Source organism: Elephas maximus, chromosome 1, assembly GCF_024166365.1.
Source record: "Elephas maximus indicus isolate mEleMax1 chromosome 1, mEleMax1 primary haplotype, whole genome shotgun sequence".
Lineage (NCBI taxonomy): Eukaryota > Metazoa > Chordata > Mammalia > Proboscidea > Elephantidae > Elephas > Elephas maximus.
In genome coordinates this window covers 159,992,248-160,064,336 of record NC_064819.1, presented here as the reverse complement: position 1 = coordinate 160,064,336, position 72,089 = coordinate 159,992,248, and the positions used below count along the sequence as shown (strand labels likewise).

General features: G+C 36.8%; 1 protein-coding gene and 1 pseudogene across 2 annotated transcripts; one reads left to right on the top strand and one right to left on the bottom strand.

Moving 5' to 3' along the window:
* Nucleotides 1-25,757: 25,757 nt before the first annotated feature.
* On the top strand, nucleotides 25,758-26,680 carry LOC126083734 (RRP15-like protein; annotated as a pseudogene).
* Nucleotides 26,681-27,519: 839 nt separating this feature from the next.
* MANEA (mannosidase endo-alpha) lies at nucleotides 27,520-67,194 on the bottom strand. 2 transcript variants are annotated; one of them, XM_049897507.1, is made up of 5 exons: nucleotides 67,029-67,194; nucleotides 53,520-54,098; nucleotides 43,803-43,912; nucleotides 31,690-31,766; nucleotides 27,520-31,033 (listed from the first exon to the last, which is right to left on the bottom strand). In XM_049897507.1, exons 2-5 carry the CDS (start codon nucleotides 54,061-54,063, stop codon nucleotides 30,376-30,378), a joined length of 1,389 nt encoding a protein of 462 aa, XP_049753464.1. In that variant the 5' UTR covers nucleotides 54,064-54,098; nucleotides 67,029-67,194; the 3' UTR covers nucleotides 27,520-30,375. The 2 variants fall into 2 exon arrangements, with proteins under 2 accessions (XP_049753464.1, XP_049753465.1); XM_049897508.1 differs by lacking the exon at nucleotides 67,029-67,194 and adding an exon at nucleotides 66,846-67,014.
* Between the last annotated feature and the right edge of the window lie 4,895 nt (nucleotides 67,195-72,089).

The following is a 72,089-nucleotide window of genomic DNA, read 5'->3' as shown; positions in this document are numbered from 1 at the left end:
TCGCTTTTGGCCAAGAGTTCCCCATTTGTTTTTGTAAACCTGATTATTCTAAGGAGCACTTTCCTCACAGATGTTACTGTTTTATAAATCTGTCTAATATTTGGCTGAAAAGTGAACTTTGGGAGTGACTTCAATTCTAAGTCAGAAGGGTATCTAGTGGCCCTAGTCCTTGGGATTCCTCTAGTCTCTGTCAGACCACTAAATCTGGTCTTTTTTTGTGAATCTGAATTTTGTTCTACATTTTTCTCCCCTGTCAGGGACTCTCTGTTATGATACTGGTTAGAGCAGTTGGTCGTGGTAGCTGGGCACCATCTAGTTCTTCTGATCTCAGGCTAGTCAATGCTGTGGTACAAGTGGTCCATTAGTCCTTTGGACTAATTGCTTCCTTGTATCTTTGATTTTCTTCATTCTCCTTTGCTCCAGATGGGAAGAGACCAAAAAAAAAAAAAAAATTTTTTTTTTTTTTTTTTAGACAGCTACTCACAAGGTTTTAAGACTCCAGACACTACTCACCAAAGTAGGATGCACAACATTTTCTTTATGATCTATGTTATGCCAATTGACCTAGGTGTCCCCTGAGACCATGGTTCCCAGCCCTTAGCCCCAGCAACTTGATCCTACAAGGTGTTTGGTTGTGTCTAGGAAACTTCTATGACTGTGCCTGTGTGCTCTATCATATGTATGAATATACATGCTGCACATACAAATATGTAAAAATATCCACAACCAAATCTATATATGTACATGGTATACTCCTATACTCTCTCCTACCTCTATCTACCTATGTATCTGCTTGTAAATTATGGTTTTTGCTGTTGTGGTAGGGTTGTATATGTTATACTATTTACTGTGATTGGCTTTTTTTTTTTTTTTGCATTCCTCAGTGTCTTCCATTGCCTTGGTCAAGTTGTGCTGACCTCTATATTGTATATTGCCTTTCCCTTCACAAAAGTTAATACATGTCTATTATCTAGTTAGTGATTTTCCCTCCACGTCCCTCCCCTCCCTGGTAGCCATTAAATATTATTTCTTTCTGTGTGTAAACATTTTCTTGAGTTTTTATAATAATGGTCTCACACAGTATTTGTTCTTTTGTGATTGACTTATTTCACTCAGCATAATGCCTTCCAGATTCATCCATGTTCCTTATTATTGTGTGGTATTCCATTGTGTGCATGTACCATAGTTTGCTTATCAGTTTATCCACTGATGGGCACTTACGTTGTTTCCATCTTCTTGCTATTGTGAATAATGCTGTAATGAACATGGGTGTGCATATGTCTATTTGTGTAATGGTTCTTATTTCTCTAAGATACATACCTACAAGTGGGATTGCAGGGTCATATGGTATTTCTATTTCTAGCTTTTTAAAGGAAGCACCATATCATTTTCCATAGTGGTTGTACCATTTTACATTCTCACCAGCAGTATATGAGAGTTCCAATCTTCCCACAGCCTCCCAGCATTTATTGTTTTTTTGATGTGTGCTATTCTCAAAGGGGTGAGATGGTATCTTATCATAGTTTTGATTTCCATCTCTCTGGGACTTGGCTGCTAACCAAAAGGTCAGATGTTTGAAACCAACAGTCACTCCTTGGACACCCTATGGGGCAGTTCTACTCTGTGCTATAGGGTCACTAGGAGTCAGAATTGACTCAATGGCAACAGGTTTAATAGCTAATGATCACGAGCATCTCTTTATGTATTTGTTGGCCACCTGAATGTGGTAAAGTGGTAAAGTTCTGCTCATGTCCCTTGGACTCTTTGTCTTTTTGTTGTTGATTTAAGTTTTCTATATGTTTTAAGGAAACCCCGGCGGCATAGTGGTTAAGTACTATGGCTGCTAAACAAAAGGTCAGTAGTTCAAATCCGCCAGGCCCTCCTTGGAAACTCTATCGGGCAGTTCTACTCTGTATATGTTTTAAAGATTAAATCTTTATCAGATATATCACTGCCAAAGATTCCGTCTCAGTCTGTAGGTTTTCTTTTTACTCTCTTGGTAAAGTCTTTCGATAAGCATAAGTGTTTAATTTTTAGGCAGTTCCAGTTATCTAGTTTATCTTCTGGAGTTTGTGCATTTTTAGTTATGCTTGATATTCTATTTATGCATAGATCAGGGTTCACGGCATGGCCCCTATGTTTCCTTTCATGGTCTTTATAGTTTCAGGTTTAACATTTAGATCTTTGAACCATTTTCACTTGTTTTTTCAGTATTCCATATATCTTAATGAGTGACATTGCCTAATCATTTCATTTTGGCATATATATTATACCGGCTTTGTGAAATGAGCTGTGGAAGTTCCCTTATTTTCTCTGCTCTGGCAGATGCATTCTTAATATCAGAATAACCACTCTTTAATGAAATATGCTATTTCTTGAGTTTCTGATTTCAACACTTAATGATTCTTTCCTTGGTTAATGAACATTTTTCTTGGTATTATTTTTAAAGAATTTTGTGTTTCTCCCAAAACTAATTTGTTTTTAGGTACATAGAAGTAAATTCACCATACTGCCACTTCTTAAAATTATGCTTCGATTTGGTTTCTGATCTTAAAAAAATAATAATAATTTTACAGGGAAAATAATAGTATTTCAATAACAGTTTCTATAGACACTTTTTCATATCAGTACAAACAATATGGACAAATTTTTATTTACCAAAGGTAAGCATGATTAATGTACTTTTATTGGGTTAGAAATTATATAAGAAAAACATTTGACATTTTCTTAATTTTTCAGTTTTACAAGGTTAAGAGTTTTTATTAGTTTTATTTCTAATTCTGAAAAGAGGAAGAGTATTTTTTTCTTTTTTTTTTAATTTTTATTGAGCTTCAAGTGAACGTTTACAAATCAAGTCAGTCTGTCACATATGTTTATATACCCCTTACTCCATACTCCTACTTTCTCTCCCCCTAATGAGTCAGCCCTTCCAGTCTCTCCTTTCATGACAATTTTGCCAGCTTCCAACCCTCTCTACCCTCCCATTCCCCCTCCAGACAGGAGATGCCAACACAGTCTCAAGTGTCCGCCTGATACAAACAGCTCACTCTTCATCAGCATCTCTCTCCTACCCACTGTCCAGTCCCTTCAATGTCTGATGAGTTGTCTTCGGGAATGGTTCCTGTCCTGGGCCAACAGAAGGTTTCGGGGTCATGGTCGCCGGGATTCCTCTAGTCTCAGTCAGACCATTAAGTATGGTCTTTTTGTGAGAATTTGGGGTCTGCATCCCACTGATCTCCTGCTCCCTCAGGGGTTCTCTGTTGTGCTCCCTGTCAGGGCAGTCATCAGTTGTGGCCAGGCACCAACTAGTTCTTCTGGTCTCAGGATGATTTAAGTCTCTGGTTCATGTGGCCCTTTCTGTCTCTTGGGCTCATAGTTACCCTGCGACCTTGGTGTTCTTCATTCCCCTTTGATCCAGGTGGGTTGAGACCAACTGATGCATCTTAGATGGCCGCTTGTTAGCATTTAAGACCCCAGACGCCACATTTCAAAGTGGGATGCAGAATGTTTTCATAATAGAATTATTTTGCCAATTGACTTAGAAGTCCCCTTAAACCATGGTCCCCAAATCCCAGCCCTTGCTCCGCTGACCTTTGAAGCATTCAGTTTATCCCAGAAACTTCTTTGCTTTTGGTCCAGTCCGGTTGAGATGGCCTTCCATGTATTGAGTATTGTCCTTCCCTTCACCTAAAGTAGTTCTTATCTACTAACTAATCAGTAAAAAAACCCCTCTCCCACCTTCCCTCCCTCCCCCCCTCGTAACCACAGAAGTATGTGTTCTTCTCAGTTTATACTATTTCTCAAGATCTTATAATAGTGGTCTTATACAATATTTGTCCTTTTGCCTCTGACTAATTTCGCTCAGCATAATGCCTTCCAGGTTCCTCCATGTTATGAAATGTTTCAGAGATTCGTCACTGTTCTTTATCGATGCGTAGTATTCCATTGTGTGAATATACCACAATTTATTTAACCATTCATCCGTTGATGGACACCTTGGTTGCTTCCAGCTTTTTGCTATTGTAAACAGAGCTGCAATAAACATGGGTGTGCATATATCTGTTTGTATGAAGGCTCTTATTTCGCTAGGGTATATTCCGAGGAGTGGGGTTTCTGGGTTGTATGGTAGTTCTATTTCTGTTTAAGATAACGCCAGATAGATTTCCAAAGTGGTTGTACCATTTTACATTCCCACCAGCAGTGTATAAGAGCTCCAATCTCTCCGCAGCCTCTTTAATATTTATTATTTTGTGTTTTTTTGGATTAATGCCAGTCTTGTTGGAGTGAGATGGAATCTCATCATAGTTTTAATTTGCATTTCTCTAATGGCTAATGATCGGGAGCATTTTCTCATGTATCTGTTTGCTGCCTGAATATCTTCTTTAGTGAAGTGTGTGTTCATATCCTTTGCCCACTTCTTGATTGGGTTGTTTGTTTTTTTGTGGTTAAGTTTTGACAGAATCATATAGATTTTAGAGATCAGGCGCTGGTCGGAGATGTCATAGTTGAAAATTCTTTCCCAGTCTGTAGGTGGTCTATTTACTCTTTTGGTGAAGTCTTTAGATGAGCATAGGTGTTTGATTTTTAGGAGCTCCCAGTTATCTGGTTTCTCTTCATCAGTTTTAGTAATGTTTTGTATTCTGTTTATGCCTTGTATTAGGGCTCCTGGGGTTGATCCTATTTTTTCTTCCATGATCTTTACCATTTTAGTCTTTATGTTTAGGTCTTTGATCTACTTGGAGTTAGTTTTTGTGCATGGTGTGAGGTATGGGTCCTGTTTCATTTTTTTGCAAATGGATATCCAGTTATGCCAGCACCATTTGTTAAAAAGACTCTCTTTTCCCCAATTAACTGACACTGGGCCTTTGTCAAATATCAGCTGCTCATATGTGGATGGATTTATATCTGGGTTCTCAATTCTGTTCCATTGGCCTATGTGCCTGTTGTACCAGTACCAGGCTGTTTTGACTACTGCGGCTGTATAATAGCTTCTGAAATCAGGTAGGGTGAGGCCTCCCACTTTCTTCTTCTTTTTCAATAATGCTTACTTATCTGAGGCTTCTTTCTCTTCCATATGAAGTTGCTGGTTTGTTTCTCCGTCACATTAAAAAATGACATTGGAATTTGGATCGGAAGTGCATTGTATGTTTAGATGGCTTTTGGTAGAATAGACATTTTCACTATGTTAAGTCTTCCTATCCATGAGCAAGGTATGTTTTTCCACTTAAGTATGTCCTTTTTAGTTTCTTGTAGTAGTACTTTGTAGTTTTCTTTGTATAGGTCTTTTACATCCTTGGTAAGATTTATTCCTAAGTATTTTATCTTCTTGGGGGCTACTGTGAATGGTATTGATTTGGTGATTTCCTCTTCGATGTTCTTTTTGTTGATGTAGAGGAATCCCAGTGATTTTTGTATGTTTATCTTATAACCTGAGACTCTGCCAAACTCTTCTATTAGTTTCAGTAGTTTTCTGGAGGATTCGTTAGGGTTTTCTGTGTCATGTCATCTGCAAATAGAGATAATTTTACTTCCTCCTTGCCAATCCGGATGCCCTTTATTTCTTTGTCTAGCCTAATTGTTCCGGCTAGGACCTCTAGCACAATGTTGAATAAGAGTGGTGATAAAGGGCATCCTTGTCTGGTTCCCGTTCTTAAGGGAAATGCTTGCAGGCTCTCTCCATTTAGAGTGATGTTGGCTGTTGCCTTTGTATAGATGCCCTTTATTATGTTGAGGAATTTTCCTTCAATTCCTATTTTAGTGAGAGTTTTTATCATAAATGGGTGTTGGACTTTGTCAAATGCCTTTTCTGCATCAATTGATAAGATCATGTGGATATTGTCTTTTGTTTTATTTATATGGTGGATTATATTAATGGTTTTTCTAATATTAAACCAGCCTTGCATATACCTGGTATAAATCCCACTTGGTCATGGTGGATTATTTTTTTGATATGTTGTTGAATTCTATTGGCTAGAATTTTGTTGAGGATTTTTGCATCTATGTTCATGAGGGATATAGGTCTGTAATTTCCTTTTTTTGTGATGTCTTTACCTGGTTTTGGTATCAGGGAGATGGTGGCTTCATAGAATGAGTTAGGGTGTATTCCGTCATTTTCTATGCTTTGAAATACCTTTAGTAGTGGTGTTAACTCTTCTCTGAAAGTTTGGTAGAACTCTGCAGTGAAGCCATCCGGGCCAGGGCTTTTTTTGTTGGGAGTTTTTTGATTACCATTTCAATCTCTTTTTTTGTTATGGGTCTATTTAGTCGTTCTACTTCTGATTGTGTTAGTTTAGGTAGGTAGTGTTTTTCCAGGAATTCATCCATTTATTCTAGGTTTGCAAATTTGTTAGAGTACAATTTTTGGTAATAATCTGATATGATTCTTTTAATTTCAGTTGGGTCTGTTGTGATGTGGCCCATCTTGTTTCTTATTCAGGTTATTTGTTTCCTTACCTGTAGTCTGGCCAATGGTTTATCAATTTTGTTAATTTTTTCAAAGAACCAGCTTTTGGCTTTGTTAATTCTTTCAATTGTTTTTCTGTTCTCTAATTCATTTAGTTCAGCTCTAATTTTTATTATTTGTTTTCTTCTGGTGCCTGATGGGTTCTTTCGTTGTTCACTTTCTATTTGTTCAAGTTTTTGGGACAGTTCTCTGATTTTGGCTCTTTCTTCTTTTTGTATGTGTGCATTTATCGATATAAATTGGCCTCTGAGGACTGCTTTTGTTGTGTCCCAGAGGTTTTGATAGGAAGTATTTTCATTCTCGTTGCATTCCATGAATTTCTTTATTCCCTCCTTAATGTCTTCTATAACCCAGTCTTTTTTCGGCAGGGTATTGTTCATTTTCCAAGTATTTGATATCTTTTCCCTAATTTTTCTGTTATTGATTTCTACTTTTATGGCCTTGTGGTCTGAGAAGATGCTTTGTAATATTTCGATGTTTTGGATTCTGCAAAGGTTTGTTGTATGACCGAATATGTGGCCTATTCTAGAGAATGTTCCATGTGTGTTAGAAAAAAAAGTATACTTTGCAGCAGTTGGGTGGAGAGTTCTATATAAGTCAATGAGGTCAAGTTGCTTGATTGTAGTAATTAGGTCTTCCGTGTCTCTACGGAGCTTCTTACTGGATGTCCTGTCCTTCTCCGAAAGTGGTGTGTTGAAGTCTCCTACTATAAATGTGGAGGTGTCTATCTCACTTTTCAGTTCTGTTAAAGTTTGTTTTATGTATCTTGCAGCCCTGTCATTGGGTGCATAAATATTTAATATGATTATATCTTCCTGGTCAATTGTTCCTTTTATCATTATGTAGTGTTCTTCTTTATCCTTTGTGGTGGATTTAAGTCTAAAGTCTATTTTTTCAGAAATTAATATTGTTACTCCTGCTCTTTTTTGCTTATTGTTTGCTTGATATGTTTTTTTCCATCCTTTGAGTTTTAGTTTGTGTCTCTAAGTCTAAGGTGTATCTCTTGTAGGTAGCATATAGATGGATCATGTTTCTTTATCCAGTCTGAGACTCTCTGTCTCTTTATTAGTGCTTTTAGTCCATTTACATTCAGCGTAATTATAGATAAGGATGTGTTTAGTGTTGTCATTTTGATGCGTTTTTGTTTGTGTTGTTGACGATTTTTTTTCCACTTACTTTTTTGTGCTGAGACGTTTTTCTTTGTAAATTGTGTTGCTCATTTTCATAGTATTTGACTTTGTTTGCTGAGTCGTTACGTTTTTCTTGGTTTTTATTTTGAGTTGTGGATTTGTTATTCCTCTTTGTGGTTACCTTAATATTTACCCCTTTTTTCTAAGTAAAAACCTAACTTGTATTGTCATATATCACCTTGTATCCCTCTCCATATGGCAGTTCTATGCCACCTGTATTTAGTCCTTCTTTTTGATTATTGTGATCTTTTACATATTGACTTCAATGATTCCCTGTTTTGAGCTTTTTTTTTTTTTTTTTAATTAATCTTAATTTGTTTTTGTGATTTCCCTATTTGAGTTGATATCAGGATGTTCTGTTCTGTGACCTTGTGTTGTGCTGGTATCTGATATTATTGGTTTTCTGACCAAACAATTTCCTTTAGTATTTCTTGTAGCTTTGGTTTGGTTTTTGCAAATTCTCTAAGCTTGTGTTTATCTGTAAATATCTTAATTTTGCCTTCATATTTCAGAGAGAGTTTTGCTGGATATAGGATCCTTGGCTGGCAGTTTTTCTCCTTCAGTGCTCTGTATATGTCATCCCATTCCCTTCTTGCCTGCATGGTTTCTGCTGAGTAGTCTGAACTTATTCTTTTTTTTTTTTTTTTATAATTAATTTTTATTAAGCTTCAAGTGAACATTTACAGTTGCAATCAGTCTGTCACATGCAGGTTTACATACATCTTACTCCCTTCTCCCACTTGCTCTCCCCCTATTCAGTCAGCCCTTACAGTCTCTCTTTTCGTGCCAATTTTGCCATCTTCCCTCTCTCTCTATCTTCCCATCCCCCCTCCAGTCAAGAGTTGCCAACACACTCTCCAGTGTCCACCTGATTTAATTAGCTCACTCTTCATCAGCATCTCTCTCCCCCCCACTGACCAGTCCTTTTCATGCCTGATGATTTGTCTTCGGGGATGGTTCCTGTCCTGTGCCATCAGAAGTTCTGGGGAGCATTGTCTCTGGGATTCCTCTAGTCGCAATCATACCATTAGGTATGGTCTTTTCATGAGAATTTGGGGTCTGTATCCCATTGGTCTCCTGCTCCCTCAGGAGTTGTCTGTTGTGCTCCCTGACAGGGCAGACAATTGTGGCCGGGCACCAACTAGTTCTTCTGGTCTCAGGATAATGTAGGTCTCTGGATCATGTGGTCCTTTCTGTCTCTTGGGTTCTTAGTTGTCGTGTGACCTTGGTGTTCTTCCTTTGCCTTTGCTCCAGGTGGGTTGAGACCAATTGATGTATCTTAGATGGCCGCTTGTTGGCATTTAGGACCCCAGGCGCCACAATTCAAAGTGGGATGCAGAATGTTTTCATAATAGAATTATTTTGCCCATTGACTTAGAAGTCCCCTCAAACCATGTTCCCCAGACCCCAGACCCTGCTCCACTGACCTTTGAAGCTTTCACTTTATCCCGGAAACCTCTTTGCTTTTAGTCCAGTCCAATTAGGCTGACCTTCCTTGTATTGAGTGTTGTCTTTCCCTTCACCCAAAGCAGTTCTTATATACAGATTGATCATTAAAAAACCCTCTCCCTCCCTCCCTCCCTCCCCCCTTTGTAACCACAAAAGTATGTGTTCTTCTCCGTTTTTTCTATTTCTCAAGATCTTATAATAGTGGTCTTATACAATATTTGTCCTTTTGCAACTGACTCATTTAGCTCAGCATAATGCCTTCCAGATTCCTCCATGTTATGAAATGTTTCAGAGATTCATCACTGTTCTTTATCGATGCGTAGTATTCCATTGTGTGAATATACCACAATTTATTTACCCATTCATCCGTTGACGGACATCTTGGTTGCTTCCAGCTTTTTGCTATTGTAAACAGAGCTGCAATAAACATGGGTGTGCATATATCTGTTTGTGTGAAGGCTCTTGTATCTCTAGGGTATATTCCTAGGAGTGGGATTTCTGGGTTGTATGGTAGTTCTATTTCTAACTCTTTAAGATAACGCCAGATAGATTTCCAAAGTGGTTGTACCATTTTACATTCCCACCAGCAGTGTATGAGAGTTCCAATCTCTCCGCATCCTCTCCAACGTTTATTATTTTGTGTTTTTTGGATTAATGCCAGTCTAGTTGGTGTGAGATGGAATCTCATCATAGTTTTAATTTGCATTTCTCTAATGGCTAATGATCGGGAGCATTTTCTCATGTATCTGTTGGCTGCCTGAATATCTTCTTTAGTGAAATGTGTGTTCATATCCTTTGCCCACTTCTTGATTGGGTTGTTTGTCTTTTTGTGGTTGAGTTTTGACAGAATCATGTAGATTTTAGAGATCAGGTGCTGGTCTGAGATGTCATAGCTGAATATTCTTTCCCAGTCTGTAGGTGGTCTTTTTACTCTTTTGGTGAAGTCTTTAGATGAGCATAGGTGTTTGATTTTTAGGAGCTCCCAGTTATCTGGTTTCTCTTCATCATTTTTGGTAATGTTTTGTATTCTGTTTATGCACTGTATTAGGGCTCCTGGGGTTGATCCTATTTTTTCTTCCATGATCTTTATCGTTTTAGTCTTTATGTTTAGGTCTTTGATCCACTTGGAGTTAGTTTTTTGCATGGTGTGAGGTATGGGTCCTGTTTCATCCTTTTGCAAATGGATATCCAGGTATGCCAGCACCATTTGTTAAAAAGACTGTCATTTCCCCAATTGACTGACACTGGTCCTTTGTCAAATATCAGCTGCTCATACGTGGATGGATTTATATCTGGGTTCTCAATTCTGTTCCATTGGTCTATATGCCTGTTGTCGTACCAGTACCAGGCTGTTTTGACTACTGTAGCTGTATAATAGGTTCTGAAAGCAGGTAGAGTGAGGCCTCCCACTTTCTTCTTCTTTTTCAGTAATGTTTTGCTTATCCGGGGGCTCTTTCCCTTCCATATGAAATTAGTGATTTGTTCCTCTATCCCCTTAAAGTATGACACTGGTATTTGGATTGGAAGTGCGTTATATGTATAGATGGCCTTTGGTAGAATAGACATTTTGACTATGTTAAGTCTTCCTATCCATGAGCAAGGTATGTTTTTCCACTTAAGTATGTCCTTTTGAATTTCTTGTAGCAGAGTTTTATAGTTTTCTTTGTATAGGTCTTTTACATCCTTGGTAAGATTTATTCCTAAGTATTTTATCTTCTTGGGGGCTACTGTGAATGGTATTGATTTGGTTATTTCCTCTTCGGTATTCTTTTTGTTGATGTAGAGGAATCCAAGTGATTTTTGTATGTTTATTTTATATCCTGAGACACTTCCAAACTCTTCTATTAGTTTCAGTAGTTTTCTGGAGGATTCCTTAGGGTTTTCCATGTATACGATCATGTCATCTGCAAATAGTGATAGCTTTACTTCCTCCTTACCAATCTGGATACCCTTTATTTCTTTGTCTAGCCTAATTGCCCTGGCTAGTACTTCAAGTACGATGTTGAATAAGAGCAGTGATAAAGGGCATCCTTGTCTGGTTCCCATTCTTAAGGGAAATGCTTTCAGGTTCTCTCCATTTAGAGTGATATTGGCTGTTGGCTTTGCATAGATGCCCTTTATTATGTTGAGGAATTTTCCTTCAATTCCTATTTTGGTATGAGTTTTTATCATAAATGGGTGTTGAACTTTGTCAAATGCCTTTTCTGCATCAATTGATAAGATCATGTGGTTTTTATCTTTTGTTTTATTTATGTGATGGATTACATTAATGGTTTTTCTGATATTAAACCAGCCTTGCATACCTGGTATAAATCCCACTTGATCAGGGTGAATTATTTTTTTGATGTGTTGTTGGATACTATTGGCTAGAATTTTGTTGAGGATTTTTGCATCTATGTTCATGAGGGATATAGGTCTAAAATTTTCTTTTTTTGTAATGTCTTTACCTGGTTTTGGTATCAGGGAGATGGTAGCTTCATGGAATGAGTTGGGTAGTATTCCGTCTTTTTCTATGCTTTGAAATACCTTCAATAGTAATGGTGTTAAGTCTTCTCTGAAGGTTTGGTAGAACTCTGCAGTGTAGCCGTCTGGGCCAGGACTTTTTTTTGTTGGAAGTTTTTTGATTACCGTTTCAATCTCTTTTTTTGTTATGGGTCTATCTAGTTGTTCTACTTCTGAATGTGTTAGTTTAGGTAGGTAGTATTGTTCCAAGAATTTATCCATTTCTTCTAGGTTTTCAAATTTGTTAGAGTACAATTTTACATAGTAATTTGAAATGATTCTTTTAATTTCATTTGGTTCTGTTGTGATGTGGTCCTTCTCGTTTCTTATTCGGGTTATTTGTTTCCTTTCCTGTATTTCTTTAGTCAGTCTAGCCAATGGTTTATCAATTTTGTTAATTTTTTCAAAGAACCAGCTTTTGGCTTTGTTAATTCTTTCAATGGTTTTTCTGTTCTCTAATTCATTTAGTTCAGCTCTAATTTTTATTATTTGTTTTCTTCTGGTGCCTGATGGGTTCTTTGGTTGCTCACTTTCTATTTGTTCAAGTTGTCGGGACAGTTCTCTGATTTTGGCTCTTTCTTCTTTTTGTATGTGTGCATTTATCGATATAAACTGGCCTCTGAGCACTGCTTTTGCTGTGTCCCAGAGGTTTTGATAGGAAGTATTTTCATTCTCGTTGCTTTCTATGAATTTCCTTATTCCCTCCTTGATGTCTTCTATAACCCAGTCTTTTTTCAGGAGGGTGTTGTTCATTTTCCAAGTATTTGATTTCTTTTCCCTAGTTTTTCTGTTATTGATTTCTAGCTTCATTGCCTTGTGGTCTGAGAAGATGCTTTATAATATTTCCATGTTTTGGATTCTACCAAGATTTGTTTTGTGACTAATATGTGGTCTATTCTAGAGAATGTTCCATGTGCACTAGAAAAAAAAGTATATTTAGCAGCAGTTGGGTGGAGAGTTCTGTATAAGTCAATGAGGTCAAGTTGGTTGATTGTTGTAACTAGGTCTTCTGTGTCTCTATTGAGCTTCTTACTGGATGTCCTGTCCTTCTCCGAAAGTGGTGTGTTGAAGTCTCCTACTATAAATGTGGAGGTGTCTATCTCACTTTTCAGTTCTGTTAAAATTTGATTTATGTATCTTGCAGCCCTGTCATTGGGTGCGTAAATATTTAATATGATTATATCTTCCTGGTCAATTGTCCCTTTTATCATTATATAGTGTCCTTCTTTATCTTTTGTGGCGGATTTAAGTCTAAAGTCTATTTTGTCAGAAATTAATATTGCTACTCCTCTTCTTTTTTGCTTATTGTTTGCTTGATATATTTTTTTCCATCCTTTGAGTTTTAGTTTGTTTGTGTCTCTAAGTCTAAGGTGTGTCTCTTGTAGGCAGCATATAGATGGATCGTGTTTCTTTATCCAGTCCGTGACTCTCTGTCTCTTTATTGGTGCATTTAGTCCATTTACATTCAGCGTAATTATAGATAAATAAGTTTTTAGTGCCGTCATTTTGATGCCTTTTCATGTGTGTGGTTGGCCATTTCATTTTTCCACATGCTTTTTTGTGCTGAGAAGTTTTTCTTAGTAGCTTGTGAGATCCTCATTTTCATAATCTTTAACTTTGTGTTTGTTGAGTCGTTACGTTTTTCTTGGCTTTTTTCTTGAGTTATGGAATTGATATTCCTTTTTGTGGTTACCTTATTATTTACCCCTATTTTTCTAAGTAAAAACCTAACTTGTAACCTTCTGTATCGCCTTGTATCCCTCTCCATCTGGCAGTTCAATGCCTTTTATATTTAGTCCCTCTTTTTGATTATTGTGATCTTTTATCTATTGATTTCCATGATTTCCTGTTATGTGTATTATTTTGTTTATTTATTTCTTTTTTAGAATTAGTCTTAATTTGTTTGTTTTTGTGCTTTCCCTATTTGATTTGCGTTGATATCAGGACGTTCTGTTTTGTGACCTTGTATTGTGCTGGTACCTGATATTATTGGTCATCAGGCCAATCTCCTTTAGCATTTCTTGCAGTCTTGGTTTAGTTTTTGCAAATTCTCTAAACTTGTGTTTATCTGTAAATATCTTAATTTCTCCTTCATATTTCAGAGAGAGTTTTGCTGGATATATGATCCCTGGTTGGCAGTTTTTCTCGCTCAGTGCTCTGTATATGTCATCCCATTCCCTTCTTGCCTGCACGGTTTCTGCTGAGTAGTCAGAACTTATTCTTATTGATTCTCCCTTGAAGGAAACCTTTCTTTTCTCCCTGGCTGCTTTTAAAATTTTCTGTTTGTCTTTGGTTTTGGCAAGTTTGATGATAATATGTCTTGGTGTTTTTCTTTTTGGATCAATCTTAAATGGGGCTCGATGAGCATCTTGGATAGATATCCTTTCATCTTTCATGATGTCAGGGAAGTTTTGTGTCAGGAGTTCTTCAACTATTTTCTCTGTGTTTTCTGTCCCCCCTCCCTGTTCTGGGACTCCAATCACTCGCAAGTTATCCTTCTTGATAGAGTCCCACATGATTGTTAGGGTTTCTTCATTTTTTTAATTATTTTATCTGATTTTTTTTCAGCTATGTTGGTGTTGATTCCCTGGTCCTCCAGAAGTCCTAGTCTACATTCTAATTGCTCGAGTCTGTTCCTCTGACTTTCTATTGCGTTGTCAAATTCTGTAATTTTATTGTTAATCTTTTGGATTTCTACATGCTGTCTCTCTATGGATTCTTGCAACTTATTAATTTTTCCACTATGTTCTTGAATAATCTTTTTGAGTTCTTCAACAGTTTTATCAGTGTGTTCCTTGGCTTTTTCTGCATTTATCCTAATTTCATTTGTGATATCTTTAAGCATTCTGTAAATTAGTTTTTTATATTCTGTATCTGATAATTCCAGGATTGTATCTTCATTTGGGAAAGATTTTGATTCTTTTGTTTGGGGGGTTGGAGAAGCTGTCATGGTCTGTTTCTTTATGTGGTTTGATATGGACTGCTGTCTCCGAGCCATCACTGGGAAACTAGATTTTCCAGGTAATCAGCTAAAAAAAAATGCAGTCAGATCCCTATCTGAATTCTCCCTCTGGCTCTGGGTATTTGGATGTTAATGGAGCCGCCTGGGGAGGGTGGGGGAGGAATCAGAGAGCTAGGAGTATAGCACCACAGAATATAGAGCTGATCACCGCGTTCACGCTCCACCGCCGTCCGCCAAAATCCGGGCGGGATGGCTCCCCGGCTGGGATGCTGCTCTCCCCTCTCCAAGACCAGTCACTGCCTCCCGGGTGCTTCTCCCTCCGGCTGCGCCGCTACGCCGCCCGTGCCAACCAGCTAGACTTCCTCCCAGGATGGGTTCGGGGGGGAAGGGCTGGCCCCCCCGTCTGTGACGTCTGCCCCCCTGGGCTCTGCCCCAGATCGGGCTCCGAAGGTCACCTGCCTGGTACGCTGGCTCCTAGTTCTGAAAACGGTCGCTGTCTGCCCGTATTTGTTCATTTTCTGTCTCTAAGTCTGTGCTTGTAGTTCAGAGTTCGTAGATTGTTATGTATGTGATCGATTCCCTTGTTTTTCCGAGTCTTTGTTGCAAGAGGGATCCGTGGTAGCGTCCACCTAGTCTGCCATCTTGGCCCCGCCTCTGAACTTATTCTTATTGATTCTCCCTTGTAGAAGACCTTTTTTTTTTTTGTGTGTGTGTGTGTGTAAACCTTTTTTTTTTTTTAATAACTTTTATTAACCTTCAAGTGAATGTTTACAAATCCAATCAGTCTGTCACATATAAGTTTACATACATCTCACTCCCTACTCCCACTTGCTCTCCCCCTCTTGAGTCAGCCCTTTCAGTCTCTCCTTTCTTGACAATTTTGCCGGCTTCCCTCTCTCTCTATCCTCCCATCCCCCCTCCAGACAAGAGTTGCCAACACAATCTCAAGTGTCCACCTGATATAATTAACTCACTCTTCATCAGCGTCTCTCTCCCACCCGCTGACCAGTCCCTTTCATGTCTGATGAGTTGTCTTCGGGGATGGTTCCTGTCCTGTGTCAACTGAAGGTCTGCGGAGCATGGCCGCCGGGATTCCTCCAGTCTCAGTCAGACCATTAAGTTTGGTCTTTTTATGAGAATTTGGGGTCTGCATCCCACTGATCTCCTGCTCCCTCAGGGGTCCTCTGCTGTGCTCCCTGTCAGGGCAGTCATCGATTGTGGCCAGGCACCAACTAGTTCTTCTGGTCTCAGGATGATGTAGGTCTCTGGTTCATGTGGCCCTTTCTGTCTCTTGGGCTCTTAGTTCTCGTGTGGCCTTGGTGTTCTTCATTTTCCTTTGCTCCAGGTGGATTGAGACCAATTGATGCATCTTAGATGGCCGCTTGTTAGCATTTAAGACCCCAGACGCCACACTTCAAAGTGGGATGCAGAATGTTTTCATAATAGAATTTATTATGCTAACTGACTTAGAAGTTCCCTTAAGCCATAGTCCCCAAACCCCCGCCCTTGCTCCGCTGACCTTTGAAGCATTCAGTTTATTCCGGAAACTTCTTTGCTTTTGGTCCAGTCCAATTGAGCTGACCTTCCATGTATTGAGTGTTGTCTTTCCCTTCACCTAAAGCAGTTCTTATCTACTGATTAATCAATAAAAAACCCTCTCCCACCCTCCCTCCCTCCCCCCCTCGTAACCACAAAAGTATGTGTTCTTCTCAGGTTTACTATTTCTCAAGATCTTATAACAGTGGTCTTATACAATATTTGTCCTTTTGCCTCTGACTAATTTCGCTCAGCATAATGCCTTCCAGGTTCCTCCATGTTATGAAATGTTTCAGAGATTCGTCACTGTTCTTTATCGATGCGTAGTATTCCATTGTGTGAATATACCACAATTTATTTACCCATTCATCCGTTGATGGACACCTTGGTTGCTTCCAACTTTTTGCTATTGTAAACAGAGCTGCAATAAACATGGGTGTGCATGTATCTGTTTGTATGAAGGCTCTTGTATCTCTAGGGTATATTCCTAGGAGTGGGATTTCTGGGTTGTATGGTAGTTCTATTTCTAACTCTTTAAGATAACGCCAGATAGATTTCCAAAGTGGTTGTACCATTTTACATTCCCACCAGCAGTGTACGAGAGTTCCAATCTCTCCGCAGCCTCTCCAACATTTATTCTTTTGTGTTTTTTGGATTAATGCCAGCCTTGCTGGTGTGAGATGGAATCTCATTGTAGTTTTAATTTGCATTTCTCTAATGGCTAATGATCGAGAGCATTTTCTCATGTATCTGTTAGCTGCCTGAATATCTTCTTTAGTGAAATGTGTGTTCATATCCTTTGCCCACTTCTTGATTGGGTTGTCTTTTTGTGGTTGAGTTTTGACAGAATCATGTAGATTTTAGAGATCTGGCGCTTGTCGGAGATGTCATAGCTGAAAATTCTTTCCCAGTCTGTAGGTGGTCTTTTTACTCTTTTGGAGAAGTCTTTAGATGAGCATAGGTGTTTGATTTTTAGGAGCTCCCAGTTATCGGGTTTCTCTTGATCATTTTTGGTAATGTTTTGTATTCTGTTTATGCCTTGTATTAGGGCTCCTAGGGTTGTCCCAATGTTTTCTTCCATGATCTTTATCGTTTTAGTCTTTATGTTTAGGTCTTTGATCCACTTGGAGTTAGTTTTTGTGCATGGTGTGAGGTATGGGTCCTGTTTCATTTTTTTGCAAATGGATATCCAGTTATGCCAGCACCATTTGTTAAAAAGGCTATCTTTTCCCCAGTTAATTGACACTGGTCCTTTGTCAAATATCAGCTGCTCATACGTGGATGGATCTATGTCTGGGTTCTCAATTCTGTTCCATTGGTCTATGTGCCTGTTGTTGTACCAGTACCAGGCTGTTTTGACTACTGTGGCTGTATAATAGGTTCTGAAGTCAGGTAAGGTGAGGCCTCCCACTTTCTTCTTCTTTTTCAGTAGTGCTTTGCTTATCCGGGGCTTCTTTCCCTTCCATATGAAATTGGTGATTTGTTTCTCTATCCCCTTAAAATATGACATTGGAATTTGGATCGGAAGTGCATTAAATGTATAGATGGCTTTTGGTAGAATAGACATTTTTACTATGTTAAGTCTTCCTATCCATGAGCAGGGTATGTTTTTCCACTTAAGTATGTCCTTTTGAATTTCTTGTAGTAGAGCTTTGTAGTTTTCTTTGTATAGGTCTTTTACATCCTTGGTAAGATTTATTCCTAAGTATCTTATCTTCTTGGGGGCTACTGTGAATGGTATTGATTTGGTTATTTCCTCTTCGGTGTTCTTTTTGTTGATGTAGAGGAATCCAAGTGATTTTTGTATGTTTATTTTTAACCTGAGACACTTCCAAACTCTTCTATTAGTTTCAGTAGTTTTCTGGAGGATTCCTTAGGGTTTTCTGTGTATATAATCATGTCATCTGCAAATAGTGATAACTTTACTTCTTCCTTGCCAATCCGGATACCTTTTATTTCTTTGTCTAGCCTAACTGCCCTGGCTAGGACTTCCAACACGATGTTGAATAAGAGCAGTGATAAAGGGCATCCTTGTCTGGTTCCCGTTCTCAAGGGAAATGCTTTCAGGTTCTCTCCATTTAGAGTGATATTGGCTGTTGGCTTTGCATAGATGCCCTTTATTATGTTGAGGAATTTTCCTTCAATTCCTATTTTGGTAAGAGTTTTTATCATGAATGGGTGTTGGACTTTGTCAAATGCCTTTTCTGCATCAATTGATAAGATCATGTGGTTTTTATCTTTTGTTTTATTTATGTGATGGATTACATTAATGGTTTTTCTGATATTAAACCAGCCTTGCATACCTGGTATAAATCCCACTTGATCAGGGTGAATTATTTTTTTGATGTGTTGTTGGATTCTATTGGCTAGAATTTTGTTGAGGATTTTTGCATCAATGTTCATGAGGGATATAGGTCTAAAATTTTCTTTTTTTGTAATGTCTTTACCTGGTTTTGGTATCAGGGAGATGGTGGCTTCATAGAATGAGTTGGGTAGTATTCCGTCATTTTCTATGCTTTGGAATACCTTTAGTAGTAGTGGTGTTAACTCTACTCTGAAAGTTTGGTAGAACTCTGCAGTGAAGCCCTCCGGGCCAGGGCTTTTTTTTGTTGGGAGTTTTTTGATTACCGTTTCAATCTCTTTTTTTGTTATGGGTCTATTTAGTTGTTCTACTTCTGAATGTGTTAGTTTAGGTAGGTAGTGTTTTTCCAGGAATTCATCCATTTCTTCTAGGTTTTCAAATTTGTTAGAGTACAATTTTTCATAATAATCTGAAATGATTCTTTTAATTTCATTTGGTTCTGTTGTGATGTGGTCCTTCTCATTTCTTATTTGGGTTATTTGTTTCCTTTCCTGTATTTCTTTAGTCAGTCTAGCCAATGGTTTATCAATTTTGTTAATTTTTTCAAAGAACCAGCTTTTGGCTTTGTTCATTCTTTCAATTGTTTTTCTGTTCTTTAATTCATTTAGTTCAGCTCTAATTTTTATTATTTGTTTTCTTCTGGTGCCTGATGGATTCTTTTGTTGCTCACTTTCTATTTGTTCAAGTTGTAGGGACAGTTCTCTGCTTTTGGCTCTTTCTTCTTTTTGTATGTGTGCATTTATTGATATAAATTGGCCTCTGAGCACTGCTTTTGCTGTGTCCCAGAGGTTTTGATAGGAAGTATTTTCATTCTCGTTGCTTTCTATGAATTTCCTTATTCCCTCCTTGATGTCTTCTATAACCCAGTCTTTTTTCAGGAGGGTGTTGTTCATTTTCCAAGTATTTGATTTCTTTTCCCTAGTTTTTCTGTTATTGATCTCTAGTTTTATTGCCTTGTGGTCTGAGAAGATGCTTTGTAATATTTCGATGTTTTGGACTCTGCAAAGGTTTGTTTTATGACCTAATATGTGGTCTATTCTAGAGAATGTTCCATGTGCGCTAAAAAAAAAAAGTATATTTTGCAGCAGTTGGGTGGAGAGTTCTGTATAAGTCAATGAGGTCAAGTTGGTTGATTGTTGTAATTAGATCTTCCGTGTCTCTGTTGAGCTTCTTACTGGATGTCCCGTCCTTCTCCGAAAGTGGTGTGTTGAAGTCTCCTACTATAATTGTGGAGGTATCTATCTCGCTTTTCAATTCTGTTAAAATTTGATTTATGTATCTTGCAGCCCTGTCATTGGGTGCATAAATATTTAATATGGTTATGTCTTCCTGATCAATTGTCCATTTTATCATTATATAGTGTCCTTCTTTATCTTTTGTGGCGGATTTAAGTCTAAAGTCTATTTTGTCAGAAATTAATATTGCTACTCCTCTTCTTTTTTGCTTATTGTTTGCTTGATATACTTTTTTCCATCCTTTGAGTTTTAGTTTGTTTGTGTCTCTAAGTCTAAGGTGTGTCTCTTGTAGGCAGCATATAGATGGATCGTGTTTCTTTATCCAGTCTGTGACTCTCTGTCTCTTTATTGGTGCATTTAGTCCTTTTACATTCAGGGTAATTATAGATAAATAAGTTTTTAGTGCTGTCATTTTGATGCCTTTTCATGTGTGTTGTTGACAATTTCATTTTTCCACATACTTGTTTGTGCTGAGGCGTTTTTCTTAGTGAATTGTGAGATCCTCATTTTCATAGTGCTTGACTTTATGTTAGTTGAGTCGTTACGTTTTTCTTGGTTTTTATCTTGAGTTATAGAGTTGTTATACCTTTTTGTGGTTACCTTATTATTTACCCCTATTTTTCTAAGTAAAAACCTAACTTGTATTGTTCTATATCGCCTTGTATCACTCTCCATATGGCAGTTCAATGCCTCCTGTATTTAGTCCCTCTTTTTGATTATTGTGATCTTTTACCTATTGACTTCCATGATTCCCTGTTATGTGTATTTTTTTTTAATTAATCTTAATTTGTTTGTTTTTGTGATTTCCCTATTTGAGTTGATATCAGGACGTTCTGTTTTGTGACCTTGTGTTGTGCTGATATCTGATATTATTGGTTCTCTGACCAAACAATATCCTTTAGTATTTCTTGTAGCTTTGGTTTGGTTTTTGCAAATTCTATAAACTTGTGTTTGTCTGTAAATATCTTAATTTCGCCTTCATATTTCAGAGAGAGTTTTGCTGGATATATGATCCTTGGCTGGCAGTTTTTCTCCTTCAGTGTTCTGTATATGTCGTCTCATTCCCTTCTTGCCTGCATGGTTTCTGCTGAGTAGTCAGAACATATTCTTACTGATTCTCCCTTGAAGGAAACCTTTCTTTTCTCCCTGGCTGCTTTTAAAATTTTCTGTTTATCTTTGGTTTTGGTGAGTTTGATGATAGTATGTCTTGGTGTTTTTCTTTTTGGATCAATCTTAAATGGGGTTCGATGAGCATCTTGGATAGATATCCTTTCGTCTTTCATGATGTCAGGGAAGTTTTGTGTCAGGAGTTCTTCAACTATTTTCTCTGTGTTTTCTGTCCCCCCTCCCTGTTCTGGGACTCCAATCACCCACAGGTTATCCTTCTTGATAGAGTCCCACATAATTCTTAGGGTTTCTTCATTTTTTTTAATTCTTTTATCTGATTTTTTTTCAGCTATATTGGTGTCGATTCCCTGGTCCTCCAGATGTCCTAGTCTGCATTCTAATTGCTCGAGTCTGCTCCTCTGACTTCCTAGTGCGTTGTCTAATTCTGTAATTTTATTGTTAATCTTTTGGATTTCTACATGTTGTCTCTCTATGGATTCTTGCAACTTATTAATTTTTCCAGTATGTTCTTGAATAATCTTTTTGAGTTCTTCAACAGTTTTATCAGTGTGTTCCTTGGCTTTTTCTGCAGTTATCCTAGTTTCATTTGTGATATCATTAAGCATTCTGTAAATTAGTTTTTTATATTCTGTATCTGATAATTCCAAGATTGTATCTTCATTTGGGAAAGATTTTGATTCTTTTGTTTGGGGGGTTGGAGAAGCTGTCATGGTCTGCTTCTTTAAGTGGTTTGATATGGATTGTTGTCTCCGAGCCATCACTGGGAAACTAGTTTTTCCAGAAAATCCGCTGCGTCCAGTCCAAATCCCTGCGGGACGGTTCCCTGGCTCGGACGCTGCTCTTTCTGCTCCAAGACCAGTCACTGCCTTCCGGGGACTTCTCCTACCGGCTGCGTCCCACGCCGCCCGTGGAACCGGCTGGTCCCCCTCCCGGGGTTAGTTCAGGGGGGTGGAGCCGCTCTCTGTGCTTGTGCTGTACCTGACTGGTACGCTGGCTCCAGGCTCTGGAAACAATCGCTGCTTCCCCGTATTAGTTCATTCTCCGTCTCTAAATCTGTGTTTGTTGTTCAGGGTTCGTAGATTGTTATGTATGTGATCGATTCACTTGTTTTTCCGTGTCTTTGTTGTAAGAGGGATCCGAGGTAGCGTCTGCCTAGTCCGCCATCTTGGCTCCGCCCCGAGACCTTTCTTTTATCCCTGGCTGCTTTTAAAATTTTCTCTTTATGTTTGGTTTTGGCAAGTTTGATGATAATATGTCTTGGTGTTGTTCTTTTTGGATCAGTCTTAAATGGGGTTTGATGAGCATCTTGGATAGATATCCTTTCATCTTTCATGATGTCAGGGAAGTTTTCTGCCAGCAGATCTTCAACTATTCTCTCTGTGTTTTCTGTTATTCCTCCCTGTTCTGGGACTCCAATCACATGCAAGTTATCCTTCTTGATAGAGTCCCACATGATTCTTAGGGTTTCTTCATTTTTTTTAAATTCTTTTATCTGATTTTTCTTTTCAGCTATATTGGTGTTAATTCCCTGGTCCTCCAGATTTCCCACTCTGCATTCCAATTGCTCGAGTCTGTTCCTCTGACTTCCTATTGTGTTGTCTAATTCTGTAAATTTACTGTTAATCTTTTGGATTTCTGAATGCTGTCTATGGATTCTTGCAACTTATTAATTTTTCCACAATATTCTTGAATAATCTTTTTTAGTTCTTTGACTGCTTTATCAGTGTGTTCCTTGGCTTTTTCTGTAGATTGCCTTATTTCATTTCTGAGGTCATCACTGATGTCTTGAAGCATTCTGTAAATTAGTTTTTTATATTCTGTATCTGTTAATTCCAGGATTGCATCTTCATTTGGGAAAGATTTTGATTGTTTAGTTTGGGAGGTTATAGAAGCAGTCATGGTCTGCTTCTTTATGTGGTTTGATATCGACTGCTGTCTCCGAGCCATCACTAAGATATTATAGTGATTTATTCTATATTTGCTCACTGAGTCTTATCTTGTTTTCTTTCAATATACGTAGATGGGCTACTAGATTGCGCTGTCTTGATTGTTGTAGCCCTTGAGTCACTTATGACCTATTACCAGCTGGTTTGGGCTGTTGCCAGATATATATGCCTGAGTCCATTCACTGTTCTTGAGTTGAATCTGATTTTGGGTCGAGTGTGTGATGCACACTGTCACCTATCCACCTTGAGAAGTAGTGGTGATAGTTTTGTGTACCAGATTCTAGTAGCAGCTGGGGTTCACACTCCGGGGGGGGGCAGGATGCTGACAGGCTTACCCCAAGTGCCAGTGAGGTAGGTGTGTCTCTATTCCTAAAGCACTTTGTTGGATGGGCTCTGCAGTTGTACTTTAGGCCCCCAATGTAAGTACCTCTACATATTGGTAGGTGTCATCCTCCTTAGCCCCCTAAGGCAGGAGGCTAGGTGGTCTGGGGGGAGCTTCAGCCCTCAGTTCCCTGTTGTCGGTCAGTGAGGGCTCTGTTGAATACGCAGAGATATTAGACCTGGGAAACTTGTCTTTCCAGTAAATCTGCTAAAGCAAATGCAGTCAGATCCCTATCAGAAATGCCTTTGCATTATAATAGCCACCTTGTTCCCTGTAGGGATGAAAGCCTGAGACTGTGGATCACATATGTTTGGATGGAGCTGGTTCTGTGTTTTTAGTCCAATTAGGGAAGGATTTTTCGTCCCTGGGTTTTTTGTGGTTGCTTCTTTCAGGTTGGAAGAATGGGTTAGGAAAAACTAAAAAAAGGAAAGGAAAAACCGTGGAGCAGTTCTCCCTCTGGCTCAGGAAATTCCAATGTTAATGAAGCTGCCTGGGAAGGGGAGGGGAGGGTTCAGATAAACAGGAGAGAGTAGCACCCCAGAATATAGACAAAGTTACTTATCTTCCTTGGGATGACTGTTTTATCTGAGATTCCCAAGGGGTGCTTCACCTGTGTGCGCTGGCTGGGTAGAGACTGCCCCTGAGGGTCAGGCCTGCATCCAGTGCTTGCGCTGTCTCAGAAGCCTCGGTCAGTTCCTCCGCTACCAGTCCAAAGCCCAGCGTCAAGGTTCCCCGGCTGGGATGCTGCACTCCCGGCTCCAAAAACAGCTGCTGCCTCCTGGTTACTTCTCCTCTCGCCAGCGGTGTCGCCGCTTCGCCCACGCAGACCAGCTGGGCCCCCTCCCGAGGTCAGTTCAGGGGCGTAGGGCTGCGCCCTGTGTTTGCGCCATCACAGGATGCTGTGCTCAGCTCCCCTGCACCCAGTCCAGAGCCCGGTGCCAAGGTTTCCTGACTGGGACGCTGGCTCCAGGCTCCGAAAATAGTCACTGCTTCCCCGTAGTTGTTCGTTCTCGGTCTCTGTTACTCAGGTCAACTCTTTAAATCTGTTTGTTGGTCAGGGTTCGTAGATTGTCATGTATGTGATCGATTCACTTGTTTTTCTGAGTCTTTGTTGCAAGAGGGATCCGAGGTAGCGTCTACCTAGTCAGCCATCTTGGCCCCCTCCAGGAATAGTATTTTAATGGTCTGAAAAAACTAAACGTCCTATCTCATATCTTTCTTTTAAACAAAGTTGTAGCATGCCAATCTAGGTGAAAGCCATTGCTGTCAAGTGGATTCTGACTCATAGCAATCCTACAGAACAGAGCAGAACTGCCCCATAGGGTTTTCAAGAAGCACTGGTGCATTACAACTATCCACCTTTTAGTTAGCAAACAAACACTTAAAACACTGCACCACCAGGGCTCCAGTCTAGGTGCTAGTGTTCAAAAATATAAATTCCTCAAGCTTTCTGCATATATTACAATTAAATTTCTTCTAAATATTTTTCTTTTTTGCCTTTGATATTTTCAGGTTTGGAACAAAATTGGACACTTATCAAACTAACACGTCAATACACTGTTCAGACAATGGCTTTTGTAAGCTTTTGTGAAATTGACTCAAAATGTGTTTTTGTGCAGAGATAATTATAATTAATGTATTTACTTTAAATGTGACTGAGCAGCTGAAGACTGCCACTTTATTTTGTCTTGTGTACAATGATCTATGCTAATTTTAAAACCATTCTTTTAAAAAATTAAAGACAAAACAAAAACATGAGGAGAAAATCATATAATTTGAATTGTATCTAGTATTATCTCACCATGGTGCATCTTGGCTTTGTGTCATGAAATGTTTACCTCAATTGGTAGCTTCTAAAATACTTTGTAATTTTATAGTTATATTTATGGTTAATTCTACTTAAGAAACTTAAAATCCAACACAGAAGATGCTTTAAAATAAAATCTACAACATCCAATATAAATGCGCTACTACGTGTTGTTTTCAGTTCACATTCAATCCCTGTTTATCAAATCTTGTCTTTTTATATCCTAAAATTAAATAATTATGTAATAACAACAAAACCCCAAAACATACTGAAAAATGCTACTCCTTTCATTGATAGGTAACGTAACTATGGTACTCCTAAGTTCTTTGATTTGACTAAGGAGGAATGAGTCTCCGTAATTATACTAAAAAAACAAAAACCAAACCTGTTGCTGTTGAGTCAATTCCAACTCACAGTAACCCTATATGACAGAGTAGAACTGCCCCATGGGTTTCCAAGGAGCGGCTGGGTCAATTCAAACTGCCAAGCTTTTGGTTAGCAGCCACTCTTAACCACTATGCCACCAGGACTTCAAGTACACTAAAACAGTAGTGAATTCTTAAGGATAATACTCTTACATTAAGTACACAATAGCATTTAGCCGTTACTGTGAATATACAAGGTAAGTATAGAAATTTTATTTGTACTACATTTTTAAAAACAGGAATGTTGTGAGTTATAGAACTCTTTTGCATGCGACTGGGTCAAATATCAAGTTATAAATATTTATAAAAATAATGGAGATTTTGCTGGTCATAAATGAAGGATTAGCGATGCTTCTGGTGGTGGTGGAAAATGGCTGTGACCATTCAGGACTCATGTGTGAGCGCAGGGAAGAAGCTGAAAACTCGCTAAAGAAGAAGAAGATGAAAACGGTAGCCAGGCCCACATCATCTAAGCTGGAAGATGAAGACAAAGACGCTGCTGATGGAAGGTGTTCTGTAAGAAGCTGTGGAATAGAAGAGGATGACTTTTCTTCTGATGATGAAGCAACAGAAACTGACAAGGAGGAGGATGTTGAACCCTGTGACCAAGAAAATGAAAATACTGCCAAATCTAATGTTGGGACAAATACAGGTTGGGCAGATGCCATGGCTAAACTGCTTAACAACAAAGCTCCTGAAAATAAACCCACCATTCTGATAAAAAACAAAGAGCTGGAAAAGGAGAAAGAAAAGTTAAAGCAAGAGAGATTAAAGAAAACAGCTTGGTAAGAATGGGGAGTAGAAAATGATGTGCAGAGTGAAGCCAGATATTGTCAAAGACAAAGAAACAGAGACAAATCTACAGAGAATTGCAATGAGGGGTGTGGTGCAATTATTTAATGCTGTTCAGAAGCATCAAAAGAACTTTGAGGAAAAAGTTAAAGAAGAAAGAGGCTCTATTAGAAAGTGTGCTAGGTTGGTATCAACTGTTTTCTAACAAAAATTTCATCAGTGTTCTTAGAGGAATGGATGGAAAGACAAATGAGAAAAGTTCTACTGGGATGAGCTCTAAAGCCAAAAAGATTGAAGTGAAATCAGAAGAGTCCAGGATGGAATATCCTCTGTGATAATTTCATAATGGGAGCATCTATGAAAGACTGGGACAAGGGAAGTGATAGGTCAGATAACAGCCGGCCAGGATCCCAAAGTGAATCTGACACATGAAGTTATGTAGGAGAGAAAATCTGTAAACATTCTCCTTTTCCTAGAAAAATACTTCTCACTCTGCAAGACGAGGACTTATAAGAATAACATTTATAAGAAAACCAAAAGACTTTCACTTTTATCATCTTTGGTGTTTCCCTTTTTTCACATTAAGCTTTGTTAAAATTATGTTTTCAAACCTTGTATAATTTTTAGCATTGTTCCTCAAAATATTCTGTAAAAGTAAGTATATCTACTACTTAACCAAAATATCAAAAAAAGTTTTTGCCAGTATCATTACAAGTTTACATATTGGTCATGTGTATTGGTGTATTGTTTTAATATCAACAATATTTCTAGAATGGCAGTACCAATTCATAATTAAAGTGAACTCCTTGAAGTTAAAAATAAAGTATTGCTCTTCTACACAATGGGATGTGAGGGCATTTGACCTTAATTCAAACTTTTGGAGTAGACTTTTAAGGACTGTTTCTATATGTCTTATAGAGTTTAGAAGCAGCCATCATGTTTAAATTGAATAATTGATCAGCTTGAATCAGTACAGAGTTATGAACTTGGTAGGTTCTCTGGTAGCTTGTCACTTTTGCTGTTTTAGAGGAAGGTCAATTTCCTAAAGGATGTCAGAGCTAATAAGTCCTCATACACAAAAAATTTAAAAAGTGGAAAAATACCTCCTAATTTTTTTTAAAAAACCTTTGTGTTTATATGAGTGTATAACACTTAAATTCACAAATGTAAAAAGTATGTGCATATAAAGACATCTACTTTATAAATGTCACATATCTCAAAAGTTAGATAAAATACATGAAGAGTGCCTACTCTTCATCTATAAATAGAAGTTTTAAAAATTTCATAAACAAATGAAGAAAGATTTTCTATGTCTAAGAAGTAATACATTTCATGTATGCTTTTATTAGATCAAAATTTATTCCATATAACAAAATAGTCATACTATGTTTCAGTATACACTCTTAAAGAAAACGGGAAAACAAAAGTTAACATACAACTTAGCTAACCATCAATAACAGCAGTTTTTTGACAATATTCGTCCTTAAGGGGAGCAGTAAAGATTTGGTTTCTATACAGCTGAAGCAATTAGACTGATTAAACCATAAAGATGAATAACTTATAAATGAATCCATTACGATTCATGAATTGCATATATCACTTACCCTTTGTCTTAACATTTTTTTAGTATACTGAATTCAAACCTACAGCCTTTATAATTAAGATATAAATTCTTTGCTCTTAATTACTTATGATCAAAACTGTGTTACAAGTCAAATAGTAACTGAGGGAGACTTTGGAAGCATTCCTCCCTAAGAGTTAACAGAATTATTAGAGATAGTTTTTCCTAATTGTTTTAAAAAGAAAAAAAATGATATTCATAATCATTATAAACCACTGAGACCAGATTCCAAACATTTTTCCCCTGAAGAACCTTGTTGTTGTGTGCCATCAAGTCATTTCCAACTTATAGTGATCCTATAGGACAGAGTAGAACTGCCTTGTAGGGTTTCCTAGGCTGAAATTTTTATGGTTGCAGATCACCAGGTCTTTTCTCCTGCAGAGCCACTGGTGAGTTTGAACTGCTGACCTTTTGGTTGGCAGCACTGCACTTAATCCACACACCACCAGGCTTCTCCTTGATGAATAACTTTCTGCAATCAAGACAATGTGTTTTATCTTATTTGGAAATGCTACTGATTGCTACTGACTGATTGGAGTAATGTGTTCAGAAAACACGACAAAGTTCAGAAGTAAAGTGTGCCGTAAGAGATGATCTATTTGTTTAATGGGAGCAGGATAGAAAGAGTGGTGTATTCATGTTGAGGATTTGCTGGCCCTATCTTTATACATTTTCTCTTAATCTCAAAACTGTTTTATAAATTAATTTTCTATCATGGGGGTTCAAATGTACAACACAGACAATGACGAAAATTCCTCTGTAGTAGACAGTTCTAACTAAATTTCAATAAATATGATATTTTATAAAAGATTGTTAGGTATGATACATTTAGAGTTTATCTCTAAAATATCATATAGTGGCTAACTGCATAAAATAAAAAAAAATCCACAGGCTCTATTTGTATGATTGATCCTATAAAAATGCTTGGTTGTATCAAAATGTCATCATAGTGATTTATTCTTAAAATTTCCCCTAGAAAGTCATCAGATTATAACTATCATACAAATTTCCTGTGGCCTGATCGTTCTCTGAGAAATGGCAAATTGTTAAATTATAAAAAACTTTAACATTAATGTGTCTCTTTTAAAAAGCATACTATTTACTTCAAAATCGCTGTTTAAAAATAAATTTCATCATTTGATGGGCCATTTTAAGATAAATTCCAGTGTTAATTTGTTTCTTAACAAATGTCTTTATACTATGAAGATTTATGTTATTGATTAGCATTATTCTATTGCTTCTCCTTTAGAATTAAATATCTTAGAAATAATATTTACATAATAGCATATATATTAGATTTTTACTGTACTTAGGTACAAATATTAGCTATAATAAGAGTACATTTTGTTATTGTGTAGTTTTAACAGTAAAGTTAAGAAATTCATTTTTAGCATAAAGGTGATTAATTTGTTACCACATGACAAACAATCATTGATCACAGGTGTTTTAAAATGTGGATATCAGGATATACAAACATTTAAAGTATTGTCTTATAAATATTATTCTCATCATTATTACACGTTAAACTTAAGCAAAGGTCAAATTCTAGAGTGAATTTGACTATAACACAAAATAAAATCTAAAATGGTGAGTATATTTTTTTCATTATTTTTGGTAAAGAAACTTAAAACATTATAAGAAAGAAATCCAATCTAAAGAGTATCAACTTTTTCTTCTGTATCTAACAGTTGGTCTCTGATTAAGATTGAATTTAAAGACATAAATACTAACAGTTAAGGACTGACAAGGTAACCTATAAAAAATAACTAAGTATTTGGGGCATTATAGCTCCATAATTGTGGCAAAAATTATGTTTTCCTAATAATTGGGAAGCAATCATTAATTTTTATGAAAGTACTTTCCACAGCTTTTAAAATCTGGAATTCAGCAGACTAAAGCAGAAACACTAAACATGCAAGTCACCTAGTATTCTATTAGAGGTAACCAAAAGTCTGCAAACGATGATGCATACATATTGTGCTGCAGAAAGCAGGCCTTCCTAACACAGGATGGTTCACAGTAAGGCTTAAGGTATACAACTGTATTTTTCTTAAAAAGTTCATCACTATTGGAGAGTTATTAGAGTCTGAACATTAATACCATAAAGATGACTGATACATTGAAAAAAGATTAGAAATAGAACATGTACACTATCACAAAATCATTAGCTCTTTTAGGCCTTTTTTCTTAAACAGGTAAACCAAATGTACACAGTCCTACTTCTTTGGGCCCAGGATGCAAGTAGGATTTAAACTGTAACACAGCCATTCATCCACAGTGAAATCAATACTAAATTGCCATCAAAGCAGAATTTCAATTTCAGTCAGAAATGCAACAAATTATGCCACAGGGAATGTCGTTTGCACGACTTTTCTCTCAGATGTTTTCTCAGTGCAGCATTGTGAAGAGTGGCAATGACAATGTTATTATTTCTTTAAAAAAATACAAATTATTTTTATTAAAGATTACAGTAACAGTGCATCCTGATTCTGATAGTTTTCTTTCCATAACTCAAAACAAAAGGCATTTATTGGAATTCGGTGTTTTCAATAATGATTAAACTTTAAACAATGCATTAAGAAACAGGTGGCTGGTGATCTGATGTGTAAGCTGCTCTTTCCTTACTGTATTTTTCAGACCACTTGCGAGTTAGTTCTAGATAAAGACCTGGTTTATGAGGTCGGTAATCCAGGTAGACAGTACTACTTGTTCTTTTGGGAACAGCTTTTTCAATCTGAGTTCCTTCATGCCACTCATTAAAAGAAGTGACAGAAATTAAACTGGGATGGGTCTGAAGGGCAGCACTCAGAGCAGTTTCATAATACTTCCCGTTCACTCGGTTCCGCGTGTTGTGCGCATTCCACGGACGGATGCTAGTGTCGATGTAACCTGGGCCCACGCTTGGGATAAATATTAAGTTGTAGTTATCACAAAAAGCTTTTAGGCTAGCCCAGTTCTGATGTGATGAGCCGTAAGTAAAGCCATTTGTGGCAAAATATGTGTAAATCCCATCAAAACCACTGTGAAGAATTTCAAATTTATGTTTTTCTTCTACTAGAAGTGCAATAAACAATCCATCATAAGGAGAATTGCGAACACTCTGAGACCCTGAGGTGGTTAAGAGATTGGCCCATTTTTCAGGCTTTGTGATATAGGAATCATAGACATAAAACATAGGAAGAGCATTGCCGGTCCTAGACTTGTACCTGTAAAAGGCCGGATGATTCCCGTATCTAAAATACAAACAGATGTAAAAGCAAAATGAATATTCACAACTCACTTCCCATAGACAAAAGCTGTCAATGTTATTGAAAATGAAGGTAATCAGTGCAGTTTAAGCACATTGTTCACCTTCTTTGGGGAATCTGTTTTACATAAGCATAATCATTAAAAATGAGTTTTTAATTACCACATTGGAAAATGAGATACTGGGTACATCGAAACATTACAAACAAATTAGTTATCTCATGCTGAGGTTTATAAATGATGACTAATGCCATAAAAAAGACCATTATTTTCTCCATGAATACATAAACTACTTTTTGTATCAGTAATAAATGTCCCATTATTGCTAACAAGTTTCTTTTTAAAAGTACAGCATCTGTCACAAACTATTATCAGTAAAATCCTTTAATGAAATGAAACTGTATTAATAAATTATTTCCTTGTAATCAGACTAAAGGTAAATAATATAAATTGGGTCCCATGCTATAAAAGCTGCTCACATTTCATACTCTGAAGCTTTGTTTTAAAAGACAAAAGCCAACATTCATAAAATTTAGAGAAATATCATTTTAAAAAATGTCAATATGACAAAAATCATAAAGAGCCTATTTAATATGCAAAACAGTAAACAAACAGCAACCTTTATAACACAAAAGAAACTTACTTGTCTATAATGTATTTGACATTTTCATACATGCTTTGATCATCTCGATTGCTATATGGTTCTATGTGAAATGTGACCTGAAACAAAAACAAAACATAAAATTGCTCAGAGGAAAATTATGTATAATGTAAATTTAAAAACGAAAGTATATCTGATACTTTTTATAAAGTGACTAATTTAATAACCTTAATTTCAAATACATATTGACTAGAGAATTCTAATAGTAATAATATTTATTAAGAATTTCCTCTGCTAAATAGATAACTAAAGATTTTATACTTATTATCTCAGTTAATCTTCACGACAACTCTATAAAGTAGTTACTATTACTATCTCCATTTTCTAAAAGAGGCAATTAAAGCTAAGACAGGTTCAGTAATTTGCCAAGGTCATCCAGGGAGGTGGAGACAATACAAAACAAACAAACAAACCTGCCTTCAAGTTGATTCCAACTCATACATCATAGCAACCATACAGGACAGAGTAGAACTGCCCCATAGTGTTTCCAAGGAGCGCCTGGTGGATTCGAACAGCAGACCCTTTGGTTAGCAGTCATAGCTCTTAACCACTACACCACTAGGGTTTCCTAAGTAATCTGAATTCAGAGCTCAAATACTATACAATACTTCTTCCTATATGCTTATCTTTCGTAAAAAGAAAAAGGCAAAACAAAACATGGTGTAGGAAAATCTGGATTTTTTTTTTTTTAGCGCGTTTACATTTAAATGGAGTCACTAACAAATTTCTTTAAATGACAAGTTCTTCTATATCATTAAAATAACAATTTACAAAAAAAAATGTGCATTTGTACTACAGTAAAACCTGTGAAACCTAGAACCTGTGTAAGGCAGAAACCTGTCAGTCAAGGAATATCAAATGTTTTCCACTAATAGATAGAGAGCAATAGAAAAACAGTAAGACTGCACCCTGTCAGAGGCAGAAAACTTGTGAGATCCGGACAAACAAGGCAGTCCCATCGAGTTCCAGCTCCCACAGGTTTCACTGTATAACCAAAAAAGCCTATAACAAATACATAGAAAAAATAATTTCCAATACTATTATAAAGTACAATCATTTTCAAAATGCTTAAGTTACTGATATAATGGTTCTACTATAATAGTAGAAAACAGAATAAAAAATATTTTTAAAAAACTGTGCATAGATTTTTTAACTACAAAAAGTTTAGTTATACATACATCAAGTAAAATTATTTATGGTTACTAAAACTATTTGGTATGACTAATATAGATAGTGCGGACAAAAATTTTCTTAAGTGACAATCTCTTTAATATTTGTAAGAATATAAGGATTTTCACTCTTATTCCTACTTTTACTGACTTATCAACGGCAAACAAAAATATTTATGACAATCTAATAAACTTATTAAAACTGTTTCAATTTTAGGTTTCAGGACTCTAGGAAATACTTACGGAACTAGAGAATTTTATGTCATTGCAACATAAAATGATTTTGTTTTCAATTACCCATCTAAGTAAAATGTATTTTACATGAATCAGTTCTACTAGTTTTCAAAGAATGAGCTTTAAAGTCAGGTGCCATTTAGTGAAAATATCATTGTCTACTTTCAATAAAATGAGATTATGGTAATATTACACACAGGAAGTTTTTGTCAGTAAGAAAGTAAGGTCAAATTCATTTCTGCAGTATATTATTAGCATTGTCAGGGTGGTTAAATTTTTCAGTAGCTCTGGTATTTGCTTTTTAACTTCAAATGAAAGAAAGATTGGCAAGGGTATAGCTATTTTCATTCTCTTATATAATGGGAGGTTGGGTTATTCCTTCTGATGCAACACTGTATTTCCTGTTTCCATTTTATATGTAAAGGATACCATATTTAGAAAATATTCTATTTTAAGTGAAATTTGCTTTTAAAGCTCGAAATTATAAATGGCATGCTGCTTTTGTAAAGTGAAGGTCAATACATTTGCAGTAAATGCAAAAAGCCGTTATTGATAAGTATACAATTTTCCATTTTTCCTCAGATATTTCTAACTTAATTGTACTAAAATTACTTTGAAGATTTAATCAACCTTGTGCTTTTTCTCTTGCTTTTGAAAAATCTATTACATCAATATTAAAATAATTTTAAAAATGAGGATAGTATACATAAAATTAAACATTGTATTATTTTTAGATTAGTGAATGAGTTATCAACAGTCTGCCATTTCATGCCTATAGTGCTACCCTTTCCAGTCTCTTTTCTACACTGAAGCCAAAGTGAAAGTTTTTGCTTATCATGTGTTTCTCTTTCTCCAACACCCCCACTCCGCACCTTCACCCCTGCATATGTTCCAGCCTGCCACAACAAGAATGAAGTAGGACATTTTTACCTATGGGGTGCCATAATTCTATGTACTATTCTCTTCGCACGATTACTTGCTTTAGTCTCTGACCTCCAGCAGATTGCAAGGTCCCTCAAGGGCAGACAATATATAGCACATTTGCGAATTCAACATTTTTGAAGGTGTACAATTTATTGATATTAATTACATCAATCACATTGTGCAACAACTACCCATAATCTTTGCCAACTTTTGTATCACCATAAACACTCACTGCTTCCTAAACAGCTCCCCCATTCCCTCTCCCTCCCAACCCTGGTAGTCATTGATAAACTTTGGTTGCTATATATTTGCTTATTCCTGTTATTTCACATAAGTGAGATCATACAATATTTGTCCCCATTTCAGCAAGCATGAGGTTTTCCAGGTTCATTCACACTGTAGCATGGACTGGAACTTCATTTTTTCTTACAGCTGAATAATACTCCATTGTATGTATATAAGCAGTGCTCAGGTTACGAATGTGCAACTTATGTGCAAATTATGTACAACTTGTAGTTATGAACAAATCCCTGTAAAGCCTATCATATTTAAAATTCGAGGTACACACTTTTTTAGGTACTACTTTGCCAAGTGCATCAAAATATTATTATTATTTTAAAGATGTTTTAGTGTATCTGGAAGTGTGCCTTTATTGTTTTGTATGCAAAGAAAGGTACACTATATGCTATATACTAAGACAAACATTTGACTAACTGATATTAGATATGAACCATACCTAACTGTTCTGACATTCAACTTAAAGACAGGTTTAGGAATGGAACTCCTTCGTAATCTGGGGTTTGCCTGTATACCACATTTTGCTTATGCGTTCATCTGTTGATGGACACTTGTTTTCACCTTTTCGCTACTCTAAACAGTGCTGCAATGAGCATTGGTGTACATGTGTCTCTTCACGTTGCTACTTTCAGATCTTGTGGAGATACCTAGGAGTGGAATTGCAGGGTCATATGGTAGTGCTAGTGAAGCCCTGGTGGCGTAGAGGTTAAATGCTCAGCTGCTGATCAAAAGGCTGGCAGTTCAAACCTACCAGCCACTCGGCAGGAAAAAGATGTGGCAGTTTGCTTCTGTAAAGACTTACACTCCTGGAAACCCTATGGGGCATTTCTACCCTGTCCTATAGGGTCACTATGAGTTGGAATAGACTCCTCAACAACCAGCTTGAATGGTAGCTCTATGTTTAACTTTTTGAGGAACCACCAAACTGTTTTCCACAGTGGCTGTACCCTGCATTCTCATCAGCAATAGATAAAGGTTCCAATTTCTCCATATTCTCCCCAATATTTTTAATTTTCCTTTTTTTTTTTTTTAAATCTCAGCCATCCTAGTGGAAATGAAGTGATATCTCATTGTGGTTTTGATTTGCATCTCTCTAATGGCTAATGGGAGCCCTGGTATTACAGTGGTTAAGAACTTGGCTGCTAACCAAAAGGTCAGCAGTTCAAATTCACCAGCCCCTCGTTGGAAACTCTAGGTGCAGTTCTACCCTGTCCTATAGGGTCGCTATGAGTAGGAATTGACTAGACGGCAATGGGCTATTGCTAATGATGTTGAGCATTTTTTCATGTGCTTATTGACCATTTAAATACCCTCTTTGGTGAAAGGTCTGTTCAAGTTCTTTGCCTGTTTTTTTTTTTTTTTCCTATTGTACCTTATTCTTCTTAAAACTTCCAGCATCTGGAATAGTGCCTGATACACAGCAGACACTGAATGAGTGAATGGATGAATGAATAAATGAAAAAATGAATGATTTCTATGCAAACTTGAGTAACGGTCAAATATAACTTTAGGTCAGCCACTTATACCTCATTTTTGTAAGATTCACCAGGTTTTTACCACAAATTCATACTATTCATTTTGGAGCATGAAGGGGAAAAGGAGAAGTCACAGAAAGTATATGTTTCACATGGAGATGAAAAGTCATTAAAAAAAGAGAACAATGGATATACTACATGCAATAGCTGTACTTGGTCTAAAATCTACTGCAGCCTGAGAAGCAGACATAAAGACGACTCTAGGGCCATAGGCCAATTAAATAATGTATGGTAATAAACCACCAGTATGATTTGTGATATGCATAAGGTAGAAATAAAACCTTTGCTACTTTTAAGGAACATACTAAATTTATTGACCTGTAAGAAAACCACCAGTGAATGAATGGGTTCTTTCCCCTACAATCTTGAGCAAAGGCAAAGAATCTTGGATCTGCCTGACTCTTTTACCTAGATGGATGTTTTGATCCAGTTAGGTTTTAATACAACGATGCTGCATAACAAACAATTCCACATCTCAGTTGCTTTAAAGAAAAAACATTAGTTTCTTGCACATAGGTCTGTGGACTGGCTGTGATGACAGGTACGGTCTTATTACATTATTAAGCAATATTATCGTATTCATATATCAGATAAAAAAACTGAGGCAAAAGAGGGTAAGTCATTTGTCCAAGGTGATACAGCTGGTAAGAGGTAGGGCAGAAATTCCCACAAAGGTATTCTTAGTTCACCATTTGGCTACATTGTCCTTATAAACTATCTTTTAATTCAGCTCAAAGGGCATATGATTGACTTGGTTTAATGAAGTGATCTGAAACAATATGCCAGTAGGAGAAAACTAAAACAAAATGTTATCTATGATAGGCACTTCTCAATACTGAGGAAGAAATAGAGAAAAAAAAGTAGGAAATAAAAGAAGGGCAATTTATGAGGGTACATACAATAGTCCAGGAACTATAGGTACATTTTCTTATTTAACCTTTATAAAAACTTTGTGCTACCAAACTTTATGGATTGATTTGTGTCCCCCAAAAATGCGTGTCAACTTGGCTAGGCCATGATTCCCACTATTGTGTGACTACCTACCACTTTGTCATCTGATGTGATTTTCCTATGTTTTATAAATCCTACCTCTATGACATTAATGAGGCAGGTTTAGAGGCAGTTATGTTAATGAGGCAGGACTCAATCTACAAGACTGAATTGTGTCTTGAGTCACTCTCTTTTGAGATATAAAAGAGAAAAGGGAACAGAAAGGAGAGGGACCTCATGTCACCTAGAATGAAGAACTAGGAGGGGAACGTGTCCTTTGGACCTGGGGTCTATGTCCTGAGAAGCTCCTAGACCAGGGTAAGATTATTGACAAGGACCTTCCCCCAGAGCTGACAGAGAGGGAAAGTTTTTGCCTGGAGCTGGCACCCTTAATTCAGACTTCTAGCTTCCTAGGCTGTGGAGAGAATACAGTTCTCTTTGTTAAAGACATCTAATTGTAGTACTTCTGTTGGAACAGTAAAGACAACTAAGACAACACCATCATGATGATGAAAATTTTAGTGACAAGGAAACTAAGGTGAGAGAGGTTAAGAAATTTTCCCACATATCCTTTATAACTGGTTAAGTGTGGAAGTTATGATTCAAACTCAGTTCTGGAGGACTGTAAAGGATTAGAACTGCATATGCGACTGCATTATTTAAAGTCTCTATTTCCTCTTCTACTTCCCTCCACCCCCACTTACACAATAAGCTTTCAAGTTAACACAGGACTTAAATGAATGCAGCAATATCTACTGGATATAGATGAAAAATTAACAGAAAATACCTTTGGACTAGACATCTAAATATAAATTAGATCCCTACAGAGAATAATACTTTTTTTTCAAATCACCAGGTATCACTTAGAAAATCTGCAATATATTAGGCAACTGAGAAAACTTTAATAACTTCCAAAAAAAAAAAAAAAAAAAAAACTTAGTCCACATTTGCTAACCATAATACAATAAAGGGCAAAACAAGCAATTAAAGTGACAAATTTTTTTGTTATTGCTGTCTATGATTTTAAAAACATTCTCTTAAATGACTCTTGGTTGAAGTTAAGTCAAAATTGTAATTATAAAATATTTAGTGACTAATACTAGTTAAGACATTATATAACCAAAACTAATGAGCTGTGACCAAAGCTTAACAATGAGACAAATTCACATCACATAAAAACCCTCTATTCCTAAACAACAACAAAAAAAGGAAAACATTTTCAGTTTAAGAAGTGGAAAGTGAAAAGTAAAACAAATCCATGCAAAGAATGAGAAACAAATTAATAATGATTAAAGTAGAATTAATACTTTAGAGCCATTAGATTATTTTAAAAAAATAACAAAAAACCAAAACCAAGCCAGTTGCTGTCGAGTCGATTCTGACTCAAAGCAACTCTAAAGGACAGAGTAGAAGTGCCCCTTGGGTTTTCAAGGAGCACCTGGTGGATTTGAACCGCCAGCCTCATGGTTAGCAGCTATAGCTCTTAACCACTGCCACCAGGGCTTCCATTAAAAAAAAAAAAAGAACTGATAAATCGAAGGGCTTTTTGGGGGGAGGGGTTAAGCAAGTTAATTATAATCAAATAGGAGAAAAAGGGCAGATAATTTCCTTTGAAGACTGGCAAGCAAAACGAGATGTTATTAATAAACACACTTTACTTTTAGGATTTCAGACATGGTGAGCTAAGCAAGTCCATTATAAAAACCCATTGCCAGGGGAGTTGATTCCAACTCATAGCAGTTCTATAGGACAGAATAGAACTGTCCCATATGGTTTCCAAGGAATGGCTGGTGGATTCGAACTGCCAACCTTTTGATTAGCAGCCGAGCTCTTAACCACTGCTCCACCAAGGCTCCATGTCCTTTATAAACCAAAAAAAACCAAACCCGTTGCTGTCCAGTCTGTTTCGACTCATAGTGACCCTATAGAACAGAGTAGAACTGCTCCACGGGGCTTCTGAGAAGCTGCTAGTGGATTCCAAGTGCCAACCTTTTGGTTAACAGCCAAGCTCTTAACCACTTCATCAGCAGGGCTCCATGTCCACTACAGGCCCCAGTTTATCAGCACCAAACTCACAATATTTTTATTCATATTTTGTTACTGTATTCCCTTGGAATTTTAAATAGAGCAAGTTATTGCCGTCACTTAAACATATTAACTTTTCATTATATTAGCAAGCAAAAGGAAAGTTTTCCATTCCTTATAAAAACAGGATATGCTACATTTTATGAGGAGCACTGGTGGTGTAGTGGTTAAGAGCTATGGCTGCTAACCAAAAAGTCAGCAGTCAGAATCCACAAGCTGCTACCTGGAAACCCAATGCGGCAGTTCTACTCTGTCCTATAGGATCGCTTCGAATCGGAATTGACTTGATAGCTACAGGTGTTTATAATGGACATGTTTACTTGACCGTATCTAAAATATTAAATGTAAAGTTACATTTTATGTAATTATAAAAAATAACTGCTCGACAATATCAGGAAAAAGAAAATCACAGAAAAAATTCAATAAATAAAACCATCTTATGGTTTCATCCTGTTATTTTTATATTTGAAGGAAAAGCCAATATGATTGACTAATCCAAGATTTCAGAGTTATTCAGCTGAGACAAGGACTCCAGTCTCATGGTTCCTGGTCTATTCTTTGTACTATACAAAGTCCCTACCCTGACATACGGCCAAGAAATTGATCTAAAATTTTTGGAAAACATTAGTATACCAGGTTCCAATTCTTTTTCAACACAATATATATAGAACCCGAGACACAGTGAGATCCAGTATGTTGACATTTCCATAGAAAATTAGCAGCTGAGATCTTTGCCATGCAACCACCGCTGCTAGTCCCATGCTCCTTCTATAGAAAAGCTTTGAACAAAGGAAAAATCACCCTAGGCTCATGTTCCAGAACATTTTACCTTTAAAAACCTCCAGAAAGTACTAACATAGTCAATTTTCTTGGCTTGTGAAGGCCTCCTTAAACTCCTACCTCCCAGAATTATATTAGGGCCTAGACAGAAGAGTCACCTTTGGACCTGTTCTGTGGAAGACAAGTCTCATCACTTACCCAGTCTGGCCTGGTGCCAGAACCTGCAGGCCTGCCCTTTTGCAGATTTTAAATGCCAATGACAGTGCACTGAATCTCACTAGGGGACACAGCAGAAGCAGGTTTGAGAGATACTGCGTTAAGGGTTCAGGGTTGTAAAGCAGAAACACAAGAGACTTTACGACAGGAATAAAAAATGCTTGCTGATTTAGCTATTCCTCTCTAAGTTCCATTTCTATTACCTAGGAACTACTGGATCCTTGAGTTGCAAAGGAAAATTAAAACAAAACTAGTTTTTCATATTTTTATTTGGATCTGAAACATTTCAATAGTGATCTACATTATCTCTTACAGAGTTCACTTACCAGTACTGGACAAACCAGACTATCATCCATGAGGATACATACATAAAACAGCAAGAAGCTGCTAAGCAAATAAAAGGCTAAGTGATTTTTAAAATAGCGGCAGCAATCTGAGAACTTAGGGTAAATGGTCCCTACTTAAAAAACACTCTAATTCAGATTTCCATTAAGATTTGCAAACACATTGCCTCGAAAAACAAGAATAAACTCGAAGAAAAATGAACACTTGGAGAATAAATAAGAGGTATTAGACATGAAACTATGTTTGCTCAAAGACATGGAACAGCAGAGAGGATAATTAAAAAAAAAGAATCTTGTATCATGAAGACAAGCTCTCAAATATTTTCTTAATGCCTGATCCCAAATGATTCTTGATTTATATACTAGATTCCCATACATGGTGGCTTTTTTCTGGACTCTGTTTCAGTGATCTCATTCTCTATACTAGTGCTAATACCACATTCTTAATTTCTGTCATTTTGTAGTAAATTTTGGTATCTAGGAAGACAAGTTTCTCCTGCATTAATAAACATAGTAAAGAAATCCTTACTGTAAACATATTTATAAGCTTTGGAATTACTGTAAACATATTTATAAGCTTTGGAATTAGCCTGTTGAATTCTATATTAAAATTCTCACTGGGAATTTAAACTGGGATAACATTGAATTTACAAATATATTAAATAAAATAAATACATACAATTGAGAGAATGGCCATTTTTGCAATATTAAATCTTCCCAACAAATTCATGTTTCCCATCAAATTCATGTTTCATATCCTAGAGATTTCTTCATATGTCTATTGCCATTTTTTCATTATTTTTTATGATATTTTATGATAAGATATATGAATTCTATTACTTTGCATAGGAATTTTTTTGGTCTCAGCTACCTTACTGAACTAAAATTCTTCTGATAGTTTCAAATAATTTTTATGGGTTTTCTAGATAGCTACCTGTCTTAGTTATTTAGTACTGCTATAACAGAAATAGCACAAGTGAGTGGCTTTAGCAAAGGGAAATTTATTCTCTCACAGTTTAGGAGATTAGAAGTCCAAATTCAGGATGCCAGCTCTGGGGGAAGGCTTTCTCTCTCTATCGGCTCTGTGGGAGGTTCTCGTCATCAATCTTCCCCTGGTCTAGGAGCTTCTCAGTGCAGGGACCACGGATCCAAAGGATGCACTCTGCTCCTGGTACTTCTTTCTTGGTGATATGCGGTCCCTATCCTCTCTGCTTGCTTCTCTTCTTTGTATCTCAAAAGACATTGACTCAAAATACAACCTACTCCTGTAAATTACAACCCGCCTCATTAACATAACTGCCTCTAATCCTGCCTCATTAACATCACAGAGATTAGGATTTAGAACACATAGGATAAAAAAAAAAGATCACAAAATGGAGGACAACCACACAATTTTAGGAATCGGCCTATCCAAGCTGACAGACATTTTTGGGGAACACAATTCAATCTATAACATTACCATTTACAAAGAATCATAATTTTATTAGAACTTTTTCTTTTTGTCTCTTTCAGTCAAACTGCTTTGCTTAGAATCTCCATATCGTTACTAAGTAATACTGACAACAGATGACATTCTTGTTTTGTTCTTGATTTAATGGGCATGATAATACTGTTTCTCCATTAAGTATGATAATTAATATAGGTTTCTAAACCACATCTTTAAGGTATGAAATTAAAGAACTATCCTATTCTTCAGTTATTAAGAGTTTTATTGTAATGGTTTTTTGTTTCTCAAATTTTCAGTACCCAATAAGGTAATCACCTTTAAATAATCAATTAAGTTTTATTTACTATACATTTAGACAGTGCTTACTATTTCCATTTTGAAGATGAGGAAACTGAGGTGCAGAGTTACTTACACAGCTGGTAAGTGTTTGTGCCAGAATTTGAATACAGGAAATTTGGGTTCAGATTTCATATTCTTGGAACCATTCTTAGAGCCCTGCTAATAAACACTTCTTATTGAAGTTTCTTTACAAATTTTCTATGTTTTCATTAGTGATATCTGTCTTTAAGTTTCATTATTGCGCTCTCCTTGTTTAGCTTTACAGTCAGGATTGTGCTATCATTATGGAATAAATTCAAAAGTTTTCTGTGGTAGCTGGTTTCCGAGATGACTCAGATTATCCCTACCTATTGGCATTTGCACCCCTGGCAATTCCTTCTTGTACTATAACTTCCTAAAACAGCTGGCTTATTAGAACTGGGTAGAAGTGATAGTATGTCATTTTAAAGACGGGTCAAAAAAAGACCGCAGCTTCTATGTGGGATTTTTCTTTTGGATCATTCACTCCGGCAAACCTATATGGCTTATGCTGAGGAGACTCAGGCATCCCTGTAGAGATGCCCACGTGGTGAAGAACTGAAACCTTGAGATACCCACGTGGTGAAGAACTGAAACCTTGAGATACCCACGTGGTGAAGAACTGAAACCCCGAGTCCAACAGCTGCAAGAAGCTGAGAGGCCTGTCAACAGCCACATGAGAGAGCTTGGAAGTGGATCATGCACCTTCTGATGACTGTGCCACCAACTGACAGCTCCAGAGCAACATGATGAGAGATGCTGAAACTGACCCACCCAACTAAGCCTCTCCTAAACTCCTAACCCTTAGAATCTGTGTGAGATAATAAACATTGGCTGTTTTAAGCTGCCAAGTTGGGGGTAATTTGTCATGTAGCAACAGATAACAAGTGCCCTTTGCACTATATATCAATAGCACAAGAATCAACTGTTCATGGAAGGTTGAAGCGAGCTGACAGGTAAAACCTGGCACTTCAGGAAGATAAATATTTAACTACTTTTTTTTTTTCTTCTAAGATAGACAATTCAGATTTTTCAACCTCTTCTTGTATAAAAAATTTCCAAGTTTTTCATGTATTCTCCCCCCCACCAAAATTGCCCATTTCTTATGTTTTCAATGGTTAATATAAAGTCTTAAATTGTCTTCTGTCCCTACGGGTAGATTCCCTTTTCATTTTTGCTATTTTATATATATACATATATATATTTGTCTTGTCAGTGATTTGTGTATTTTGCTCTTCTTACAAAAGGGGGTAAATTCATGATTAATTTATCCAGGCTACTGATTTGTAGTCTATTTAATTAACTATAAAAACTTAAAGTCAGATGGTTAACACTTATCTTAGTACCTCTTTGATGTTTTTAGTAGATCTTTGATATCTACCTCATTTAGACATAAAAATATTCAAGAGTTTCTGTTTTATCTTCAAAAAACAACATTCAATCCTCCTTCTTTACTGAAGTAAATAATAAATAGATTAATGTAAAATATGGTTAGAAAAAGAGTAATCTAGACAAGGTTTGGAGCTCATATTAAATTCTAGAAATTTCCTTTATGAAATATAGTATCATTAAAAAAATTCCAAGTAATTATTTTCATAGCCAAGTCATTGTTTTTACATCAAGCTTTTAATTAAATTGAGTACTTCAAAATTTTTCATTAGTATTTTCTTGTATGAAAGAATTAACTTATATATAGCATGAAAATAAAATAAAATACCTTCAGGTTATATTTATGAGCTTTATCCAAAATAGTCGGTACCAAATCATCAGTAGGTTCTCCATTCTCATCCTTTGAATCAGGTGGGTACCAAGACAGGGCAAGCACACCTAATAGAAAAGATCATTTAAAAAAAAAAAAAAAGAAGATAGGAATAGGCATTACTGTGGATATTCTAGAAAAGGTATAATAAGTACCAAATAAAAAAAAACCAAATAGTTAACAATAAAAAAGATAAAAAGAGGTTGTTTTCTTACCTTATTCACAGACTACCTACAGGGATTTCATTACTTCGTACAGTCAATATTTATGAACTCTTTATTAGGCATCAGTATCTTTTAATAAAAAAATTCAAAATAAGTAAAGAACTACAGTTCCTCCGTGCAGTATGTACTTACAGTTTTTCACTGAATAAATTAAAAAATAAGTGTCAGAAATATAAGCCTCCATGAAAATTACTATCTAGAGAGGGAATATTTGAGGACAACTAATTCATAGTCCTATATGTATTAATGAAATTACATTTATAGATGAAACAACAATGAAAACACCAGGTACAGATGGTTTCACTGGAGACTTACATCAAACATGTAAGAAGGAAATAATAACAACACAATCTCTTACAGGAAGTAAAAGAGAGAATATGTCTCAATTTTATGTAATCATAATACTCTAAAAACTAACCAAAGCTATTCCAAGAAAATAAAACTACAGATCAGTACCCCTCATGAACAAGGTCATAGAAATTGTTTCAAAATATTGGCAAATAGAACTGAGTAATGCATAAAGAGGAAAATAAATCATGATCAGGTGGGGCTTATTCAACATTTGAAAAATCAACGAGTTACCGTAACAGCAGCTGAAAAAGCAGGAAAAAACAACACACTGCCTGGAGACAAAGCAATCAATAGAACTAAATTCAGGCATCTGTAGCAATATTACAGCTGTATGGAACTACCACCAATCAACAATTATGGAAATAAATGTAATAGAAATCCTGTTATTCTAAAAAGAAAAAAAAAAGTAAAGACATGTCAGCAGTTAATAAGTATATTTAAACTTCAAAACTCTGATCCATCATACTGTAACTTCTACTACTTCTGCTACTATTATGTACAAATTTTAAAAGACACTGAGAAACAAAAATTGTGACCTTAGGGACACAGAAATTTTCTAATTTCAAAAAACATTCTAATGTTGATATCCATCCAGAGCTTCTGAAATACCAATGTCAAAAACAAGGAAAAGACTACAGAATGTAACATACTCATTTTAATGTACCCAGAATCTAGCATAATTTTGGGACATGGTAGAAACTCAATACTCAGTGTTAAAATGAAGGAAGAGAAGATAATACTTTGCTATATATTTGCAATGAAGAAGTTGTTGGTCTTGCAAAATTCTATCATTCGATCTCTGGCATTGTTTCTATCACCAAGGTCATATTTTCCAACTACTGATCCTCCTTCTTCTTTCCAACTTTCACATTCCAATCACCAGTAATTATCAATACATCTTGACTGCATGTTTGATCAATGTCAGAATGCAGAAGACGATAAAAATCTATTTCTTCAACTTTGGCCCTAGTGGTTGGTGCGTAAATTTGAATAATAGTTCTATTAACTGGTCTTCCTTGTAGGCATAGGCATACCATCCATCACTGACCTCCTTTCACCAACATAAACAGCCACAATACAGATGGACCTCACCAGATAGAACACAGAAATCAAATTGACTACATCTGTGGGAAGATACGAAGATTGGAAAAGCTCAGTATCATCAGTCAGAACAAGGCCAGGGCCGACTGTGGAACAAACCATCAATGGCTCATACGCAAGTTCAAGCTGAAAGTGAAGAAAATTTGAACAAGTCCACGAGAGCCAAAATATGATCTTGAGTATATCCCACCTGAATTTAGAGACCAGCTGAAGAATATGTTTAATGCATTGAACACTAGTGACCGAAGACCAGATGAGCTGTGGAATGACATCATGGATATCATCCATGAAGAAAGCAAGAGGTCGTTGAAAAGGCAGGAAAGAAAGAAAAGACCAAGATGGATGTTAGAGGAGACTTTGAAACTTGCTCGCGAACATCGAGCAGCAAAAGCAAAAGGAAGAATTGATGAAGTAGAAGACCTGAACAGAAGATTTCAAACGGTGTCTCGAGAAGACAAAGTATTATAATGACATGTGCAAAGACCTGGAGATGGAAAACCAAAAGGGAAGAACATGCTTGGCATTTCTCAAGCTGAAAGAACTGAAGAAAAAATTCAAGCCTCGAGGTGTAATAGTGAAGGATTCTATGGGGAAAATATTAAACGACACAGGAAGCATCAAAAGAAGATGGAAGGAATACACAGAGTCATTATACCAAAAAGAATTAGTCTATATTCAACCATTTCAAGAGGTGACATATGATCAGGAACCGATGGTACTGAAGGAAGAAGTCCAAGTTGCTCTGAAGGCATTGGCGAAAAACAAGGCTCCAGGAATTGATGGAATATCAATTAAGATGTTTCAACAAACAGATACAACGCTGGAGGTGCTCACCCATCTACGCCAAGAAATACGGAGGACAGCTTCCTGGCCAACTGACTGGAAGAGATCCATATTTATGCCTATTCCCAAGAAAGGTGATCCAACCGAATGTGGAAATTATAGAACAATATCATTAATATCACATGCAAGCAAAATTTTGCTGAAGATCATTCAAAATCGGCTGCAGCAGTATATCCGCAGGGAACTGCCAGAAATTCAGGCCGGTTTCAGAAGAGGACATGGAACCAGGGATACTATTGCTGATGTCAGATGGATCCTGGCTGAAAGCAGAGAATACCAAAAGGATGTTTACCTGTGTTTTATTGACTATGCAAAGGCATTCGACTGTGTGGATTATAACAAATTATGGATAACATTGCAAAGAATGGGAATTCCAGAACACTTAATTGTGCTCATGAGGAACCTTTACATAGATCAAGAGGCAGTTGTTTGGACAGAACAAGGGGGTACTGATTGGTTTAAAGTCAGGAAAGGTGTGCATCAGGGTTGTATTCTTTCACCATACCTATTCAATCTGTATGCTGAGCAAATAATCCAAGAAGCTGGATCATATGAAAAAGAATGGGGCATCAGGATTGGTTTGCAGATGACATAACCTTGTTTGCTGAAAGTGAAGGGGACTTGAAGCACTTACTAATGAAGAGCAAAGGCCACAGCCTTCAGTATAGATCGCACTTCAACATAAAGAAAACAAAAATCCTCAGAACAGGAGCAAGGAGCAACATCATGATAAACGGAGACAAGATTGAAGTTGTCAAGGATTTCATTTTACTTGGACCCACAATCAATAGCCATGGAAGAAGCAGTCAAGAAATCAAAAGATGCATTGCATTGGGTAAATCTGCTGCAAAGGACCTCTTTAAAGTGTTGAGCAAAGATGTCACCTTGAAGACTAAGGTGTGCCTGACCCAAGCCATGGTATTTTCAATTGCATTACATGCATGTGAGAGCTGGACAATGAATAAGGAAGACGGAAGAAGAATTGACACCTTTGAATTGTCGTGTTGGGGAAGAATTTTGGATATACCATGGACTGTCAAAAGAACGAACAAGTCTGTCTTAGAAGTACAACCAGAATGCTCCTTAGAAGCAAGGATGGCGAGACTGCATCTTACATACTTTGGACATGCTGTCAGGAGGGATCAGTTCCTGGAGAAGGACATCATGCTTGGCAGAGTACAGGGTCAGCGGAAAAGAGGAAGGCCCTCAACAAGGTGGATTGACACAGTGGCTGCAACAATGAGCTCAAGCGTAACGAGAAATGTTTTGTTCTGTTGTGCGTAGGGTTGCTATGAGTCGGAACTGACTCGATGGCACCTAACAACAACAACAACAACAACATACTTTGCTAAGTGTATGATTTTTCCATTGCTGCCATAACAAGGTAGCAGGTAGTAGCTTAAAGCAATATATAGTTATTATATTACAGTTCTGTAGGTCAGAAGTATGACATGAGACTCACCAAGCAAAGATCAAGCTTTCAAACTGGAGTATATTCCTTTCTGAAGGCTCTAGGGGAGAATTTGTTTCCTTGCTATTCCCAAATTGTGGAGAACACCACATTCTTTGGCTTGTGGTCCCCTTCTTCGATTTTTAAAATCAGCACCGGCAAGTCGAGTCACTTTCCCATTGCATCTCTCTGACCTTCTCCTTTCCCTAATCTTCCACTTTTAAGGACTCATGCGATTAGACTGGGCCCACCTGGATAATCCAGAATAACAAGCCCCCACTATTGCAAGGTCAGCTGATAGGACAGTGTAGAACTGCCCCCACAGAGTTTCCAAAGAGCACCTGGCATATTCGAACTGCTGACCCTTTGATTAGCAGCCGTAGCACTTAACAACTAAGCCACCAGGGTTTCCAGTCAGCTGATTAGCAACCTTAATTGCTTCTTGAAGCTTTAATTCCTTTTTTGCCATGTATGGAAACATATTCACAGATTCTAAGGACTAGGATGTGAACATCTTGGAGGCCATTATGCTGACTATGCCACTAATTCTTTTTCTAAGGCTGAATAAAATAAATAAAAAAGTATACCCCTGGTATCTTTAGAATGATAAAATACAAATTCCAGGACAGACTATATGGTATATGATCCTTTACTTAATAGACATGAAAATCATGCAAATTATATAAAAGGATTTAATTTGTTCCCTGATAAGCAGTGGGTTTATACTTTAATGGTATAATGATTGGAGTTTAAATATAACATTAATACTTCATTTTAATTTCACATTTTTAGGGAAAAAAAGAAAAGTTGGACCATTAGGATTTACACACACAGTACTAATTTTAAAAGCATAAAATCAACTGACTTTGCAGTGTACTAATATAAATACTGTATATACCAATTTAAGAATAAAAAGGATGTTTATATCAGAGAAAAATATGAAAATATGAGTGTTAAAGATAAAGTCAAAACATATTCAATCATACAGCAATTTCATTAGCTTCCGTTTGCTATCTTCTTCAATTTAAGAAAGGCTAGTCAGCATGCAACTCCATTGATTAAAATGATGTTTTGTGTTCAGAATTTTTAGAGTCAATTTGTTCTCTAAGAATAATGAACATAATCCAATACTTAACTGGTTATGAAATAATTTATTTAAAAATAAATTATAATGTCACTTTTATTAGGTGGTTGTTTATTTTTCCCAGAAGAAAATCCACCAAAAAAGTAAAACATGTGCATCAAAAGTGAAATTGTCAACATATAAGATAAAAATAACCGTATTACTGATGTTAGAAATAATTTATGTTCCTAAGAACACTATGTAGTAGTGAAAGGGTAAGTGGACATTAGACAGGCACAAAACTAAACGTAAACTGAAGCTTTTCTTCCTAATCGCAATAAAATTACAAAACACAAAATATTTCTAGCTATGAAAAAATGCCTGTATATAGTTCATTTGAACAAAGAAAACTAAAAGCTTTTAAGAATAACCATTTCCTCTGTCATCCAAGCAGTTTTTTTAGCCACAAAGACCAAGTCAGTATTGAAATAACAATACTTGAGTGTGCAATAAATATGAATAGGAAATAAATATAAAATTGAAAAAAAAGTTTTTAAAAGGCTCTCCTCTCAAAAGTCAGTTAGTAAAGATAGGCACATACATACACACAGGCAATGCTGTCTAAATTTACCAAGCCTATTTCATGTCATAATACAGACAGAACATAGAAACTAACACTATCAACACACTAGAAAGTTGGATTTTTTCAATAATTTACAAAACTGTTACTCCATAGAAGAAGTCATCTTGCACATATTTGATGCAGATTCAGAGAACTCTACAATGTTCTGTTTATGAAAGAGCCCTGTACTTCTCTATACATATATAAACTCCAAAGTAACTCTGCACCTTTACAAAGAACTAGAAAAATACAAGAACACTCAACTTCTTCTTGTGGTCCTACTGCCAGGGATACTAACAAGACAGAGGAAACTTAAACAGGTAAGTTTTACAAAGGGTATATTGACAAATTAAAGATTTGCAGGCCCCAAATTTTATTTTTTCATTTTGTTCACCCGCAGACAGTATGAATTTATCTGAATATGTGTAACTGAAGTGTCAGAGAAGAGAAAAGAGAAAGAAAAATAGTGTGGGGGGGGGCGGGAAACAATGAGGATAACTGCTGACTTCTCATCAGAAGCAACAAAAGGCGAAAGTTAATTTCAGCACGCTGACCATGCTGAAATTAAAAAGAAACAAAAAGCTTTCAATCTATTATTCTATATCCAGTAAAAATTCTTCAAAAAATGAAAGTGAAGTAAAGATATTTATAAACAAAAACAGAAAGAATGTGTTGCTATCAGACATGTACTAAAATGTTAAATGAAGTTGTCCAAGTTGAAGAAAAACTTGTATCTACATATAACAATGAAGAGTGATGGAAATGGTAAACATATGGATAAATATAAAAGATTTTTCTTATTTTTAATTTTTTCAAAAGAGTTCATTGATTAAATAATAACAGCACATTGTGAGATTTATAACATATGTACTGGTAAAATGGATTATAACAATAGTACAAAGGGTGGAAAGGCAGAAAAATGAAATATATTGTTGCACGTTCTTTACATCATAATTATACATAAGATATTATACTATTACTTAAAGGTAGATTATGATGAGTTAAAGGTGCATATTGTAAGCTCTAGAGCATCACCAAATAAATAAAATGAAGAAATATATCTAATCAGCCAGAAGAAAATAAAAAAGGAAATACTAAACATATTCAATGAAAGAGAAGACAGGAAAAGGGAAAAAAGAACAAAGAACAGATGGGACAAAGAGAAAACAAATAGCAAAATGAAATATTTAAAATGACCATATCATTATTACATTAAATATAAATAGAGAAATTAAAAAAGAAGTTGTCAAACCAGTTAAAAAAAAAAAAAAACAGCAAGACCAAATTGTATATTATATGCCTAAAATGTGACTGCCCAATGTCCACCAGCAGGTGAATATAGAAACAAATTTGCTATAATTATACAATGGAATATTATGTGCCCACAAAAAATGACTTAACTGATATAACGTAGTTAAGTCTCAAAATATTACGCAGAACAAAAGAATCCACACACACATACACGCACACACACACACACACACACTATGATTACATAATGTAGATATTTAAAACTAATCTCCATGACGTTTGAGAAACATCATGTAGCTGTATATTTAAAATGGGAGAAATCACTGTAGTTTATGTAAATTATAACTGAATAAAATTCGGAATGAGAATAAATTATAAATCAATAGATATAAAATATTCAGAAGAAATTTGAGAATTAAACAACCATACCTAAAAACAGGGTTAAAAGGTGCTTGTCTGCTACCTATGAGCAGCTGATATTTGACAAAGGCCCAAAGTCCACTAAATAGGGAAATGATGGTCTCTTTAACAAATGGTGCTGGCATAACTGTATATCCACCTGCAAAAAATGAAACAAGACCCATACCTCACACCATGCACAAAAACTAACTCAAAATGGATCAAAGACCTAAATATAAAATCTAAAATGATAAACATCATGGAAAAAAAATAGGGACAACACTGGGAGCCCTAATACGTGGAATAAACAGTATATAAAACATTACTAACAATGCACAAACACCAAAAGAGAAACTAGATAACTGGGAGCTCCTAAAAATCAAACACTTATGCTCATCCAAAGACTTCACCAAAAGAGTAAAAAGACAACCTACAGACTGGGAAAAAATTTTTGGCTACAAAAAATCTGATCAGTGTCTAATCTCTAAAATCTACAAGATACTGTAAAACCGCAACAACATAAAGACAAATAACCCAGTTAAAAAATAGGCAAAAGATATGAACAGACACTTCACAAAAGAAGACATTCAGGCAGCTAACAGATACATGAGGGAATGCTCAGGATCATTAGCCATTAGAGAAATGCAAGTGAAAACTACAATGAGATACCATCTCGCCCCAACAAGGCTGGCATTAATCCAAAAACCACAAAATAATAAATGCAGGAGAGGTTGTGGAGAGACTGGAACACTTATACACTGCTGGTAGGAATATAAAATGGTACAACCACTTTGGAAATTGATTCAGTGCTTCCTTAGGAAGCTAGAAATAAAACTACCATACAACCCAGCAATCCCACGCCTTGGAAGATACCCTAGAGAAAAAAGAGCCCTCTCTTGAATAGATATATGCACACCCACATTCACTGCAGTACTGATTACAACAGCAAAAAGAAGGAAACAACCAAGATGCCCAACAATGGATAAATGGATAAACAAATTATGGTATATTCACACAATGGAATACTATGCATCGATAAAGAATAACGCATCTGTGAAACACCTCTTAACATGGATGAATCTGGAAGGTATTATGCTGAGTGAAATTAGTCAGTTGCAAAAGGACAAATATATGATACCACTATTATAAGAACTCAAGAAAAGGTTTAAACACAGAAGAAAACATCCTTTGATGGTTATAAGGGTGAGGGGGGAGGGAGGGTGTATTCACTAATTAGATAGACAAGAATTATTTTAGGTGACAAGAAGGACAACACACTATACAGGGGAAGTCAGCACAAGTGGACTAAACCAAAAGCTAAGAAGTTTCCTGAATACAACCAAACACTTTGGAGGGACAGATTAGCAGGGGCAGGGGTCTGGGGATCATGGCTTCAGGGGACATCCAGGTCAACTGGCATAACAAAGTGCATTAAGAAAACATTCTGCACCCCACTTTGGTGAGTGGCATCTGAGTAGCAAGTGGTATCTAAGATACATCAATTGGTGTCAACCAACCTGGAGCAAGGGAGAATGAAGAACACCAAAGACACAAGGAAAATACGAGCCCAAGAGACAGAAAGGGCCACATAAGCCAGGAACTCAATCAGCCTGAGCCTGGAAGAACTACATGGTACCACCAATGACTGCCCTGAGAGGGAACACAACAGAGAATTCCTGATGGAGCAGGAGAAAAGTTGGATGCAGAACTCAAGTTCTAGTAAAAAAGACCAGACTTAATGGTCTGACTGAGACTAGAGGGACCCCAGAGGTCCTGGTCCCCAGACTCTCTGTTAGCCCAAAACTAAATCCATTCCCAAAGCCAACTCCTCAGACAAAGATTATAAAATGATACTGCTGAGGAGTGTGCTTCTCAGCTCAAGTAGACACATGAGACTATGCGTGCAGCTCCTGTCTGGAGGTGAGATGAGAAGGCAGAGAGGGACAGGAGCTGGTTGAATGGACACGGGAAATACAGGGTGGAGAGGAGCGTGCTGTCACATTGTAGGGAGAGCAACTAGGGTCACATAACAATGTGTGTATAAGATTTTGTAAGAAACTGACTTGAATTGTATACTTTCGCTTAAAGCACAATTAAAAAAACACCCAAACCTGTTGCCGTTGAGTCAACTTCGACTCAGAGTCACGCTATATGGTATGTACCTCCATAAAATAAAAAAGAATGAACTGCAGAAAAAAAAAAAAAAATGGGGGGGCTTGCTTGGATTTTTAAGTTTATTTGGATGTTATGAGTTTAAAAATATGATTAGTAACAATGTGAAGACAGATTAGTAATTTAATGCTCCACAAAAAATCATATATACACATATATCCATAAATACATAACACAGACACACACACACAATAATTACCAATTGAAGCTGAGCACATTTGTCTCATGTGGGTTTCTATGACAGAAGGATCCCGAGAGCTGTAACTTCCCAACTCAGGGTAAAAGCTAGAGCCAATATCCTCTGGGGGACTATGTCTCCCTTGTGGATAATTCTTGGCTATTCGAGGGTCCCAATGCTCCAGCACTGGATGGTCCCAATGTATGTATTTACCATCAAATTGTGGATTTCCATACCAACTGTAATAAAATACATGCAAATAATAATTCAGAGGTGGCAGTTCTTCCAGGCTAAGTTCAGACGGTTTGGAAGGTTTCATGGTGATTTCTACACTTTTTAAATTCTTGGTATTTGTTTCACTGTTGATTTTGTCACTCTTTTTGGAATCAATTTTTTTCTCCAAGTGAATAACTTGTTGTCGAAATTCTGGCAGAAGGTCAAGTCCAAAAGGATCTCCAAAAGTAGCTGTATTTGGTCTTAGAGTTTTTAAAGCCATCATCAGTGAGAAAATAAGTAGAATGAAAAGTGACAAAATGATGCAAGTCCTTCTCCGAAACTTTGCCATGATGACATACTTTAAACTCCAAAATAGATATTTTGCTGCAATTTATTGGGAAAAAAGATAATTAGTAAGTGGTATTAGCACTGGGTGGGTATTAACAATATTTCTCATATACTCAAAATGAAAACTAAAATGCATAAAGTACATTGAAAATTTAAGAAGGGAATTATGATTTTTACTAAATCATCAAATATTGATGTCTACAAAAGGATCTATATCTGGCTAGACTACACAGAAATACCATTTTAGGAATATCACCTTTATTTGTATGACAATTTAGTTAGAAACATTTCAGGAGTTTTGCTTAAGAAAGCTAAACATAGTTAACTTTCATTATATGATCAGATTTTTTGCATATTCAATATAGAAAGGGAATACTCTTTTATATCCATGGACTAAAATTTTCTAAATACAGTGTAAAATTAAAAGATCATAGTAAATAAAAGGAAACACTTGTGAGTATATTAAAAGTCTAGCCATAAAATGAATTTTCAACTTTTTTTTTTAACTAAACCACCAATTTGACAAGGGAGTACTCAAACATTTAAAATAACATTTTGAAATAGAAAAGAATCAGACAAAACAAAAAAGAAATGAAAGCAGAGGAAAAGAATATTATAAATTTGACAGTCCCAATTTTTTTTTTTAAATTTTATTATTTTACAACTTTGAGAAGTCTTATTGAGCAGAGGTCATAAACACTAACTTATACCTTCTAAGACGGTATTATTGTATGTGTGTTTTATGCTTGTTTAAGTGTGCGCACATACATGTATGTATAAAACCAAAAAAACAAAGCCCATTGCCATTGGGTCGATTCCGACTCATAGCAACCCTGTAGGAAAGAGTAGAACTGTCCACAGGGTTTCCAAGGAGTGCCTGACTGGATTCAAACTGCCGACCTTCTAGTGAGCAGCCATAGCTCTTAACCCCTATGCCACCAGAGTTTCCGTGTACGTATAGGGGTATGTATACATAAACACACACATAAATATGTCTCTTTATACAAAAATTTCCTATTAGAAAGGTATTTGATGAAAAATTGGCAAGGACTGCACTTATAAAATATGACTTTTTAACAAATATATCATGCTGTTGTTATTCTAAAGAATTAAGTTAAACTTAAAACCCTGCCAGAAGAGATAGCGAAGTAAAACAATCTAATGGGTAATTCTATCACACACGCAAAAAATACCTTCTACAAACTGCTGCTTCTATTATGTGTGCAGGAATGAAATACTAAGATGATTAAGCATAATTCTTTTTGAGATAAAATCATAGAGGTTCTTTTCAAAGTCAATCTTGTTTAATTGTGCAATATATCACACCTAAAGAATAACATAAAAGACATATGTCTAGTTTAAAGTATAATTATAAACTAAACATTTAAGTAACCATCATCTAAGTTAAGAAAATTATCAGTGTTAAAAGCTCCTCACCACCTCTCGAGCTCCCTCTCCGTCACCAGCCCTGCTCTTTCTTCTTGTTTATGGGCAAATGCTTGACTTTTATATTTTCCATCCCTTCACCTTTCTTTATAGTTTCCCACCACAAAAACATAACTTAACCAATCTTCATTTCATATTGCCTGTAGAGAATTTTATTTAAACACACACACACACATACATAGATGGCTATGGATATACACCCTGTACAAAAAATTTGATATGCATACTTATATGTAAATATGGTCTATGTATGCTTTGCATCTATTTACATGTGTATCGATATAAGTGTGTGTGTCTATATACAAGTAACTGTACATAAAATACACAAAACTCTTGGGAAATATTACTAAACCTTCTCTGACAGTTCACGTGATGTCCTGACTCTTCTCCGTCCCTGTGTTCCCTCACATCAATTCCCTCTTCCTCTCTCACATAAAAAGTCATGAAAGTGGACTTTATGTAAAAGAATAGGTAGATGGGTTTGGGGGTTTTGATTTAATAACTATGTTAATTTCTGGTCTGAAGAATATGTTTCATATTAAATATTCCCTTTCCAAAACTTTGAAAATGAGATTTTCCAACTTTTTTATTGTTTCAAGGCTAATTTGGGACTCCTTCCTACCATAAGGGGCCCTGGTGGCTCAGTGATTAAGAGCTCGGTTGCTAACCAAAAGGTTGGCAGTTGGAATCTACCAGCCACTCCTTGGAAACCCTATGGGACAGTTCTAGTCTATCCCATAGGGTCGCTATGAGTTGGAGTCAACTTGACTCAACAGCAATAGGGTTTTATTTATTTTTTCCTCCCATAAAGTTTTTATTATATTTTGATAGTATTAATACATGGATGCACTGTGGCTACAACCGCCAGGCTGAGCTCATTAAAGTATGTTATATAAGCAATCAGTAAAATAAGACATACTACTTCAACCGTTATAAAAGGAGACACAGTTAACTTTAATAGGACAAAATAGTTGAGTCCTTTTTCCTTTCTAAGGAACAAACAAAATTTTATTTTACTGGTTGGGATAGCCAAGATTTTCTAGAAAACAAAATGTAAAAACTGTGTAATCCAATTTCAACTGAGCAACTGTATATGTAGAAAACATCATGCTAGGTGCCACATGAAATAGGTTGATTGGTAAGACACAGTTCTTATCCTCAAGCTGCTTAGAGTCCATGAAAGGGGAAGAGAAGTATACAAGTAAGTATAACTCAGAGAAGTGCCAAAAGAGAACTGAAATAGATATATAAAGGAATGAAACGCCATATAAATTAAGTAGTTAAAAAAAAACACTCTACAGCAAAATCTTATAAAATGCTTAAAGAATGAGTACAATGTACATAGGCTGGTGATAAGAAATGAAAAGAGAGAATGGCTATAAATGGCAGGGGAAGCAGTATGCCCAAAGATACACTGGATGAGGAAGGATTTGATTATGAAACAGCAAGCCCTCTTTTAGCTGCAGCATAGTAAACAAGGAAATGAGGTAAGATAAAGCTATGGTGGCTGTTGAAACCACTGTACCTAAGCGAGAGAACAGTTACTCTGGTAGACCACAGGGGGCCACTGAAAGCTTGGAAACAAAATATTGGCACAATCAGTTTAGATTAGAAAGATAAAACAGGTATTGAAAAAAATGAAGTTCAAGCCATCAGATTTTACCATTTTCTGAAGGTACTTTAGCAAAAGAATAGGTAGCTGAGTTTGGGGATTTAAAAAAAAAAAAAAAAAATTTTTTTTTTTTTTTATTCACTGACAGCAGTGGTTGTGGGTATTCACTGAAGATTCCAGCAACTGATTTACTGTCTTCTTTCCTTCTCTGCCTATTTCCATTACCATTCTTCGTGACTCCATCATCAACATGAATGTCCCATTCACTAGCTTAGTCTACCAATTCTTTGACTCCTTCGCTTCTAATGAGCTATTCCTCCACTCCACTTCACCAACCGAAATGTCATATCCTTGATCTTTTCATTTTCAATAACTGTGCCAGCCTTCTACTTTCCAAACATAACCATCCATATTTTAAGCTCTTCAGTTTAGTGTCTTCATTCTGCCAATTCCTTGACTTTATTGAGATGTCCAATCCACTAACCCTATTACACTATTCATTTATTCCTTCATGTTTTCTCTCTACTGACACAGCTTATAGTCTACGGCCAAGCACAGACTATACAATGCCTCAGTTGCAAATATTCTTAACTTCCTTTATTCTCCTCCCTTCCTAACACATGCCTGATAAAACTTCAAATAACTGATGCCCGTTTTGAGCTTGCTCCACAACCATGGAATGATACTAGAGAAAAAACACAAAACCAGGCTGACTTCTCACTCTGAATTCATGACCATAAATCACAAACAGCCTGGCATGCTCACTTTTCTCGCCTAAATGGGACCATTTCATTCCTTCTCCTTCTTTCATAAAACCTGCTAGTACATCTTCAACTTCCCTTACTCTCTTCTTATATTTCATAGACAAAACAGAAGTAATCACACAGAAACTCCCTTGTCTTCCAATTATCAAATTAACTAGCCTATTGACATCTTTTTTTCTTGTTTTAAGCAATATTTTGAATTATTTTAATATTTGTTCTATTTCACTGCTTTGCTTTTCTTCTGTAGGGACTCCTATTATTTTATTGAATCTTTGCTCATTTTTTTAGAACTGAACCTTCTACTTAATCCTTCTCACTCTTTAAATTTTATTTTTAAAAGTATCTGTTCATCCTCTATGTCTCTTAAGGCATCTGTTAAAATTTTTTCTGTAAGTCTAAAATTATTTCACAATTAAAAATGAAAAAGGAAAAAAGAATCCCGCCAGCAAACTGGAGGGCACAAGCAGTTAACATGTTGTTGTCAAGTGCAATTGAGTCCATTCCAACTCAAAGAAGCCTCACGTACAACAGAACGAAACACTGCCCGACCCTGTGCCATCCTCATGATCATTATTACGCTTGAGCTCACTGTTGTGGCCACTGTGTCAATCCTTCTCACTGAGGGACTTCCTTTTTTCTCCAATCCTCTACCAAACATGATGTCCTTCAGGGACTGGTTTCTCCTGATAACATGTCTAAAGTGTATGAGACAAAGTCTCACCATCTTTGCTTCTAAGGAGTATTCTGGCTATACTTCATCCAAGACAAACTTGTTCATTCTGGCAGTCCATGGCATATTCAGTATTTCTCGCCAACACCATAATTCAAAGGTATCAATTCTTTGGTCTTCCTTATTCACTCTCCAGCTTTTGCATGCATACGAGGCAACTGAAAACACCATGGCTTGGGTCAGGTGCACCTTAGTTCTAAAAGTGACATTTTTAGTTTTTAACACTTTAAAGAGGTCTTTTTGCAGCAGATTTGCCCAATGCAATGTATATGTAGTTGGCACTGGTTTTTTTTTTTTTTTCATGTGTAGTTTGAGTTCCTGACTGCTGCTTCCGTGTGTGTTAATTGCGGATCCGAGTAAAATGAAATCCTTGACAACTTCAATATTTTCTCCAGTTACCATGAAGTTGTTTATTGGTCCAGTTTTGAGGATTTTTGTTTTCTTTATATTGAGGTGTAATCCATACTGAAGTCTTTTATCTTCATCAGTGTTTCAAGTCCTCTTCATTTTCAGCACTCAAGGCTGTGTCATCTGCATATCACAGGTTGTTAGTCTTCCTTCAAACCTGATGCTGCATTCTTCTTCATGTAGTCCAGCTTGTCTGATTATCTGCTCAGCTACAGATTGCATAAGTATGGTGAGAGGATACAACCCTGACACAAACCTTTCCTGATTTTAAACCATGAAGTATCTCCTTGTTCTGTCTGAAGGACTGCCTCTTCATCTATGTAGTTTCCTCATGAGCACAATTAAATGTTCTGCAATTCCCATTCTTTGAAATGTTATCTATAATTTGTTATGTACCACATAGTTGAATGTCTTTGCATAGTCAATAAAGCACAGCTAAACATCTTTCTGATATTCTGTGCTTTCAACCTAGATCTATCTCACATCAGCAATGATATCCCTAGTTCTATGTCCTCTTCTGAATCCAACTTGAATTTCTGGCAGTCCATATACTGCTCTTACTGCTTTCGAATGACGTTCAGCAAAATTTTACTTATGTATGATATTAATGATACTGTTTGATAATTTCTACATTTTGTTGGATCACCATTCTTTGGAATGGCCACAAATATGGATCTCTTCCATTTGACTGGCCAGGTAGCTAGCTGTCTTCCAGACTTCTCGGCATAGACAAGTGAGCACTTCCATTACTGCATCCATTTATTGAAACATCTCAATCGGTATTCTGTCAATTCCTGGAGCCGTGTTTTTCACCAATGCCTTCACGCAGCTTGGGCTTCTTCCTTCAGTACCATTGGCTCTTGATCATATGCTACTTGCTGAAATGGTTGAATGTCGAACAATTCTTTTTGGCACAATGACTGTGTATTTCTTCCACAATACTTGGTTATTTCCAGGAAGGACCAACTCACACAGTTCTTACAAGCACTGCATTGCATGGCTCCAGGGAGTAAAACACATATGAGCTACATTGTAGAACATGGAAGCCCTGTTCAACTGGATAAGAATAAAGGGAAAATAAATTATTTTGGCCTGCCTGTATAATTCGTTGTATTGAAATTTCTAACTCATTGAGATAAAAATAAATCCTTCCTTTTGATTAAAGAAGAAATTGTAAACTTTGGCAAGCCATAAAAGCAGAAAAATATTTTTGTGGACATAATATGACCTCAACTATAATAAAAACACATACATGTAGAGGAAGATATATACTTAAACATGTATAATGGTTACCTCTGAGTAATAAAACACACTGGTATTTTATTACTGTTTTCTAAAATTAGAATGTAATCCTTTATAGGGGAAAGAAAAAGGTTTTTAGGGGTATGTATTTTATAAGGAAATCATCGATGTTATTAAATTATGATCAATCACAAGGAATGGCAGAAAAACTCTAAGACATTGATTTTTGAAATGTTGACTTTAGCTGAGTGGTAAAATGTGTGGAAGAGTCAGGACATATAATGGGAAGAATACTGATTTTGGTATTTGAAGATCTAAGTTCAAATCTGCTATGCTGACCTAGTTACATGACCATTGGCAAGTGACTTAACCTCTTCCTAAAAAAAGAGCACAATGCCTATTTTGTCTTCTGCCAAAATTGTTCTGTGAACCACAGAAGATAATACATGTGAAAGAAATTAACCAAATAGTAAATACTAACTGGATTTAAGAATAAATAAAAAAGAAGTGTAGAAAACAAATAATTTTGAAACTCTGAAACTTTTTTACATTTGTTAGGTTCATTTCCCAGGTCCACACATTAACACAAAACACAAAATGTTCATTTACGGAAGCTCTATTTTCCCCCTCCTACCTGGCTATTAAGAGAAGGACAGGTTACATTACTCAGAGATTATACGTATTTCTATGGTTCCTAGTTCTGTGCTTTGTACTTTTTATGTTTTGTAATGCTAGCTTTTGACTTGGAGGTCAAGTGAGAGCTAATAAAAAAAATATTAGATGTATCCAGCTAGCCAAGAGATCCAAAAGATTCATAAACAGTGTGAGATATCAATTATTATTTCAAAAAATATTTGCTCTTATTCCATCTCAGAATCAGATATTCATTATTACATTACACAGAGTTCTGCTGTTTTTTTTTTTAAGTATTTTTTTTTTCTAATCTTACTCTGTAGGAAACCACTGAAGATAAATATAACTAATACTAGAAGGCACACCTGCAACTCACTAAATCAGTTTCTGTATGCAAGACTTCCTTGCCTAGGTCATTTTCATTGTAAACACTTTTAACCTTTGCTTAACACAAATTCTGTTGGGCATAATCTCATCCTTCTATTACCTTGATAGCTGAGGTACTATTATACACCAAACTTGCTGTTTGTTTCTGCGATGGCACTACCTCAGTCTTCCACCAGTCAATACTTGCCTTAGATTATAAATTCCTCAAGAGCAGAGAGAAGTAATTTCTAATTCCTCTTCCCTAGAAATTGCTGAATCTTAGATCAATCTTCTGGGTGGATAAATGGTATTTTTTGTTACTCTTAAATAACTTTGCGTTTAGGATTGTCCAAAAACAGAATGTCAATATGCGATAGCTAAAATTCTATTTTAGAATTTTGGAAGAGAATGGGCTGTCTGGGAACTCAATCTACAGGTGTACAACTTCATTCTTTTTTAACAAATAACCAAACCACAGCTTTATCTGAAAGACTATTAAATATTAAAGAGGAAAATATTATAACTGTTTATTTTTTAAAGCAATTAATTGTATTTACAAAGTTAATATTTAACAAAATTAAAAATGCCATTTCAGTAAGTGACCTATGCTGACACTACATATAAATTGCTTAGTATAAGATGAAAGCCTTTAGATTCATATCACAAAAGCAGATAGAAGTTGACAACAGGTTTCAGAGATAACTATGTCATCGTTATTGTTAGGTGCTGTCGAGTCAGTTCCGACTCATAGCAACACTATGTACAACAGAACCAAGCACTGCCCAGTCCTGCGTCATGCTCACAATCGTTGTTATGCTTGAGGCTACTGTTGCAGACACTGTGCCAAACCGTCTCATTGAGGGTTTTCCTCTTCTTCACTGACCCTTCACTTTACCAAGCACGATGTCCTTTTCCAGGTATTGATCCCTCCTAATAGTATGTCTGAAGTATGTGAGATGAAGTCTTGCCAGCCTTGCTTCTACGGCGCATTTTAGCTGAACCTCTTCCGAGAGAGTAGTTCATTCTTTTGGCAGTCCATGGTATATTCAACATTCTTTGCCAATACCCAAATTCAAAGGCATCAATTATTCTTCAGTCTTCCTTATTCATTACTATAGACAGTAAAAATGTACCTATCCAGAACTGCGTGTGTTTGTGTGTGTGTGTGTATCATAGGTACAATAATGAAGTACTCTCATGCATTAACCCAGTGCCGTCGAGTCAATTCCGACTTATAGGGACCCTATAGGACAGAGCAGAATTGCCCCATAGAGTTTCCAAAGAGTGTCTGGCGGATTTGAACTGCCGTCCCTTTGGTTAGCAGCTGTAGCACTTAACCACTACGCCACCAGGGTTTCCTTCTTATGCATCATAATACCTTTAAACAGCTTCTGAATCATCACTGAATTATATTGAATTGTTTTTAGTATTATTTGACTTAAGTTAAAAATCTTTTGCCATAAATTATTTAAGTTAGATTTGGGCTTTGTCTGCCTAATGCTAAACTTACCAAATTCAATCATATCATTTTCTTTTAAAGATCGATTAGGGCTATTGATAGAAAACTTGTACTAGACAAAATGTTTCCATTTCAACCTTAAGAAAGCAGAAATTTGGGACAAGAGACGGAAGAGGGTAGAGTGTTGATTGCACTTTCAGTTGGGGAGCGGGCCCTGAGAACAACTACAGTGGGACACTTTTCAACACTCCCACTTTACGGACTGAATAACTGAGTTAATCATGGCTTAATCAAGAGCTATGGAATAAAAATCCTAATCTCATTGGGCTGCAGTTTTCTATCTTTAAAGATATTGGACTAGATTAACGATATACTATCTTCCATCAATTAAAATACACACTTTTACCTTCCATCAATTAAAATACACACTTGAACCATTTAAGCTAATATTATTAAGGACTTTTACATATAGCACAGTGAAACCTGTGGGAAACAGAACTTAATGGGACTGCCTTGTTTTTCCAGGCCTTGAAAGTTTTATACCTTTGACAGGGTACAGTCTTACCACTTTTCTATTGGTCCTTTTAGGTGGAAAATATTTGCATTTTCCTTCAGTGACAGGTTTCCACTTTACATACGTTCCCTCTTTCACAGGTTTTATTGTAATTAACCAAGACTTCCCCACCTCAGTAAATAGCACTGTTGTTTTTTAGGTGCCATCCAGTTGGTTCTGACTCATAGCAACCCTATGTACAACAGAACAAAATGCTGCCCAGTCCTGCACCATCCTCACAATCAGCTATGAGTTGCAATCAACTCAATGGCAAAGGGTTTGCTTTGGTTTTGGTTACCTCCAACAAATGCTGAAATAAAAAATCTTCAAGTCATCCCTGACTACTTTCTGTCCCTCACCTACTGCATCTAATCAGACATAAGCTCTGTTGCTTCAGCCTCCAAAATCCTCCAAGTTCATCCATCATCTTTTTTTCCACCATTACTATCCTAGTCCAAGCCACTATCTTTCCCAGCTGGACATACCTTCTGATCCCTTCTTCTACATTTGGTCCCCTCTAATTTTCCTAACACCTGGAATGTCCTTTTCTCAAAGTAATTCTGATTACCTGGTAAAATTCTGTGAAGGGCTTCTCACTGCACTTAGGATACAGTCCAAACTCTTAACTGTGGTATAGAAAGATATATGGCCCTGCCAGATTTTGACTGCACAGTGTACCAATCTCTCCCTCACTATGCTTCAGACTTACTCGTGTTCTTTCTGTACCTGAAATACACCAAAATCATTCCCAATTTAAGAAATTTATATTTGTACTTCCCTCTGACAGGTCTGCTAGGTCCCAAAATCTCCCCATGGTTTTAGCTTTAATGGTTTCTCTCCCACAATGCCACTTCTGAACACCCACTTGAAATTATCACTATCACTACCACAGTCATTGTTCACATCACTGAATTTAATAGCAGTACCACTTTCTGAAATTACTTGGTTCATCTGTTTTTCTCCTCCTTCCGAGAATGTACTTATCACAAACAGTATAGATCCTGTCTTGTCCCTGGAATATGCCAGTGCTAAAACTCTGCCTAGCAAAGAGTCAATAAATAAAAACGTTGTCATGTGAGTCAATTCTAACTACTCATGGTGACCGTATGTGTGCAGAGTAGAACTGCTCCATAGCATTTTCATGGGTGTGCCCTTTCAGAAGCAGATCACCAGGCCTGTCTTCAGAGGCACCTCTGGGTGGGTTTGAACCAGCAACCTTTTGGCTAGCAGGTGAGTGCTTAACTGTTTACACCACGCAGGAACTAAAAGTAGGCATTCAATAAATACTGAGGGAGGGGTGAGAAGTTGGTGAGCACCATCTAGGAAATTTTGTTTTCCAAGTCAGGAAGGCCCCCTCCACTTATCAACTGCATGATACTGGACAAGTTATTTAACTTCTATGAGCCAAATTTCCTCACCTGTCAGGGCTGAAGTGATGGTTACACACATCAGTATTAGCACAAATTCCTAGTAGTGTCTAGAACATAGCTAAGCACTAAGATTATCCTTTCAAATTTCAGATTCTATATAATAGAAATTAAAAAACACCAGAAACAGTCACTTATAAAAAAGCAAATTCTAGAATGTTACTTTGAATTTAATATTAGCAAGTCAATTTTGAAAAACAAAATTTGTAGGATACTATTTCTAGGCAATGTGTCATAACTTCCTTTGTTGTTTGTTCATTTGTTTGTTTTCATTGTGATGCAGTTGTGAATTTCAAAATCTGCAGTAGCAGATGGCTTTGGAATTCAGTATGCCTCCTCTCCTATGGATGAAAACTGGCATCATCGATGGGTAGAGATGCTGATGGAAAAATATTACTGGGAAAACCTTTGAAGAGTAAACTAGAGCATGATAATGAAAGAAAGAAGTAATAAAGGAGAAGGGGTCCAGCAAGATCAGAACATATGAACCAGAAATGAGAGTAATAACATTGATAAAAATCATGATCATATCCAGGGCTAACATGAACTGAACATTTACTTTGATTCAGGTTCTTTTCTAAAAGTGCCACATGAATATATTTTAATCTTCAAATCAACCCTATGACATAGGAACTCTTCACTCCATTTTACAGATGAGGAAACTGAAGTACAGAGCAGTTGGTACCCTTTTCAAAGTCTCTGAGCTAGTAAATAGCTAATGGCTAAGTAAAGGTAGATTAAACAACTATCAACTGGCAGAGCAAGTCCAGCTATGGAGCAAAAACACTTGCTTCCCATACTATTACGCGTTCCTATAGGTATTAGACAAATCATGTTTGGAGAACATACCACTTTAACTTCTGTCATGTGGCCATGTTTTCACTTAATAATGAAGGACTTAGAAAACATTTATTAATGGTTACCTACTTTACTCCATGAACTACAGCCCAAATTTAATCTGGAGACAGGTTTGTGTTTTTGATCATACATTCACTATTCATCACTTCAATAACAGCAGCGGGTCTGGAAATGTCTTAAACTTAGAGCCTGGAAACCCTGGTGGCCTAGTGGTTAAGTGCTACAGCTGTTAACCAAGAGGTCAGTAGTTCGAATCTGCCAGGCGCTCCCTGGAAACTCTACGGGGCAGTTCTGCTCTGTCCTTATAGGGTCGCTATGAGTCGGAATCAACTGGATGGCAGTGGGTTTTTTTGGTTCACTGCACTCCACCGCTTTTTTTTTTTTTTTTTCAGGATTTAAATATACTTCAATATGGATGAAGAAATGCATTGTCATGCAAGTAGCTTGCAAATGACTTAGTATCACCAATATCTAGATTTTATTTCTTTCAAAATATGGAGCCCTGGTGGCACAGATGCTAACCAAAAGGTCCACCAGCCACTCTTTGGAAACCCTACGGGGCAGTTCTATTCTGTCCTGTAAGATTGCTCTGAGTCCCAATCAGCTTGATGGCAATGGATTCTTTCAGGTTTCAAAATATTGCCTAAAACTATCCCATTCTAGTCATATATATTTTGTTTTGTTTTAGTTCATATAATAAGTATCATCATATTTTTTTTAAAGCACTTCCATATTTCCCCCTAACACTTATCCGTTGGGTCTTGCAACGATAAAGCGAAAATAAACTGTCAGTTATGACTATTTCAATCTGTTCCTTTGGAAAAGGGAAACAGGTGCTAGTCCAGCATAGCTGCATCCTGAGACTTAGCAAAGGATAACAGTTTACGATGACAATGCTAAACATGCTGACAGGCGATCATTCCTGCGGTGGCCTCTCCATTCTTGCTCTCTCCCGACACCCTAAGGCTCTGGAGACAGGCAGCGACAGCCATCTTCGGCAGCGGCCCGGCAGCCGCAACCCAAGCCGGGTAGGCCTCGATCCTTCAGCTATCCTCGTGGGCTCAAGGCCGAGCCTCGAGAGAGAAGCAAAAGGACAGGGCGTTGGAGGGCTTCCGCCAGTCCCGGGATTTCCAAATTGCTGCGGATAGAGGCGGGAACCGAGGCGGGAGGAGGCTGCACTCCAACGACCTGGCGGAGACGGCCCAGCAGGTCCGCAAACGCACGAGAGAGAGCAATAAAATCAATCTAGACAAAATCAGGAGGTAAGAGCGACAAAGACGTGCACCTGGGGATGCGTAGCTCGCAGTTCCGCGACTACCGCCGACAGCCTGAGGGGCGCGGGGTCAAAGGGCGGCAGCAGGAGAGCCGCGAGCAGATTGGCTGACAGGCCGGGCGCGCAGGCGCTCGGGGTAGGCCCCACGCCCGCTGTAGCCGCATCTGCCGGAGTCTGAATCCTCCAGGTACTCACCAGGTTCTGGGACTCCCGGCCGACAGCAGGGGCTCGGCTTGCACAGGGCAGAGGCAGGGAGTAGAGCGCAAACCGGCAGCTGTTCCCGGGCGAGCCCAACCAGCCCAGCCTCCCAAAAGGCGCGCAGGGCGTTCCAGGAGCCGCGAAAGGCGGTCGCGGGGCGAGTGGGCGGGGCTCACTGAGTGGGCGGGGCTCCCGTCAGCGGTGAACCAGGCAGCTGCGAGAACCAAAGATAACCCCAAACCCATGCCGTGGAGTGGATTCCGACCACAGCGAAGCCATAGGGCAGAGTAGGGCTGTCCTATGAGGTTTCCAAGGAGCGCTGGTGGATTGAACTGCTCAGCCTTTTGGTGAGCAGCCGGGCTTTTAACCACTGCACCATCAAGGCTCTTGGCGGCCACAAGCCTCTCTTTTTTTATGAAGTACTAGAAAGGCATGAATGAAAGAGGAGAGAGCATTTAATGATATCCCGTAGAAGTGGAGAAAAGGAGCAGAGCAGAGACGGCTGAACTCTCTCTTTTTGCCACTAAAGATGATACACCCCTCGCATAGAAACTGTCTCCTAAACCTCAGTTGGGAAGCCCTCATTAATAAAGGCCAGCTTTTTTGATGGGATGCATTCAAAAATTGTTTTTAACTCTAGTACACTGGTGGTTTTCAAGCTTTTTAAGTTTGCTTTTTTTTTTTTTTTGGCATAGAAGCTGTAGATAAACAGATAAAGATGACATTTTGAAGAAATTTGCAAATGCAATTTTATAAAACTACGTTTTTATCCATGTACTTATAGAAATATCAAGAACAATAAGGGTGGTTTGAAAAAACAAGAATTTTGAAATTACAACTGAAGGTTCCCATCTTATATCAGCTTCAAAAACCAAGAGAATTCTGTATTTTGTTTTGGTTACACAGTTACCAGGAAATCCTGACTCAGCAGGCTAGAACTTACCAATATGAGAAATTTATAGGAACTTTCGAAATCTCAATAGATCTTTTTAAACAATTTTAATTGTGAAATATACATATATGAGTGTGGGCCATACATATACATTTTAAAGAAGAATAATGCAAAGAATACCCAGATACCCACTATAAGCCTTAAGAAATAGGAAAATTCCAGTGTCTTTGAAGTCTTCTGGAAGGGTTTCATTAAAAGCATGTCCTTCTCTCCCAACCAGAAATAAACATTATGCAGAATTTTATATTACTCATCCCTATGCTTTTTAAAAATAGTTACATATGCATAATTCCCTAAAAATACAGTTGTCTTCATTTTGTACTTTATGTAAGTGGAATCATACTGTATTTTTTTCCCCCTTTAGCTTCTTTTTTCACAAAACATTCAAGTTTTGAGACTCAACTGTCCAAATCCATTTCACATCCTCTGCACTGGTATATCACTATCCAGTACACCTGCTATTGTTTGGCTGTTCAATTTTTGGCTGCCCATTTGTTCTTTTAATTAGCATTTCCCCCAGTTCTAATAGACTCATGCATCTTTTTATATTGCTGTTCAGCTGTTTAGGTTTCTATGAAATGCCTGCTCTCAATTTTTCTTCATTTTTTATGGGGTTCTTTGCTTTTGAAAGTTAACTTATAGATAATCTTTATATATTTTCGTAGTCAAATGCAACTCTCTTGTCAGTTATATGTGTTCCAAGTATCTTCTCTTAGTTTGTTATGGTATCTTCTGATGATCAAAAAAGCTGTGTATTTTAAAAAATGCTAGTTAACAGTAATTTTAAGTTTAACAGTAGTTTACATTATTATTATGCTTTTGGCTTTCTCAGTTACAAGATTCTTCTCTATCTGCGATCATAAGATAGTCTCTTTTATTTTCTTCCAAAAGTTTTAAAGTTTAACTAGGAAATATTTTAGACACAGAAAGGGGCAGAGAATAATATGAGGAACACCTATTCATTGAACTCAATTATTCAAACATTCTCCTTCATCTCTTCCTTCTGATTCTTCTCTTAAATTGCCTTAGCTATTCTTGGTTCTTTGCTCTTTCATGTAAGTTTTAGGATCAGTCAGCTAAGACTGATAAAAAATCCTATTTGGATCTTGATTGGAATTAAATTTAACTTATACATTTTTTTTTTTTTATACATTAGGGAGAATTGTGTCCTTAACCATGAACATGGTATATTTCTCTGTTGTTCAGTTCTTTTATGTTTTGTAATGCTTTGTAATTTTCCTTATTAAAGGTCTTGTTCATCTTTCATTGTATAAAAACATAGGCTACAGTAACTTATTACTGCTCAAATGGAAGGTATCTTTCTTTAATTTTCATTTTATAGTTGGTTATTACTGTTGTGTAAAAATGACATAAAATTTTGTGTATTGATCTCATATCTAGAACATTGATGAATTTGTTGTTTGTTTTATTTCTTTGCTCTCTTCTGTTCTATATAGACAGTTATTCATAAATAAAGATAATTTGCTCCTTTTTTACTTAATAAATCTTTTCTTTGTTATACTTTCTGTACAAAGTTTAATGGATGTAGTGATAACATCTATATCTTATTCTTGTCTTTACTGTAGTATTTCTAAAGTTCTATCGGGAAGTATGATGTTTGCTGTGGGTTTTTGGTGGACAGTTTTTTGTGTTATTCTATTTCCAATTTGCTGGATATTTTATTTTTTGTCATAATCAACTATTTAATTTTCTTAAATGCCTTTTATGCACCTATTAAGATAACCATTGTATCCTACTCTAATAGTTAGTGGGAATTATTATGGTAATAGATTTTCTGATGTTGAATGAAATGCTAATGCACACCAAATTGCTTAAAAACTTTTGGCTAATCTCGACCTGCCAGTGTAAATAAGTTGGGGTAAGTAAATTCTCATTGCATCATCTTCTCTAGCTGTTAGATTCATTGCACAGTAGTATTTATGTCCTGGTTTGGGATTGCAGCTGATACCCAATTTTGCAACTGTGTTCTTCTTGTTTCTCCATACTGGCCAGGAGTGTTGAGATGACACTGAAGGGACATTGTTGTCAGTTTGCTATATCTTTTTCTTTCCACATCACTTTTTTTCAAAGTATTTTGTATAGATTATGTATTCTTTTCTCCTGCATTCCCAGAATGTAGGAAAACAATGTTTTGCTGAGGAACATTTATATGATATTCTTCCATGCTAAATTTTGACATTTTTTTCAATTATGGCATGACTGTAATGATTACCAAATCCAATTTTACGTTTATCGTATATGTAGATTTTGTTTTGTTTTGTTAAGTAGTTCCCTGAAAACAATATAGAATTGTTGTTGTTAAAAAAAAAAAATTAGGTGCCATCAAACTGGCTCTGACTCATAGTGACCGTATGTATAATAGAATGAAACACCGCCTGGTCCTGTCGCCGTCCTCACAGTCGTTGTTATGCCGCAGCCCAGAGTTGCAGCCACTGTGTCAATCCATCTCGTTGAGGCTCTTCCTGTTTTTCGCTGACCCTTTATTCTACCAAGCATGATGTCCTTCTCCCGGGACTGTTCCCTCTGGATAACATGTCCAAACTATGTGAGACAAAGTCTCGCCATTTTCACTTCTAATGAACATTCTGGATATGCTTCTTCCAAGACAGATTTGTTCATTCTTCTGGCCGTCCATTCAATATTCTTCGCCAACACCATTATTCAAAGGCATCAATTCTTCTTTGGTCTTCCTTATTCACTGTCAGCTCTCATATACACGTGAGGCGATTGAAAACACCATGGCTTGGGTCAGGTGCACCTTAGTCCTTAAAGTGACATCTTTGCTTTTTAGCACTTTAAAGAGATCTTTTGCAGCAGATTTGCCCAAGGCAATGTGTCATTTGATTTGTTGACTGCTGCTTCCATGGGTGATGATTGTGGATCCAAGTAAAATGAAATTCTTGACAACTTCAGTCTTCTCCATTTATCATGATTTTGCTTATTGATCCAATTGTGAGGATTTTTGTTTTCTTTATGTTGAGGTATAATCAATACTGAAGGCTGTAGTCTTTTATCTTCATCAGTAAGTGCTTCAAGTCCTCTTCACTTTCAGCAAGCAACGTTGTGTCATCTGCATATAGTAGGTTGTGGATGAGTTTTCCACCAATCCTGATGCTGCATTCTTCATATAGTCCAGTTTCCCAGCTTAATCACTCAGCATACGGATTGAATAAGTAGGGGGAAAGGATTCAACCTTCACGCACACCTTTCCTGCCTTTAAACCACAGAGCATCACCTTGTTCCATTTGAATGACTGCCTCTTGGCCTATGTGCAGGTTCCTCATGAGCACAATTAAGTATTCTAGAATTTCCATTCTTCACAGTGTTATCCATGATTTGTTATGATCCACGCAATTTAATGCCTCTGCATAGTCAGTAAAACACAGGTGAACATCTTTCTGGTATTCTCTGCTTTCATCCAGGATTCATCTGACATCAGCAATAAGGTCCCTCATTCCACATCCTCTTCTGAATCCGGCTTGAATTTCTGGCAGTTCCCTGTTGATGTACTGCTGCAACTGCTTTTGAATGATCTTTACCAAAATTTTACTTGCATGTAACATTAATAATATTGCTCGATAATTACTGCATTCAGGTAGACCACCTTTCTTTGGAATCGGTACAAATGTGAATCTTCTCCAATCGGGTGACCAGTTAGCTGTCTTCCAAATTTCATAGAAGAGTGAGCACCTCCAGTGCTGCACTCTTTTGTTAAAACATCTCGATTCATATTCAGGTAATTCCTTGAGCCTTGTTTTTTACCAATGCCTTCAGTGCAGCTTGGAATTCTTCTTTTAGTACTGTTGGTTCTTGATCATATGCTACCTCCTGAAATGGTTGAACCTCGACCAATTCTTTTTGGTACAGTGACTCTGTGCATTCCTTCCATCTGCTTTGATGCTTCCTGTGTCATTTAATATATTAAAATATTCCGTATTTTAATATAGAATCCTTCAGTATTACAACTTGAGACTTGATTTTTTCTTCAGTTCTTTCAGCTTGGGAAATTCCAAGCATGTTCTTCACTTTTGGTTTTCTATTTCCAGGTCTTTGAACATTTCATTGTAATACTTTACTTTTTTTCT

Coding starts and splice junctions, on each gene's coding strand:
- MANEA (XM_049897507.1), bottom strand. CDS start 54,063: ATGGCAAAGTTTCGGAGAAGGACTTGCATCATTTTGTCACTTTTCATT. Junction 43,913..53,519: donor AATGTGCTCAGCTTCAATTG/GTAATTATTGTG, acceptor CTTTTCTATTAG/GTGTGCTTGCCCTGTCTTGG. Junction 31,767..43,802: donor CTCATAAATATAACCTGAAG/GTATTTTATTTT, acceptor TTTTTGTTTCAG/GTCACATTTCACATAGAACC.